Here is a 72,089-nt window from a genome sequence, read left to right on the forward strand (position 1 = left end):
TGGGAATTAAATGTGATGATAAACTCTTTCTTTCTTTCTTCTTCAGTGGCACAGATCCATGCAGTGGGTGTCTCTGAGGTTAGGAATGGGACTCTTGGGAAACTGATGCATCCCAGACCTCGTCCTGAAGATGTGTCCCCTCATTTTTCACAAAGTTCTTCTCTCTTCAGCAGGAAATGGTAATTCCTACCAACCCTAATTAGTGGCCCTTTGAAGCTCTCCACTGGGTTCCAAGCCATTGTGTCTCCTGAGCTTTTTGAGCTTTCTGCATGAGCAGTCTGAATGACATCTGGTAAGTATAATACTCTGCACTGATCAGATACCAGATAAATTTCCTACATCCTAATTGCTAGTGTGTAGAATTGAGATCAAATGCTGAAGAGATTTTAGCTCATGCCAATGTGATTGTTTCTTATACCTGTTGTATATTTTAATTTCAGCCAAATTTTCAGTCTCAGTGTTTCTTGCAGTGAGTTCTGGAGTTCAATTTTGTACTTAAGGAATAAAGGTATTTTGGAGCAACAGTGTCTTAATTCCTTCTTCACACTTCTGAAGAACCTTACTTTCCTTTTTCATGAAGCAGAGATCCTCAGTCTTTATCCTCCATTCTCTTCAATAAAAAGTGCAACTTGATTATAGAAATGGTTTTTCTTTCAAAAATAAAAATGCAAAGCTTTCTATTCTCTTTCATACAAGTCTTTGTAATTTCCAAATTCTGCTTCTTGACCAAATAATCTCTAAATTCTCTAACTTTATAGAAATCATATGTATGGACAATATTTTAGGTATGAGAAAAGCATGATGCATATAAATGTCTTACATAGTTTCACATTATTCTGTACCACTCTTTCATACATCCAATATTTCATTTGCTCTTCAAATGCAAATGCACATTGAACTTCAGTCTTCATTAAGCTGTTTTCAGTGATGCTGAGGTTCATTTCCTGAGCTGATATGATTAATTTAGAAGCACATGAGTGGTATGAGCACTTATGGTGTCTCCCTTCCTGTGTTAGCTGTTCTTCTTTATGGTATCACTGCTGATTTTTATCTATCACTGTGTTGTCTGTTCATTTTTATATATATATTCAACAAATCCCTTCTCTTGATTAAAATTCTCAGTTGTTTCTATTTTCTCTGGTCTCAGACCCGTTAACATAACATCTGCATATCTTCCTATGGCTATGGTTTTTTAGTAGCTTATAGTAACACACCTTGTCAAATACACCTTAAAACACTCAATACTTTATATGTACTGATTTTCTCTTTCCCTCTCTTATTAGTACATTCAAAGAAATTGAACATATTGAATCTCCATTGTCACAAATCATATTGATTTTATCACCCTTATTAGGTGATCTTCCAGGTGTTTTACTCTTCTGCTTTGAAGTTTCATTTCAACATTTTTGCCAGATACATTTTTAAGGTTTACTTCTCTGGATCACCCATAGAGTATTTAAAAAAGCATATGAGTATGCTACATTCTAACCCTTCATTATAAGAGCTAATTTATCACTCAGAATCAATTCACAATTAACTGAGTAAAGGACGAGATGCTTATATGAATAGCTTCTGATTTCAGTGGAAATTTCATGTGAATGTCTGCTCACCAGTATAACTGAGAGGCTCACAGTTCCTCCATGTGGATATTCCCATAACTGAACTACACTGACTTAATGTTTTGCTCTACATACCAACTTATCATTCTATACCATATCTATTGGTATCAAAGTATTATTTGACAGAAGGAAGTAAAAAACTAGTGCTTGTCTTAAGCAAGTGAGGTACCAGACAAGATGTGTACAGGGCACATTTTTGCCCTTAGGTGTCATCTGCTTTTTAATCTTATGCAGTCACAATTGCAAAATTTAAATTAAAAAATAGAAGACAATGTTCAAAGCTGGAATAGCAACACATGAAGGAAAAGTTTCTTAGCTGACACTAGTCTTTGATGTGTGCTCATCTGAGAGAAAACTTGGTCCAGAACTGTATTTACATTTGTTCTGCAAGTATTACTGCAAGAGGGCTTATGAGTGTAGGGAACATATGGAGAGGCTGGCAGGCATGGATTCCCTGGTGTGGTGGTTGGATTCTATGCTCTGAAAAGGCAAGCTTTTAAAATGCATTTGAATACTATAAAATACATAACTAGTATGCCAAGTAAGTCTGTATTTAGAGAAGGATTATAATTATGAAAAGGAATTAAATATGTTAAGATCTAATGCAACTTCAGACTTTAAGTAATTATTCTGTAAGTCTATATGATAGTCTAACATTGCAAGCTGAATTAATTCTCTACCCTGTCACACAATGAATATATAAAATCTAACGAGTTTCTTTGAGTTATTTTTTTAGCATCTGGGCTCCCCCACCTTCACTTATTTATCATTTATCCTATCACTTGTTCTTTAAAATCCTGAAAAGTTTTCTGGTTCTATAGTGACAGCAATTCACTTCCTCAAGGGGTCTTTCTGTTGCAAGATGTCCTTCAGTCAGACTAAGCTTGGTCCACAATCCATTAAAGTCACTTGGAGTCTTTTCAACAAATTTCGGTGGACACAGATCATGAGTTGGAAATGTGTGACTAACTTCTAGTTCCTTCATTCTGATCCTATTTAAACCACCAGTGCCATTTAAAATAGCATACTCACTGAAATGCTTGATGAATCACAGATTGTAGGTGTCTATATTTCTTCATCAATGTAAAATATACAATGACAGCTACATATTTTTTTATTGGACTTGTCCAATAAACAATTTGATATAAAAGTCAAGAAAATTCTCTCTGGATTTCTATCTATTTTATATATATATATATATATATATTTATATATAAATATGATGCTATACATGCATTACCATCAGAAGGATGTTTAAAGAGTATCTCCATCCTTAGAGTCATAGAATCATTAATGCTGGAGAAGAACTCCAAGATCATCAAATCCAACCTTTAGCCGAATACACCTTGCCCACTAAACCATATCATGAAGTGCCACATTTACTGGTTTTTTCAATGCTTCCAGGAATGAAGACTCCACCACTTCCCTGGGGAGCCTGTTCCATTCTGAAGTACTGCTTCAGTGAATAAATTTTACCCAAGTATCCAATCTGAACCTCCCTTGGTGCAACTTGAGGCAGTTTCCCCTTGTTCCATTGTTAATTGCCTGCATAGTGGCAGAGGAGTAGCAGAAGGCTGAGGTACTTAATGCCTTCTTTTGTCTCAGTCTTTTTAAGATTAAGACCAGTCATTCTTGGGATTCAAGATGGAAGACAGAGATGGGGAGCAGAATGAAACCCCCTTAATCCAAAGGGATATGATTAGCATGTCTAGAGAAGGGCAAACAAGCTAGTGAAGTGTCTTATGAGGAGCAGCTGAGGGAGCTGGTATTGTTTAACCTGGAGAAAAGGAGGCTCAGGGGACACCTTATCACTCTCTAAAACTCCCTGAAAGGAGGTTGTAGTGAGGTGGGAGCTTGTATCTTCTCTAGATGTAGGTAGAAGTTTTTGTATCTCTCAGTACCGTTAGAAAAAACTAAATGTAAACTGCAAGCAAAATGGATTATTTTTAAAAGATTGATCTTTAGTTATATTAACTTTGTATTCCAAAATAAAGGATGACCACATTTAGGAATATTAGACTTCCAGAAGAAAACTGAAGCAAATGAAGCCATTAGTCATTTGAGTATTTATTTCTACATGTGAGACCAGTTTATGACAGTGTAAGGAATATGTACATGACCTGAAGAAGTACAGTATCTGATGCTAGAGCTTCTACTCTAGGATCATGAAGAAACTGCTCTGTTTCATGGCAGTGGTAACTCACAATGGAAGCAACAGACTATACAGAAAGGACTATTACAAATTACTATTATAAATTATTAGATGGTATTACCCATAGGATTTCACTTTTTGTATGTGTTTTATTTGTTCTTTAGCACTCCAGTAAACCAACACCATCTATCACCCTCTTATTATCAGAAAGTTATTGTTCTTTGTTTTAGAACACTTGTTAAAAAATGTTTGAAATTGATTTTGGTCAGCTGACCTGTTTCTTTTTAACTCATTTGATATTCTATTCTGTTCTATTCTATTCTATTCACACAACATCCTTTAAATGACTTTAGTATCTGACTGCCTTCCAAAAATGCATTAACTGATGTTACTAACATCTGTCATGTGTAGTTCATTTTCCCTCTCATCTTCTCTGCAGGGACAGGATGAGAAAGAAAATGAACCACACATTGTGTGTGCAATGTAGTGTTATATGCATATGCATTATGATAGAGTCTTTAATTACATACTCTCATCTTGTTTTCCCACAGGACCCCTGCCTCATTCAGTGCACAGGACATACACATGTGAGAGATTTCAGAGTGCATAAGCAACCACCAATTTAGCAGTTCCTGATGTGGCTTTTTCATCTATGTAATGCTTTTAACAGTATGTTACTTCTCTTCGTGTCTTTTTCTTTTCTTCTTCACATTGTTGATCTTTTCTATAGAAAGAATAGCAAGATAAGATAGTAATCCCAAGAAAATGAGATACAGATAGGTTATTAAATACACCTGAAAACATCACATAGTTAATTCTCCAAGCCTCAGTGCACCTTTACATATAATCCCAAAGTGGGATTCAGAAGGAAAAAACGGAATATTTTTCCCACCTGCTCCGCCCTGTCTGAAAATTAGAGTGTGTAACTGTGGATCTGTGAAGTTGGAGGAAGAAGGAACAGCACTAGTAGCAAGGCCTTGAAAGAAATAGTCCTTTATTTCCACATGATTTGAACATCACATGCATCATCTCTGCAATCATACCTTTTGCAAACACCCAGTTAGAAAAATTTGGAATCCTCTCTCTTATAATCTGGTACAAGATATGTACTCCTCTTTGCACTACATTATATCTTAAGCATGAAAATAATCAAAGCACAAGTAATCTCTCAAAATGCTTATTAACTTGGAATCAAGACACTAAGGGGTATTATTTGTTATCTTGTTTTTTTTCCTGAAAGAAAATCTACTTTTTGTCATTTCAGTTATTCCGTATCAATGAGATACAATTTTTGTGGGTTGTTTTTTTCTTTTTCTTTTTTTTTTTCTCTTTTTTTCTTACAATGCATGGAAGTGTAAGGCAAAGAACACTGCAGATCAAACATATAGATCATATATTCTTTTTCTTATTCTGCGTACCAGTTTGGTTCCAGTTTTTTTTAAATAGATATGCTTCCATATTTTACAGCAGGTAACTATTTTATCATTTTGGAATACCTTCAAAACCACTTTTGACTGACTGTCATAAACATTTGTCTAAATGAAAGCAGACATGGCTTTCTTTTCATGAAATTATTATTAAGACTTTATTTCTATCTGTTGATAGAAACCTTTTAGTTTCATGAAGCTAATTTCTGAAGGTAAAAGTTTCCCCTTTCCTGCTGTGTGCAGTAGTTTAATCCAAAATGGGCATGATACTGACTTGTATGAGTGTTTCACAAGTCGTTGCTTACAGTAGTAGATTAACTCCATCTGTCAGTCCACAGGCAGGGACATTTGTATTTTGCCTGTGAAATCTGAACCCAGGTTAAAGAGGGAGCCTGAACTCACATCTTTTTTTAACTTCAAATCAACTGAACTTGTATAAATGCACGTAGTATGGAATTCATTTCAGACCAAACTTGGAAATGTTTGAACAGCTTTAAAGCTTTTAACCTTGAATCTCATTGTAGCTTGATGGGTTGATTTTGTTGGTTTGACTGTATTTTTTTTGTTGGTGGGAGAGGAAAGTATCCAGATATTTCTCTTCAACTATGGATCTTTGATCTCTGCTTCTTTGCAGAGTGATTCCATTGCTTTTCCAGCTGCAGTACTCCTATTTTATGAAGTAAAGTGCAAAATTGCATTGTTTTTACACTTGGCACTCTGCAGAAAAATTTAAAAAAACTTATATTCACGCATGCACTGTAAGATTTTCTGTCCATAAAGGTCAAGTGCAAATTTATGAAGTCCCAATATATCTATATCCAGGCCTTTGGGAGAAATACTTTTACTACCTGGATTGTAGATCTATCTTCCTACCAAGAAGTCTGAGTGTCCATCCCAGAATGTTTGGATGCAGTTCAAACAACTGTCAAAGCAAGTACTGCATGTATGCTAATGAACATTTTAAGCTCAGGTATGTGATGTTTGGTAGGATTTATCTCTTGTTGAGTTAATCCCCTCTGTTTGTAAGCATTAGCTCAGAAGTACATAGTGAGATAGATACCATAAACACAGCTGTTACCGGGAAAATGTATTTCACAGGTTCAACACTGAGGATTTCTGTTTGATATCCAAAAGTTTTAAAAAATGTTGATGATTCTATGAACACCTCATTCCTGCTTTACAGAGAGTAAAGCTTCATGCCTGCTTGATGGTCATTTTTCTAAGTGGAGGGGAATTGGCTAACTGTGAGAACAGAGGAGCTCTTTCTGCCTTTTGATGTGGTGGATATAGTGTCTAGAAAGGGAGGGGAGGGGTGGGAGATGGAGCAGAGGGAGCTTTGCTATCCAGTCCTTTTTTTTCATTCCCGAAGCAATTTGGGATTTTCTGTTTCTGTCACCACTCTTATCAGCATGAATGTACACATATCAACACTCTGACAAAAACTACAGACATGCATACTACCTGCCAATCCCTCAATCTCCCCGTCCAGTCTAATAATTACAAGGTATTCTAAAGAAATACTTGTACTACAAAGAAGCTGGTACATCATCCTGTATTATCTCTTGCTGCAGGGTGTGAGTTTATGATATAACATTGCCATAGTTTTTGATACTTTTTTACTTGCATTCATTTTAGCCTATTTCAAATGTGATATGTGTCAGTGGTATGCTTACTCTGCAGCTTTTATTGAAAATAGGAGTACACTGCTATTGAGAGGCATATCTGGTGGTACAATAGATTTTGTGCTTTCTTTGCTTCCTTATTTCCTTAAAAAAATTCTTGTGTCTCACTTTTGGTGCATTAAAGTTCATCTTCATATAGAGAGTTAGAAGTAATTTTGCTAAACAAACGTTGTCTTTTACATATATCTCACAGATACAGGGAAAAAACATACTGAATCATTTATTTTCAGAAAAATAGAATCTATTTCTACTGCACTACTATTCCAGGAGTCTAGAGATTTCCTTTATTTTAAGAGAGCAAGGACTTGTAAGTAACAAGTCAATAACATTTTAAAATTATTTGTCTTCTGGATAATTTGATAGGTTCACAATGTTTAAACATATAATATTTTGCTCAGCAGCAGGGTTATGTCACAGTGCAGCCTTTTCTTTTCGGCTCCTTTAGAGCAAGTTATAAAATGCCTCTCTACTACCCATCAGTCTCACCATTCTAGTCCGTTTTTTGAGTTTAACATTGGAAAAGACAGAAAAGAAGAAAGTAAATTAAATAGCATAGAAAGGTTTACCCGAGATGACTGAATTTGCTAGAACTTTTGGCAGTTTCAGCATGTTACACTGATGGGCAAAGGCCAATATCACATACATCTCATCATTTAAATCATTACTGAAATCACACACTAAAATTACAGCCTGATATTGCTTCACCTGCCCAAGTATGTATGTATGGAGCATTAAATTATAAACTCATCTCTTGCATAGCGCTTTTCATCCACAGAGCTGAAATCTCACTTCACAAAATATAGTTGAGTTTTTCTGTTCTTTTGGTTGAGGTTTGTTTGTTTGTTTGTTTTGAGGGTTTTTGTTTGTTTTTTAAATTTTACAGATGGGGATAATCTAGAGCAAGAAGATAACTGATTTGCTCCAATGACCCAGCAAAGCAGTGACATAAGGTAGAATCAGACTTTGATTCAGACCCATGATGACCACGTCAATTTATCTCACTGATTTGGTGGTAATACTGTTATGAGAGGTCAGTAATATTTGTAAACCTTTTATACACAATTATAAAATGCTGATTTTACTGCCTTTCTGAAGACTTATGGGACTGCATGAAATAATCATTTCAGTTGTCCTTTTTATTAGTTTGGCAGGATTTTTTCTAAAGTATTTTACTGCTTCATTCAATAATTTCTCAACCTAAATATTACGTATGCTACATCTTATCTGTTAATTTGAAAAATTTGCTTTCTGGATATATATCTTAGTTATTCACTTGCAAATACTATATTTGTGTCATTTTATGTAGATATTTGAATAATTAATATTGTGTATTTCTTGGGTTTACTCTAATTATGCCTTGATAATAAAATTTTGCAATTTCAGTATTCTTAGATCAATTTATTTTCAGTAAGTGTTGCATATGGAGAACTTGCTGGTGGGTTTTTTTTCTAAATCTTAAATATATCACCACAATTAATATTGGATTATGACGATTGAAATAATGAGCAAAGATACAGTTACAGATCTGGGTTATATTGTGATCATCATGTAGACAATCACAATATATATAATAAATAGATTCAGTTAAATTTCTAAATCACAGAGGTTATCTCTTGATTTTCTCTAGAGTAGCTGAAAGCAGATTAAGCCTCTTTATTAGTCTTAGATAAATACTATCTGTTAATATGCTCATTATGTCACCAGCTGTAAACATTTTTATCTTACTAGTTTGATTCCTAAAATATAGTTGACAACAAACCACACTCTTTTACAGGTCAGCAAATATCCTTTACAGTTAAATTTTATTACTTCATCAAAAAAGAATGCAGCATGATTAAAGAAGGATATGAAATTTCAGTCTCCAAAGTTCACAGCTTGACTGGTATATAACCCACTCAATAAAGTATGCAGTTGTACTGCAATTGAAACTACTGTACTTTCTATATAGATCATCATGGTATTCAGTTCAAGCTATTAAAGATGGAATTGGAACATCACTGCATGTAGTTTGACTCCTGTGTTAAACCAATTCAAATGTTCAATATCTGTGCCATAGCACTGGTTAAATGTTTCTGGACTTCAGGATCAGCAATATGCTCAATTTGGTGACCAACAAACATGATATGGACTAGTATGTTACAAGAGAACCTGATGTACATTGACATTTTTAATATTCTAAAAAGTGGTAAACTAAACTATTGCATCTATGACATGCTACATAATGTGAAAAGGCTGAGAATTGTGCTTGTTCAGTCTTAAGAAAAGAGGGTCAAGAGGGAATTTTACTACTGCTTTTAAGTTGCCTAATGGAAGGTTACAAAGAAGACAGACAGACTCTTGGAAGTTCAAAGGACAATAGGAGAGACACAAGGAATTCTGAATAAATATTAATGAAAAAACTTGCAATTATAGTGGTTAAAGAGGAGGAAAGGTAGTCAGATTGGTGCCTGTTGTTTTTTTGTGGGGTTTTTGTTTGTTTTGTTGGTTTTTTCTGTTTTATTTTGTTTTCTTTTTGTTTTTGTAATTGATTTATATTTTTGACATAATAGTATGGATCATCACAGTTGTATCATTAAGCATCTATTGACAGAAGTTTGCCAATTTATGGCAATCAGTGAACAATCTATCCTGAATGTGAATATTCTTCCCACACACATTCTGCTTTTGAAGACTAGGTCCTCAGCCTGTGATTTCATCTTTGAATGTGTTTATCCAGATGTAATAAAGATTACTTTCTGTTATTTTAACATCATAATTACCTAAAGCAGCAGTCCTTTAGGCTGTGCCAATTTCTATCCAGAACAGATAATGTCTCTCTTTTTGAAGTACTTACTAAGACTTTGCATAATTTTATGTAGAAAATTATCTCTGTATTGGTAGTTGTCAAGCTATATAAATAAAAAAATTGTCCAACATTAGTGACCAAATTTAAAAGATGTTACTCAGTTATATTAGTATTTATAAGACTCGAATTATGCATTTAAGGCATTTTTCAGAGCCCAAAACAGTAAAGAGAAGTTTTAATACTGATTTTACTGAAAGACGAATCAGACCTTGAAGGGATGAGTTTGAACTAGATAAATGACGAAAGAGAAGCTTTTCTTTGCTCCCTCAAACAACGCTGTAATAAAACACTACTTATTCCAGATCAGATGGTATAATAAGAAAGCAGATGAGTGAGAAAATACTTTAGATTTCTTTGATCTTGTTGTAGTTCATCATAAAACTATCTTTTTAAAATACTCCTGTTTCCACAGAATACTGTAAACATTTCTATTCTCTCCTTTCCCTTTGCAATGTACTTTCCCTTTGCAATGATATACTTGTAGCACTCCATGCTTATTGACCCAGAAAGGATGAAATACTTTGAAATTTTCTAGTTTTCCATTTTCAAATGCTTTCTCTGACATATTAAATGATTAATTGAATTACATTAACTGCACAAACATGTGGTAGTTGAACATGTACCAACAGAAACTCTGTAACTAAAGAAAGATATTTTAAAAAATACGTTAGAGTGCAAAATCACTGCTATTGGTACCTTTAGCACATGTTAAATCTGTTCCCTCCCCCACTAGATCCCTCCTGGCTCACAGCTTTCTAAAAATTAAAATTTTATTGTTACTTGCTTTTTCATATGCCTGCACAACACAACAAGGTTGTTTGTTAGGGTTTTTCGTTCTTTTGGGTTTTTTTCATACAACTTGGGTTTTTTTATGAAAGCATGTATAATACAACTCTAGGAAAGGCAATATTAACAAAATATTCCCCTTTCCAAGACCTGAGATTCAATGACACTTGGATTTAGGTTACAAATATTAAAAAGAAGACAACATTAAAGCAGTGTCAGATGACAATGTGCTCAGGTGAATAATCCTGTTTGCTGGAGAAGGAGAGAAGTTTCCCACATAGATGTTTGCAGGACAAGGGCTTCTAGAAGCATAGAAGGAACAGAGTATAGTTTGTTCATTTAAAATAAAGAAAGGACATATTTTTCTTTCCCTAATTATCTCTCTCATGACTGCATCTTATCTGACATTTTTTCACTGCATGCCGATGAAAACACATGCACGCTGTGCAGGAGTTTACTTCCTTATCTTAGAGTCTTTTGTCATCAAAGCCCATGCTGTACCAGGACTATTGCAATCCACTTCATAGTATACATCGTAAGATAAATTGTCAGCAACTGATGAACTATGTACACTGTTTTTTTAAGCATAAATTCTAATTACTTGCCAACAGTATCTATCTCCTCTGCATTGCAAGGACTTCCAGGACAAGACAGGGAGCAGAACCCCTAATTCTAGGGATCCCCATGGAGCAGAACATCTCTATATATTAAAATAAGGATTTATATTTTAAGATACGTAGTATCTTAAGTGGGGATACCTTGTAGTGCCTTGGTTTTTTGAGACAACATGGTGATGGAACTTGTCATTGTACTCAGCAACTATGAAAGATTTCAGCAGTATAGTAAAAGCAAGGCCTCTTATAAAACCCTTGATTTAACAAATTACACAAGGGATTTACTACTTGTAATCTGTCTATTGAATCAAAGCATGCTGTGATCAGGATGTGGAAACACATTAAGCAGATAAGAGTGCATAGTTACCTTGAATTTTATATTCTGAGCTAAACTCTCCATTCTACAAGGAAAAATATCTTAAATTTCCTAACACAGTCAGAGGGTTTAATAAGGTATTGAGGCATTATATGTTATTCTTTAAATGACACACCTCTAAGGAGTAAAAAAGTGCAATATTAAGCATGAGGTGCTATCTGTTCTTAGGGTATACTTATCATTAATTTTAATGGAAATTGGACATACTCATTAGGGGAAATATAGGCCCCATTCCATTCAGTTTCTCATTTTGTACCAAAGTGCATACAGTATTTTTTTAATGGAGTATGCATTTGATTGTCTCTGTTCATTTTTAAAGATTTCCCAAGATGTTGTTTAAAAGTGAACACATCAGAATACATTTGTTAAATACTTATTTTATACAGTGAATCAGTTTGTGGCTAGATTCTTAATATTAGAAAGATCACATTTGCATTTTAGTAGAAATCCAAAAAATACTTTTTTATGTTTCAAGTTTAGTCTAAACTACTATTTTGGACTGCCATCCTTCATAAAAGGCATGAACTAATAAAGTCTTAGAAATATAGATATAATCTTTCTTTGAGAAATCACTTTTAAACAGATAGGATATTTCATCAGGATGAAGAACCACATGTGGTTAATTATACAAGGTTCAAGTTCTAAAATTTAATCAGATACAGATTCAAACTCATGTCTTGGTCTGTTATCACAAGGGAATATTTTTTAGGTGCACATGCACATTTCTTCTGCTTTTGAAAATATGTTTCACATAGTTGACTTTACTGTGGGAGCTTTTGTGACTACTCAATGTCAGTAATTTCAGCTTCATAGTAGAGTGAAAAAATGTAGGCAAAATTTAAGAGATACTTCAAGAAGCATTTGGACAATACTCTCAGACACATGGTGTGACTCTTGGGGTTGGTCCTGTGCAGGATCAGGAGGTGGACTTGATGAAATAGTTAATTTATGAAACTATCTAATTCAGTAAGGTAGGTGACAGTCAGTGCGCACTGCAGTGTATTTCTTTGTTGAATTTAACAGGCAACTTCTCTGATTAACAGCAGATGTGGTGATTTGATGTGGTGATTTCCATAGTGTGACAATATTTTCAGTAAGAACAACAGATTTATGTTGAAAAAAAATACTATTCAAAGCAAGCAATCATATATGAAATTGTAAATCCATCCCTTCTTTTGAGTTAACATTTAAATTGCCATTCTCACAATTTCATGTGTTTTAAGACACTATTGTGATGAATCAGACACATGAACATATGCTATTTAACATTACTTTAACTACTTCATACTTACAATCAGTATTTTTGGAGTAAATAGACTGTAATCAAACTAGCAAAAACTAGCGATGTTTTGCTTCTTGATTTACAGGTTTTGGTACAGGACTGTGAATGCTAATCATCTGTACTATATTCATTTCCCAAGCAGTAACTAAAATTGTTGATAAAGTTGAACTTCACATTCACTTTACATTTTCCAAAGCAGTGAAACTCTGCCAGTTTCTGAATTTTAGCCAGATGTGATATGTGGCTTGCCCCCAGGATCTGTTGGATTTCTCACTGTCTTGTTTAATAAAGCCAAGAACATTTTTCTGTTATGTGTTTGAAGAATCCAACATGTTCCAACCCAGAATTGCAACTGCAACTGAACAGTTCATTTCTTGCATTTATCTTACTCCTCAATCAGATAGAGGTTGAGTGGGACAAGAATGCTCTCTCTCCTTATTTAAGGTACAAAAGAAAGGTGAAAAAGTGGGAGCAGTTCTTAAACCTTTTTTCTAAAATGACAAGAGAAGGTTAGATCAGAACACAATTGGTACCCTACATCATTCATGGCTAAAATATTCTCAAGTAGTTTACTATCATGCCACATTTCAACAGCAAAATGTCTGGTTTTCTACTTGGAAATACTTTGCAGTGCTGACAGACAGAGGAATCAAAACATTCAGTGCTTCCTGAGGGCTTAAGGACCTGGGAGGAACTGAGAGTGTCACAGCCGGAAACAGAAGAAAATTTATTGTCTCCTTTTTAAGTGTTGCATGTGGTAAAGCTACTGCCCTGATACTAAAGAAGTGCAAAACTTTTCTGGCAGTATTATCACTCATACTAAGAGCTGACCTGAAACATTTCTATTTTATTTGTGTGCCATAACATCTAAGGGCAGTAATCACACAAAAGGATTTTGTTGTGCTAGACATCATTCTGTCATGGAACAAATATGTGAAAAAGTTATTTTCCAGATTATGATTCTTTTTGTTACAAATCCTTATATAGTGACCAGTGATAACAAATCAACACAAACATATCACAGTATTCATTAGTATACAAGATTTCATTTTTAGGATGTTCCAAACCCCTAAAACTGAATAAGTAGGAACAGAGTATATGGGAAAATGAAGTCTTTTTATCTGTAGAAATCCTACATGACCTCAAAAATGCAGACCCAAACCATATACATACCAGTTCAAATCATGTTACTATCAACATTCTCTCTAGGGTCAGATCTAATGCAGCCCATTAAAATGTTTTCATGCGTGTCATGATGTTAGAGCCCAAAGATATTATACTGTGAGCCAGAAGACAGAGGTTCTGTGACTAGGTGTTATCCTTCTGAAGCCTTTTGTCTGAGGCAGTAGAAATTGGTTAGAATGATCCTATGACAGATGATGTCATTCCAAACTGGGAGACAGCTTTGCTTGGGAAAGCAGGCTTTTTTTTTTTAAACTGTTGTTAGAGAAGCACAAAGAGGCTGAAAAGGAAAGCAAAAGTAACTAAGCAATAATGAGTACTGTCTGCTTAATAAAGAGAGGCTTAGTCAGATGTTGTCGTGTTTGTTGAAGGTGAACTTCATGGTCCTTCCCTGTGTCATTCTTCCCAGCTGGTGACAAAAACTTTTCACAGAAAATGAAAGACTGAGAGAGTTAGGCAATATGCCAATAACAAAACAGGGCAGGTGAGGAGGCAGACTCTGTTCTAGCTCATTAACAGAGTTCTCTGTTTTCTCCTTTTCTTCCCCATGCAATTCCAAAAGTAGACCATAGACATGGTAGTTTGCATGGTTTAACTCTGTATAAGAAATTGTAGGCCTTTAGATTCTGTTATGTAAAACCCCCCATGTCCTAGAGAAAGTAGTAAAAAAGAGAGGGAAAGCACCACAAGAAAGCAGGCAATGCTCACTCAGCAATGTGCACTCCACAAAAGACTTCCATTGGAAATGACAGAAAAGCATACATTAATCTGTAAACCTCTCCCACTATTAGGTCTAAAGAGCAACTTATTCTGCCTCAAAATAACATAATACAAGGTCTAAAATAAATATATTTGGTAGCTTATCAACTACAAATATTTCTATATACATGAGTCTGGTCTGTCAAAATATCATGGAAATTGTATATGATGAAAAACATTCTATAGACAGACAAAATTAATTTTGTTGTGCAGGGTTGCCATAATGCCAGTGGAAGTGCTGTTTAGATAACTAGCACTAAAGGAAAAATATGTAATAGTTGTAAGCTAAAAACCAGTTGTTCCTACAGAAGTATCTCTACTGATACTGCCTACGCCAGTAACATTTACTAAAATATTAAAATAATCTCTGCCAAAGTGAAACTCCTGGATCATCTAGTGAAAAGCCTGTTCTGACTTGATACAAGAGCTGCAATTCGTATCTTGAATGAGAACCAAGTATTCACAAACATTGTAATTTATAGAGGAGAGTGTTTGCAAGGTTTAATCATAGAAAATGTTTCCAGAGTTAGTCCCCAGGTAATTTTAATCAGAAATAAATTTTCATCCTGAAGCACTTTGCATACTAGGTTCTAGTTATTCAGCTAGAAAACACTGAATGTTCTGTTCCACAATATAAATAGCTTTACATTATTTAAATATATTTATATAGACTGTTACCTTAATAACCAGTAACAAAAATAGTTAAGTACTTAAAACTAAGAAGGGAATAATTCAGTTTATATACTGATGGGTAAGTAAGAAGCAGAATATAAAAACCACACTGGCCTTTGCAAGTGGAAGATATTTAGATCATAGAATCATAGAACAATACAGGTTGGATGGGATCTTGAAAGAACTTCTGGTCTAACCTTTCACAGGAAACAGAGCCTAGAAAACCTCTGATGTTAGGAACTCTACCATGTCCCCAGGGATGCTGTTGCAGGGAAAGATTATTGTCACTGTAAAAAATGTTCTTCTTGTACTGAGATGAAAACTTGTCCCAGTGGAACTTAAAGCTGGTAATTTTAGAAGTTTGCACTATCATTACAGAGGACAGAACAGGGACACAAAATGCATAGAGTTCAGTATAGAGGGGAAAACATCCACAGCTCTCAGCTTCATCCCTCTCTTTTCAAAATTAGAAAGTCCATGAACAGAATGGTAATCAAAATATATTCTTCATATATATAGGACAACTCCTGCTCAAAGTAGTTTGAAGAACCTGTTCACCAAGATGCACCTTCACTGTGCAGGGAAGCAAAGACACATCTCACAGATGCCTTCATGACAGACATAAACATGAACTACCTATGTTGCCTAATGCACAATGTATACTTGTTTGATTTACTTATAAATTTTAAAACATTTTAAAATATTTTGTGCTTTGACACTAACCATATATCTAATTACTCATTGCATAAATCTTTTCCTGCAAGGTAAATTTCTAATTTGAAGTTTGATATATTTGAAGGATTTTATTATTATTTCTTGCTTTTACTAGCTCTAGAATACTGCCATTCACTAAACTTGGAAATTATCACAATAATCTAAATTTTCACATAGTAAAAATATTTATTGCCCTCAGGCACAAAATATTTTGTCATTTGCTCAAAATCTCATTTAAATGAGAAATATGATCAACATTTAATCATTTCTTTAGAAAAAAACCATTAAGACATGCCAAATTTTCAATGAACTTATTCATACTGATTCTAATAAGCTGAACAACTTGATTTGGCTCCAGCTATCTTTTTTCCATATGGAAGTGCTTCTACTAGCTTTCTTTCAGATTATGTGGTTAAGAAGAGGATGTGGAGAAAAGTCTTATGTTGGCTTTTGTGGCATAAATTCATTTTGAGGACTGAAACATGAAATATAAATTGCTCTCAGTAAGCCTGCACCCTGAGGGCATGTTTTGGCACTATCACAACCAAATCTGTACCTTAACAATCTGTTTCTAAATTCACAAAGTATATAACAGGTTTAAAGATGCATTCAGTTTACACTGAGCATAGATCTACATTTCATGCATAGCATGCATTTTCACTTAGGTATTTTGCACTACAGCTACTTTAGTGTTGTGCACAAAGGCAATTTTAGCAAGTTAAGGATGGAGGACACAGCTAATAGTACAGCAAAGAAAGCACACAGATCAGTGCAGTGAAAAGAAAAATAGATGTAGTAAAGAGAGAAAAAAATTATGATCAAAGAATGAAAAAACTCCTTTTCTAATTACCTAAATGAAGAGAAAAAGACATCTTTTGTACCAAATAAAAATTATTAGGGTGCAATCTGACAGAGTTCAAGTCCTTCTAAGGCTCAGCTACCATCAAAAAGAATATCCTTTACTTCTCCGTAGCTTCAAATACAAATTTCTGTAAACCATTTTGTAAAAAATCATTGATCTTATTCGCTGAAAATAGGTGACTTATTTTATTACATTAATTTTCAGTTGTTGAGTAATGGCATACAAAGCAACAGCACTAGCAAAAGGAGACAGTGGAAATCTACACTGGACAAGGACTGGACAAGACAAGATTCCTCTTAGCAAAAACACCATCTAAAACTGATTCAGTATTCTTGTAAAACCTCAGCCACAGAAAAGAATGGTCAAAGGATGTGAATGAATGCAACATCAGAAATTAAAATATTGTGCTTTCCCAGAATTTTACATTGTGACAGTTGGTCATAAATTTTTTCATGGATCCAGGTTTGATATATTGTAAAGGAAGTTTACATCCTCAATTTTAAGAAGGACTGGGGACCTGTTTATTTGATCTGCCCTTAGCAACCAATGCACAAAACCTAAAGTCTCTGGAAGTGCTTGTTGTACACTCAGCTGTTAGCCTGAAAGAAGACCATGGAAAGACAATAATCTCTGCTCTCATCATCCATCCAGGATATTTGTCCTCCCTTCACACAGACTCAGTGAATGGTGGAGAAGTTAGGACAGAAAATATACACTAAGAAAAATTTGTTGCTGAACAAAGACTTTTCTATGTTCCATATGATGACATTTGCACAGACATTAGAAGAAGAAATTGATACTTGAGTTGATAAGGCAAAAGGTAAATAATTTGCTGCCATCCTGGAATATGGCATTTCTGTGTCACCTCCTTGTTTTCTTCTTTAGAATTATCAACTGTCACACACTATCAGTAAATGAAGGAGATCACCTTGAAACGGCCAAGTCCTATGAGGAGAGGCTGAGAGAGCTGTGGTTGTTTAACCTGGAGAAGAGAAGGCTCAGGGGTGACCTCATCACTCTCTACAATGACCTGAAAGGAGGTTGTAGCCAGGTGGGGGGTTGGTCTCTTTTCCCAGCCTGCTCTCAGTAAGACAAGAGGGCATGGTCTCTAGCTGAATATGAGTCAGTAGTGCCCTGGCAGCCAGGAAGTACAACTGGGTCCTGGGGGGCATCAGGTAAAGCATCACCAACTGGTTGAGAGAGGTGATTTTCTAACTCAGCTCTATGCTGGTGTGGCTTCATGTTGAATATTGTGTGCAGTTTTGGGCACCACAACATAAAAGAGATATAAAGCTATTAGAGATCATCTGAAAGAGGACAATGAAGATGGTGAAGGGCCTTGAGAGGAGACCGTATGAGGAGTGGCTGAGGTCACTTGGTCTGTTCAGCCTGGAGAAGAGGAGACTGAGGAGAGACCTCATGGCAGTCTACAACTTCCTTATGAGGGGAATAGGAGAGGTAGACACTGATCTCTTCTCTCTGGCGTCCAGTGACAGGAAGGCTTAGGTTGGATATTAGAGGAGTATTCTTAACCTGGAGGGCAGCTGGGCACTGGAACAGGGTCCTCAGGGAAGTGGTCACAGCACCAAGCCTGACAGAGTTCAAGAAGCTTTTGGACAACACTTCCAGGCATATGGTGTGATTCTTGGGGCTCTCCTGTGCAGCCAGGGGTTACCTTCCAACTCAGAATATTCTATGATTCTGTAAAAGATTCTCCATTCTCCACGTGCTTAAATTAGCTTTGTGAAGTTTATATACTGAAATTTCTCAAATTACATAACACTAATACATACTTCAGGTCATTATATAAACCTTCATTTTTTTTAGGTTGGAGGATGAAATCAAAGTTTTAAGTTTAAACACTCTTTCTCTTTAAGGTCAGAAAAATAGCACAGACAAATGTGTTGTGTACATGCAAAAAGTACAGCCACTAAAACACACAAGTAAACAGGTTATTTAAGAAAAAAAAAAATCTAAATATCATGATCAAATATACTGAATTCCTGAAGCCATTTCTCTGTGAACATTGCTCTGTTTCCTTTTATAACCTTTCATTCAGTAAAACATAGGATGGATACCATGTAGGGCAAATACATAAGTATCACATATCATTTTATGGCATAGGTCTTACTTTCTTTAAGGAGGATGTCAGATACAGCTTAGGCTGTATGAGCTGAGCTGTCTGCAGCTGTGATACAGAAGCAGATTCAGGCAGAATATGCGCAGCTGAACCAGTATGTATTTTAAATCCAGCGGAGTTGTGGCTGAATGCCAAAGAGGCAAATAATATCAAAGCATTTTACAAGCATAGTGAGGTGAATGATAATGATCTAGAGTAGTGTTTTTCACATTGTATTCCAGGAGACAACCCAGTCCTACAAGCAGCTGGCACTAGAAAGACCCAAGAAACACCTCGGGTGGTGATGCCTCCTGTTGGCTATTTTGGAATGGGTTGTGCTAATGACAGATTATATCAGAGGTGTCCTGCTGTAGGTTAACCCCAGTAGGCAGCTAAGGATCAACCAACCTCTTACTCACTCTCCCCAGGAGTGATGAGGGAGAGAGCCGGAATGGTAGAAGTGAGAAAACTCAGGGGTTGAGATAAAGACAGTTTGATAGGGAAAGCAAAAGCTGCACATGCAAGCAAGGCAAAACAAGGAATTAATTCACTACTTCCCATGGTCAGACAGGTGTTCAGTCATTCCAAGGAAAGCAGGGTTTCAGGATGCATAACCACCACTTGAAAAGGCAAACACCATTGCTTCAAACATTCTTCCTTGTTTATGCCAAATTTTATTGCTGTACATCATGTCATTAAATATGGAACATCCCTTGAGGTCAGCTGTCCTGCTTTGTCCCCTCCCACGTTCTTGTGCACCCCCAGTCTACTCACTGGCAGGGAGATATAAGTAACACAAAAGACCTTGGAGCTGTGCAAGTACTGCTCAACAACAGCTAAAATATACCCATCTTATCAGCACTGTTTTCTTCACAAATCCAAAGTATAGCGCCATATGATCTATTATAAAGAAACACTGCAGCTGAAGATGTTGAAGAGCACAGGACCTAAGATTCATAAATGACACAGACGCAGGACTCAAAGGAACACTGAACAAGTCTGTAGATGACACAAAAATGGGAGAAGCTGTTGACTCCCTCAAAGACAGGGAGACCTTGACAAATTAGAGGACTGGGCAATCACCAGCCATATGAAATTCAACAAGGAAAAGTGCCGAATTCTTCAAGTGGAATGGGGCAACCCTGGATATACAAACAAATTGGGGAATGAGATGCTGGAAAGCAGTGCCATGGAAAGGGACCTGGGGTCCTGTTTGCTGGCAAGTTAAATATGAGTCAGCAATGCCTTGGCAGCCAGGAGGGCCAGCTGTGTCCGGGGGCATCAAGCAAAGCATCGCCAGTTGGTCGAGGGAGGAGATTGTTCTGCTCTGCTCTGCACTGGGGCAGCCTCACCTTGAATATTGTGTGCAGTTTTGGCACCAAAATATAAGAAAGATGTTAAGCTCTCAGACAGTGTTCTAAAGAGGGTAAAGATGGTGAAGGGTCTTGAGGGGAAGCTGTATGAGGAGTAGCTGAGATCACTTGGTCTGTTCAGCCTGAAGGAGAGGAGACTGAGGGGAAATCTCATTGCAGTCTACAACGTCTTTGTGAGGTGAAGAGGAGGGCCAGACACTGATCTCTTCCCTGTGGTGACCAGTGACAGGAGTCGAAGGACTGGCCTGAAGTTGTGTAAGGCAAGGTTTAGGTAGATATTAGAAAGAAGTTCTTCACCCCGAGGGTGGTTGGGCACTGGAACAGGTTCCCCAGGGCAGTGGTCACAGTACCAAGCCTGATAAAGTTCAAGAAGTGTTTGTACAACACTCTCAGGCACATAGTGTGTCTCTGTGGTCCTGTTCAGGGCTAAGGGTTGCACTCACTGATACTTGTAGGTCCCTTCCAAGTCAGCATATTCTGTGATTCTGTGAATACAGTTCTGTATCACTATGCTATGCGGTTTGTCCTTTCTTGTATGCTGGCTTTCCGTAGCCAAAACATAAAGGAAAGAGAAATGTCCTTCAACCCTTCTGAACCCTATCTGGAACTGAATATTCCAGAACAATAAGCAATCAATTTCATAACTTCCAGATGTTATACCTATGTACACGTAGAAATTTAATTTAGAAATTATAGTGTATCTGTAGAGAAAGTTCCAACCTATCTGAAATATATGAGTGTATTTTCTCATATCTTTAACCTGTCATAACTGCAATAAAAACCAATTTTCTCTGAAGATTTTGAGGCTTCCCTGCACCATTAGTATAATGCTGTAAAACTCTACCTAGTTTTACTATTGGCATTATCATAAACAATGTCAAGTCTCAGAGCATTCAAAATTTGAATTAGGGATTTATTTGTGTTGAAAAGAATGTTCTTGTAATGTGAAGTGAAGGAAAACGTCTTCTGAGCAACCCTGATTTTAATAAATTGAATCAGAATTTTCCAAACCTCTGGACTTTTGAGATTCTGCCATCCCTGATAGCCTATTTCTGTATTTTTTTATTAAATCTTATTTTTTAGAGGAATATGCTTCTATTATAATATAGGTAAATGCTAATCAAATCTTTAAGGACAGTGAATACTAGTTCCACCCAAAGACAAAATATAGTTTCTTGATTCAAAGTGTTAGAAATGTCCCAGTCTGCATTTTCATTCATGTCTGAATTTTCTAGGAAATCAGAGTATGTTTCATAATCTTCCAACTGAACACTGTGATCCAGCAATTTTTGTGTTATTGCCAAAACCAGGTTCCTCTGAGAATATTGTTTGTAGTCTGTAGACAGTCCTGTCTGATAAGGTCATAAATAGAAAAGTTCTACTTTATAAAACTAAGGAATTCAACAATTTCATTGTTGACTGTAATATATAAAATAAAGGGAAGAATTATTATTTAAAAATCCTATTTTCTATGATGATCAAAATCTCAAACATATGTAATTTAAGCCACAATTACATTTAATTATGTAGACACAAAGTTAGATATAAGTACACAGTTCAGCAAGGCAAAAGAGAATGCACCATTTTTCAGTAATTGCTGTTTACTGTTGAAAGAGCGATACAAATGACTGTTTTATGACATTATACAGGTACATAAATGCATCAACTTGCAAATTAGGACAAATGCAACTGACAAAATGGGCAAAACCCAATGTTGACTTCTCAGCTAGACATCCCAGTTTTAGGGGGAAGACATGATACAGGAATAGGCTCGTGGTCATTTTAGGAATAGAAATGACAGGGCATAGTTCTGCTCTTGACTCACAGTTCTTTTTGGATTACAGAGTAGTTGCAAAAGGCAAAATTTTCAAAACTAACTAGTGAGTTTTGACTGTTCAGCTAGAGCTTTCCGATATTATCAGTCTTCATATTACAGTGATGTCAGAAATCCAAGTCACTGAGAAGCATCTCAGCTACTGAAATACTCCATATCAATCACTTCAGAGTGCATACTTCAGATCATTATCATGTGAATAGTATTGCTTCCTTTTTTCCCTGCTTGTCAGCATCATCTTCTTAGTCTATAAACTCCTTGGAGAGGACTTATTTCTTGCTGTATATTTTGCAGAGTTCTTGACACAGTGGGACCTTGACCTTGCTCAGGTTTTCTGCTTTTTTTCAGTAAGATTAATTATAATTAGTAATTGGAACAATAACAGAAAAACTTTGATTTTGCATTCAAGATAGATAGGCATTTTCATGTGGATTTGTAATGTAAGGTTTAATCAGTTAAAAAGTAAACTCCAAAAATCCGTCTGGAGGGTAAAATAAATTGGTTCCACATTTCTCCTGTCACATAAAACTGCTCTAGACATTGTCATATGAAAAACAGTTCCACATTTGTGTTAATTTCTGATTTGGCATAAGGCACCATTGCTTGGTCTTGGTGATGGCAGCTGAGAATTTTTCAGTAGGAGATCAGCAATTTAAGATGCTTGTGAGCTCTGAAACACACAAAAGTACACAGAGTGAATGTCATTTTATGCAGTTAAAATTCTGGATTCCTTTACAATAACCAAAAATATTTTGTTTTATTCAATAAAAAATTAATACATTGTAAGGTGTATATTTTATCACCTGTTAAAATGTCAGTAAAATCTGCATTAGTCTGAGGAAATATATATGCTACCAAGAACTTCCTATAAATCACGGTATCTACTCTGACTCCCCCCAAAAATGCTTTTTAGGAAAAAAATCTTAAACATTTCAACGTTTAAACAGAACAGGACAAAATATACAAATTTTACAGTCTGATGACCAATATATACAGTGTATCTGACAGACATGGAATTTAATTTTGCATCAAGAGATTTTGTACTGACTTCAAGGAGAAGGACTTTGTATTATCATGAAGATACATCATTGTATAAGCTATCTTGATTAACTAATTAGCTTAGTAACAACTTTGACAGAAACACTGTGGAAAAGGAAAAAGTCAGAAGCATATTACCATGCGAAACATTTACACAGAGAAATTCCTTCCATGTTACTTTCTGTACTGTGTCAGTAAAGTGAGTTAATTTATAAACAGGAACATTTCAATTTCCAATGTTGTTCCTTTTAAATTAGTGAGTAAACAAGTAAACAAGATGAACCAGTGTTTACTTTCCAGGCACATGTATTGCAAATAATAGGACTTTTTGAAAAATAATCAAATGTCCTTAGGAAGTTTACAAATTTATTCAGCAAAGTAAACATGTTAAAGTAAAATTGTATTTTTTCCTATGTAAGACATAAGTTCAAAGTGTTGCTTACAGTAGCCTGTAAAAATGATTCCTAACACATCTTTTCTGTGAGCTACCTCTAATAAAATATTACCATTGCACTTCATTGCAGCATCTTGTCATCATCCATTACAATATTCATCTCAACATTTTAAATCCATGTTTCCCAAGCAATCTTCTACAGAGGGTTTTGCTGTGATATCTCATCAAAACCAAAAAAGAAAGAGCTAAATACATGTTATGGTTTGTCTGTATGACTCCAGCTCAAATAAAATGTCATTGTAGATTGTACAAATCACTATGAACAAATGCAGTCTTCAAGCCTGGTGTAAAACATCCCCAGATAAGACTCTAAGACTATCAAATGCAGCTTTGGGACACGCTTTTGTCCCCTTCATCTTTAAGCTCATAGCTCAATCCAATTATCCACAATTTAGCCTCTGCCAGTGATTTGTGTACACTTGTGTTGCAGAGGAGGATTTTTTTGTATCACTCAAGTGTAAAACTTAAGCTTACAAGCCAAAAACATCTTCAAAAGAAACCCATGAAATGACACAGTAAAAGCATGAGACAGGAGCCTAAGATACAAAGAAAAAAAAAAAGAAAAAAACCACCCTAGTTTCTAATCACATGTATTAACTTTCACCTCAATAACTTCTTTTCAATGAAATCTCCAAAACACAATTTGCTTATTTAGTTCATCAGTTAAGAAAAGCATTGCACATAAAAAATTTTCTTCCAACAAATACAGAAGTGAGGGAAATTTGGGATAGAGCTATATAAAGTTCTGAATTCCAAGATAGAAACCATTAGAAGTTAAAATAAGACAGCAGTTTTCCAGAAGTTAAATGCTTGTTTGTGTATTAGTTTTTTGCCATTATTTCCACATCCCATGGAGTTAAAAATACAGAATTAGATCTTTGGTTCTATCCAACTAAAACCATCCAGAACAAACTTCTAGAATATTTGTCTGGTCCTTTAAATATAAATATTTTTAGGTTCTCATTACTCATATTATTATGAGAAACCATTCTGGCAGCTGAGGACTAAGTGACCAAGACGCTTTCTTTAGCCCTCTTTATATGTCTCACACCAAGCGAGAAGACCAACTGATTTTCTGTCTACTACATTCTGCTTGAGTATTCCTCAGAATGCAGCTACTGGTCTTAGATAGCTTCTGACCACTACTAGAACAAGACTGTTTTGTTTAGCAGTTGACATCATTTTGGAATGAACTGCAAGTTCTGACTTGCATTATTTTGTCACATGCTTTTAGTCACATGATACTCTAACCATTCTGAAGTCACATTTAGTCTAATAATTTATTCCATGGAAAAATATCCTAAGAAATATCAGAGAATTTTCTACGTTCTGGTGTAATCGTTCTGAGCAGATTCAAACTTACACTTCAACAGTAATTTCTTAGCATTCTATTTCTACTTCAGGGAAAAATGCAACTCTGTCCAGGAAAAGGGACCTGACAAGGCTTATAGTGGCACACGAATCTCTGGTTGATGTTGGAGTACATCAAAGCTGCTAAAAACATTGCATATTACAGTTGATAGATCAAGTGGCCCTAACATAGCACTGGATACCACAAGAACGACACCATAGGAACAAAATATGGAAAAATAAGGTTTCATTCACAATTCACAATGATAAAATCACATGCCACCTGAATGTCTTCTGTTCCATTAATTTGTTTATACAGGGTAACAAGTCTGTTTCTAATCAGTTTATGAGTTAAACTTTGACAATCCACAACAAAACCACATTGTTTTAGATTAAAAAATTAGAAGTCATACTTATTTATGTTAAGTAAAAGTAACTGTGCTTAGTATGATGTCCAGAGAAATGATAGGCTATACCCATCGCTGATATTGCATATGCCATTCCAGAATTAAACGGTTCATAATCTTAAATCTTAAAACCTAACAAGCAAACATAATACATGCAGCAGCCTTCAGGGTCAGGGTAAAGTGTAGTACCTGAACACTCAACCCAAATATTTCTATTGTTCTCCTAGCTGAGAGCCTCCTATCAACTTGTTATACTTTTACCACCTCCACAAGTTGTTTTTTTACTACCACCACAAGTTACCATTGCGAAATGATTTCATAACTTATCAAATCATGGTCATACATGCTTGCCATCTTTCAGATATGCAGTACAAATGGTAATTATAGTCACTGTAAATGATACATCTTCTCAGTGATTCAGATTCAGTGAATTAACCTTAAATGCAAGGCAGATTTAAAGATGAACCATTTACTTAGATAAAAGAAAACAGAAAATATAATTAATCATTTGCCTATCCTTCAACCCAAGTTTACAAAACCACGGTACAACTTTATTGAGCTCAAAATTGAAGGGTGACAAGGTTAATACATAGCTTTAGACCTCATGGTTTCATTAGCAAACACATTACAGACTGCAAAGCTGAACTGACAGTAAACCGAGGCCCAAACAAAGTAAATAATTATTGGCTTGGCAAATGACGAAGCACTTGCAGAGTTTGTTTACATTTAGGTTTTGGAAAATTCATGTTGGCAACAAGTCAAATACAGTTTGACGAGTCATTGTGACAATTGCTCACAGATGCAGCTGGAAGAACAACAAAAGAATGGATTTATGGTTCTTTTCTCCACTGCATTTTTCCCCTTTGTTGCTTTCTTTTCTTGTGCTGTTTCTTCTTTCTCTTTTTTCTGACCTTTTTTTTTCTTTTTTTTTTTTTTACCATTTTGGATCAATAACAAACTTGTAGCCACAAAGATAAGTGGGTTTTCATGGCAGATGGGCCTTGGAATGTATAAAAATCTCATGTTGCTTTTTGTCTTTTGGCCATATATTGGAAAAGACACAGCTGTGTTCAAGCTGTACTCATAAAAGCCTTGCTCCCTGACAAAATGTATGAGTGCCTTCAATTCTTGTAGGTCTGCACTGGATTTTCAACAGAAATACATCACTTCAATGCTGCTGCACTGTTAAAAAACTTTATCAGATGCCAAGGGTATGGAATTATGCCTAGCCTCAATTCCTTTTCTGCAATTCATTGTTTGGCTACAGAGAAGAACTTGAATATATTGCTGGAATTCAACTAATAAGTCAACCTATGAAAATGGAAAATAATTCAATATCTTGTAGCTGATGTTGAAAATTGTGAAACTGCAGTTATTTTTCCAATATTTTGTACAATATACAACTATTCTAAACAATTAATATATTCCACATTCTAATATGCAGTAGTATCACTAGACAAAGAGTCAGTAACAATTGAGTATTCAAAAAGAATGTTCACATAGAATCAACAAATTATACACAGAAGGGGACTATTTATTCAAACTCAAGAAAATTCTGCAAGTGGAAGACAATAATTGCTTTAGCTCACTTTCAGTCAGAGTAAGCTGAAAAAGCTGATCAATTTTTGTCAGATCAGCTCATTTAATTAAGTGTATTTCACATAAGAAAATTAAGATTCCCAGTCTGGTCAACAGAAACCTACTTTATCTTCCCCAACTTAGTGAACTACCAAACTGAAGTCTCATTAACCCGTGCTTTTGAACACTAGTAACACAACCAAATATTTCAAAATTAAGCATACAGACTAGAAACAGAAACTTTAGTGATCATTTGTGCACCTTAGCTATTTTGCAGTTGTTTGCAATGTATTGTCTATAGTATGCTAATGTAACTACATTTTTATTAGTCTGAAAAGAATTAGAATACAAACTGTGATAAACTACATTTTTGCATTTCACAGAGCAACTATAAAATAACATAATAATTTTAAAGGCTCATTGCATTTGTCCCAGAGAAACAGAATGAGAAGGAACAGTCCTCTCTGAAGAACGATCAGGCCAGAATATATTAGGCATAAATGCTCCTTCAAGATCTTGGGTAGATGACAAGATTTTCTCAGCTTGCTGACATTCACTGATTAAGGACCAAAAAGGGCCATATGTGCTGTCTTTCCAAGCTATAGATGCATTGACATAGGAATTTTGCATAAGAGATTGTTCTGTGCTGAAGATATAGCTTTGTTTTCATTTAGCTGGTTTTATTTGCTGTGTAGGAGAAACTATAGGAGCAGAGACAAAATATCTGTGGAAAGCCACAATGCAAGAGTATTCACAGTTGAAATAAATGATGTCATTCAGTAAAATTAAGTATTATTAACTGATATCATCATCACTATGTTTTCCAGTAAAATGCTTGAAGAAAGTGAGATTAAAAAGGTTTAGAGAGAATAAAGTTCTCAATAGATGCAGAAAAAATCACATTTGTAAATACAAATGTAACCAGGGAAAAATCCATAATAAGAAAAAACAATGAGAAAATGGCATGGTGGAAAGTACCTCCAGTGGGTGTATAAACAGAAAGCAATATTGATTAAGGCATATTCTAATCAATATGCAGATACTTCAGCACTTTAAATGCAGTGGCTTTGATGGCCTAAAGGGAACATTTTTCTTCTGAGTGCAAAGGTTAGCTACCTGCGCTCTAACAACTGGGGAGATGTGATACAGTATAATTATTATGGGAAATCAAATTCTTACAAAGAATGCCAAAAGTGCTAAACATCAAGGAGATAGACAGCACTGGCAGAAATGTATTGTTTGTTTGATTTTAACATAAATGTTTGAGTAAACCTTATAATAACACTTCAACTATATGGCATTTATCACCTTGATATTAGTAAATGTCCTCTAAATTTATCCTTGCTAATATTAGTGAACAGTGGTGAACATGGAAGTCTGAATTTCTTTGCAGAGAAGCACCATCATCAGTGTATTTTATGAAAAATACTTGGTTTTCCTTATCTTTTGTCCAAAACCCATCAATATTGTTTGGACATCAGAAAACTTGCCTTACTATGAGCCCTTTATTGAGAAAATTTTTAGGAAATTACTCTAAAGCTCCTCAAGAACTCACAGTGTCCTGCTGATGCCCAACTGCTGGTTTGTGCATAGAATAAGTGCCTGCGACTCAGTGACTTACTCCTACATTGGCTTCACCTTTTCCCTTCCTCAGCACAGGAAATTAGTTTGAAATAGCACCTTCTAAATCTGCACATTTCTTAAAAACTGTCTGCCATGAGCTAACTTGTCTTTGCTAGCCTGCAATTGCCTCTCAAAGTTTGATCGAAGTCTCAGCAATTTGGTAGAAAAGTGATGTCAGTTTTCCCAAGCAGTGTCAATGTTCACGAATTTGCAGATGCCCTATTCTCTACAGACCAAAACCTGTTTGATCTCTGTCTTTGCCATCTGCTACTGTTACCTCATGACTAAACCAGAGGAATCATTTTCCAAACTACGTAATCATTATCTACAATAATACAGGTCTGGGTTGGTATGTCCCAAGAGCATTTTAATCTTTCCAAAGATCTGAAGTTTTCCTCTACTGTTTGATATTTGATATATAAAAAGGTTTTGTAGCTTATTCTTTTACACTGACTTTATTGTCAGGCAGATGAAAATTGAAATGTCTTGGTAGAAACAAAAGTCATAGAGCTCTATCTACATTATGTATAACCTGCACAGAGTTTAAAATGGTCATCAACATCACTACTGTATCACTTTGTGCTGTGCAAGTTTCATTGGTTGGATTCAGTGATAACTACAGATGCTCAACATCTCTTACTATCAAGCACATAAAAAAATAAATCTTCTGAACAAGCTATGCATACAAATACATATATCTGATAGAAATACAAGATTGCCTCAATAATATGCAATGTGATACACTAATCCCTTCCAGTGATAAATCCCAGGTAACATTAATATACAGCTCTGGGTATGCATCATAAAGTGCTTAAAAGTCAACATAATTTTTCATTTTTAGAACAGTTGTTAGCTTTTTTCCCAAATTGAAAAGTATTCACAAAAAATGCTTTAGAGCAAATCTGAGCAGTTTATATGTTCATCAGCAACTGATAGTTGTGTCAGTATAAGAAGCAGCTTTTCAGGACTGGTATCTGATTTTGTAGACTTACCTTGAGATGTCAGTTAAATATATTGTATTAGAAGATCCAAATTCAAGTTGTAAGCTCAAACAGGCAATACATAATTAAAAACTACTAAAAGCTATGTCTCTTTATTAATATAAAGCATCACTCCAGCGTAACATAATACCAATAAAAATGTTGTCTGGGCACTGATAGACAGATTTCAAATTTATTCTAGGATCATGTTAACAATTATCAACAAGATCTAGGTTGAACATGCCCTGAATAATCTGGAATTCCTGACAGTTAAAAGTTTTTACATACCAGAGCACTTCCCTAACTTGAGCAAAGAAAATAATTTAGTACGGTAAGAGACTGTTAATTGTTTTATTACACCAGGGTGGTTCTAGAGGTATTCTGCCTAACACTCTGGAGTTGAATATATGTAAAATATCGAGGCTTGGAGTACAGCCCTCTGATCTAAGGAAAGGATGGTAGAAATAGGTGTTTTGCTCAGGGGAAAAAAGAATGGCATTTGATGCTACTTCTCTGTTTTGTGGACTTCATAAAGAGCGTTTCCAAAAGAGGGCAAATACCAAGAGTATTTATCACGCCTTGGTGGGATTTTAGCAGAGTTTGTCTGAGATTAATTCATTTTAAGATGAGTGGAAATGAAAATAATCTTCAATGGAAACTCAAATATACAAAATATCCATATATGTAGTACTGCTTGGAGACAGAATAAAAAGTGGTGTTGCCTGTAGGTGTCTGGTAGATTTGTTGGTTACTTTAAAGATTTTTTAGATGGGCTTCAGAAAATAGTCTGAGCTTAATCAGATTTAGCAGACTACATTTTAAGAAACAGAATGCATGATTTAAAAATAAGATTTGAGAATTTTATACAGTTGCAACTAACTACCAAACCCATAAAAGGTCGAGGAAGTTAATCAGGATTCAAGAATCATCAGGATTCAGACTGCTAAATTTTAAAGCACTGAAATTTAAGTCTGCAGCCTAGGACACCACCAGTCAGAACAGGAAACAAACTGACAAAGAAGAACAAACTCTTCAATTTGTCCATCCTTTTAATTTAAAATGTTAATACATCTCTATAATGGGATCACAACTTTGCACATTCATAATACTAACCAGGATTTTGAAGTCTAATCTGAATATTCAGATATTCAGATGTATATTTAAATAATATAAAAACTCATGCAATGTGAACTTAAAGTACTCATTTCTCTTTTAAATGTATCACCAAAGTCTAAAATATAAGAACAACAGGGGTTTTTTCTCTTGTTAAGGAAAAATACCAAACGGAATAAGTCCAAATAGATATGTTATAGCAACATATGGATAAAAAATGGCCTGACACATAAAAAATTAAACCAATCCACTGGTCTCGAGATTTATTTTTGCTGTGACTCTTGCAAGTCTTCACTAAGTCAATAATGTTCTTTTAATATCATTGCCACTCTCTCTTCTATGGTCTTTTGCTTGTCATTGTTCTGTTGCTTCTGCATTTTCCTATGAAGAATTACACCAAAATATCTTTGAGACAGGGACCTCACAAAGTTTCTGAATACAATAAGCTGCCTAGCCCGAACAGGGGAAGTGTAAAATAATAAACAAGCCAGCCAACCAGACCTCACACTTCATCATCTCACAGTGGCTTGCAGTAATATTTGAATGCATTGTTCCATCTCATAAAATCTGGCCATAATACAGTACTTTAGGGAATCAAGAAATAATGAAATTTGCCACTGTTGGCTCTCTCTACATCACACCAGTGTTGACTCTGATGTGGCTAATGGACGCAGATACAATGACTGCTTATGTTTCCTCAAACAAAGCAGAAAAAGCAGATCAAAGCAGATATTCCCCACTCTATCTCCATGACCTTACCTCTTACTCTTCAGCAGAATAAAGGTCTACCTGGCTAGACAACCGGATTTTTACCTTCTCTTGGTTTTGTTGTCAGAGTAGAAAAGAACAAGTAAGCAGAAATTCAGATTTCTAGGACATTTTAGTTAATAGCTACCAGGTAGTAAGGAATAATACTGAGCATGTGTTTAGAGCACCTGTAGCGTGGTTCCATGCTGCTGGTCACTGAATGGGTGCAAACTCATGAAGAAATCATGAGTTACAAATTGGTGGACAGACTTTATTAATTAACAAGCTGTTAACTTGTTTTGTTCATGTGTGCCTGGGCAGAGAGATGGGAGATGCTCCATCCGTGGAACTGTTCAAGGTCAGATTGGACAGGGCTTTGAGCAACCTAGTCTAGTGGAAGATGTCCCTGCTTATCCACCTTTCAAGGTTCCTTCCAACCCAAACTATTATATGATTCTATGATTCTACAAAAGTAGGGTAAAAAAGCATATCTGTGGCAAAAGGTAGAGCCTTATAGAAAATATACATACAGGAAAGGCTATGGGTGGAATAGTAATAACCCATGAATAATGTCTTTAGAGAAGACTTATATGTCATGTCTTTCTAAGCTTTGAAAGTTGTAGACTTTCCCTCATATTACCAAAAGTTGCTCAAGGACTCTGATAAATCTATAATGGGAAAAAAGATTTCACCCTTTCAATTGAAAAAAAAAAATAGAAGTAGAAAATAACAGTAAAATCTCCACTCAGCTTGTCTTTCTAGCCCTCTCTCAAGATATGCCTCAATACTTTTTCTTTATTTCTTCCTTAGTAAGCACCTCTTTTTTTCTTAAAGAATAATAAATCACACTATTTATTGATTTATTTTATTCCTCACATAGAGGAGTTTCTGAGCATACTTTATTTTTAAAGAAACATATCTTCATAACCTTGTAGTTTGCCACAACAAGCCCATGCAGCACTATAGGCTGGGGACAGAGTGGTTGGAGAGCAGCCAGGCAGAAAGGGACCTGGGGGTCCTGATTGACAGCAGACCGAACCAGCAGTGTGCCCGGGTGGCCAAGAAGGCCAATGGTATCCTGGCCTGTATCAGGAATAGTGTGGCCAGCAGGAACAGGGAAGTGATGAGGCTGCACCTCAAGTACTGTGTCCCCTCATTTAGGAAGGATATTGAGCTACTGGAGCATGTCCAAAGAAGAGCAAGAAGGCTGGTGATGGGTCTGGAGCACAAGTCCTGTGAGGAATGGCTGAGAGAGCTGGAGTTATTCAGTCTGGAGAGAAGGAGGCTCAGGGGAGACCTCATCACTCTCTACAACTACCTGAAAGGAGGCTGTAGCCAGGTGGGGGGTCAATCTTTTCTCCCAGGCAATCAGCAGTAGGACAAGAGGGCAGTAGGACAGTCTTAAGCTACAAGAGGGGAGGTTTAGGTTAGACATCAGGAAGAAGTTCTTTACAGAGAGAGTGATCAGACATTGGAATGGGCTGCCCAGAGAGACATATGGCTGTCCCTGGAGGTATTTAAGAAAAGACTGGATGTGGCACTTAGTGCCATGGCCTAATTGACAAAGGGATGTTAGGTCCAAGGTTGGACTCGATGATCTCAGAGGTCTTTTCAACCTAGCTGATCCTGTGATTCTGTCTGTGATTCTGTGAAATGTCAGCATTATAGCATTAATGAATGAAGAACACCTAATATATAAATAAACAATAGGTTTCATCTTATATAACAGTGTAATTATGCATAGAAGAATCAAAATACAAATGCAGCAAAGCTAGCAAAATGTGAAAAAAATATGTGACCAAAATCTTTCCATTCCTCCCACACACATAGTTTTTTAAATACAGGCAAAACTAATTTATGACCAAAAGCTGTTCCATAGTATTTTAGTGCTTCTTATATCAAACACCAGACCTTAGTTTGCATTTCAGCATTTCTGGCCCATATTTCAGTTTTAACATGACAACACATACAATTTTCCATAGTATGGATAGCTTCAACTTGTTTACACAGATTACAGTATTTTGCACATTTTCCATAGGACTGTGTAAGTCTGATCTTCCTATTCTTGTAATTTATAGTTTTAACTGTTGGAAGCATGTAATTTAAATGTTTACATGTAGTTTTACATTATATACAGATTCTGCATACCTCTGGATTCCATCTGTGGACATACTGAGACTAGCCATTTATTATGAAAACTTTCACCCAGCATAACTTAGGAGGCCTAAATCATAAATCAAGAACTAGATTGTACTTGCTTGTTATCAATTTCTTTATATAAAGAGAAAAATTGTAACCACTTTTTGCAGACATTCACTTAGATGAATTTTGCCAAATTCAGTAAATTTTTCTCAGTTCCATAAAAAGAGTAAGTAAAAAATTGCAAATAATCTTAGTGCAAATTTTAAGCACACTGCTATGAACTGTTTTGAAGACGAGAAACCAAAATTTCAGCCTTAATTTATCTCTCTTATCCACTGTGATCGGTCACCTCTACAGAAAAATCAATACTTTTCCCAATAAATGTACCCAAAGCCATGTCACAACATGATAGACCACTAGTCATGCTTGGACTGAAGATTAGGCATAGCTAGCAAAATAATACCACTTAATAATACCACACCTGAGTTGTGTTTATGGTCAGCTAAAGTCTGTTCCTAAACAAGAAAACCAGTTGTAGATTCTTGTTTGTTAATATGTTGAGTTATGATCATTATGACAGATATAAGTAGAGTTTTGCTCTGCAGATACAAAGCCTTTTATAGAACATTTCACATTGGTATTATTCACTTCTTTCTTAAAATACAACACAAACAGTCTAGCAGGCTCTTAATCTGTTTACTGGCCTCCAAATGCAGAGGATTTATTTAACACTTATCTTTAAGCTGACCTGCCTTGTAATGACATATCATATTGCAGGAAATTAAAAAAATCATATTCCCCTGCCTTTTCCTCTGAAAATAGAAATTTGTGTTCAAAGATGATACTTTTCTCTACTTGTTAGATGTAAATATGTCAAAGATACATTAAAATGGTATTCAATACATACTACTATTTTAAAAACAAACTTGTCATTCTACTGCTGAATTACTCATAAATTGAAGTGTGAATAAAGATATTGGATAACATTAAATGCATTTTGGTATCTGTAACTTTCTGCAATGAATTAAAACTGGTTGATCATGTCTCAAGTGCATTTCATTTTCCATTGATTCATGTATTGCAATATAACCTTCAAAATTCCCTTATGCCAACAAACTCATTCTGATATGCTGAGTGCAGGAGCAGATTAAAGTGGCTATAAGATTGAAAACTCCATCAAGAAATCAGATAATGCAGTAGAGGTATAATGAAAGTGTAAACAAAACCTTTAAATGTACACATTACTGGTCATATAATCCAGTGCTGAATTCAGTGGAGAGTTTTGGTGTAAGAAGAAGATATATTAAAATAGAATGAATCGGTACCATCACTATATTGAGACTGTTTCATTCGGTTCCATTTAAGAATTTTCTGTTCAGGATTTAGCACTGAAAAATATTTACTCTCCTGTTCTCTGAAAATAAACTTTATCCCAAAGTAAAACCTAAAGCTAAGGTATTTTAAAGGCAGAACTAAGAGTGTACTGCACCTTTGTCACCTACTTGTTTTAGATTACTTAAAAAAAATAACCATTCTTACTTCCACATGAGCTTTTTGCTGCTGAGTTGTGAAATCCAATCCATCCCTTAAAAGCTTTTTAAACTGGAAATAGTGCATTATTACTGACCTAGTAACTCCTGTTGTCTCAGTGGTAGCTATGGTTATGGATTAATGCTTTCAAAAGAAGTTAAAAGAGAAAATTAGTTGTTCATGGTGGAAAATGGAAGCCTTGTGTACTTAGTGAAGCCTGACAGAAATTTCAGGTTTCAGTTTTCAAGGAGAGCTTACACAATATCTTAGTTTTATACGATGCAAATATCTACAAAAAATGTTTCCTTGCACAACTTTGTATCTCCCAGGAGTCTATCAGAAGAATTTACCTATGTCATTAAACAATTAAATGACATGAATCAAGGGAAAAAAAAAAAAGGGGGAGAAAAGGGGAAAAAAAAGGCACATTTGGTAGTGATGAGAATAAAACTCGGGTTTGGTAATTCAGTGTCTCTGTTTATGGACCTTTTGTCGTCATCCTCATCTCTGCTGATGGGCCATAAGGGGCCATAATGGCCTCAACTGTGCTGAGGTAACAGGCAGCTGTAATGTCTTGGAAGGTGTCAAAGACTAATGAAATGTCCTGTAATCCAGTATTACTTCATACAGTGTAAAATTCCCCTTCACAGGGGAGGTACCAGGGCATTCCCACCTAACCTAAGCATAATAATAATGGCCAGTCTTCGCGAGCGAAGATCCGGGGAAGGTCTTTCCACCTTCCAGCCTGTGCATTGGATTTTTTAGGTGAGACACAGTGTGCGCGGAACTGAGCCCACCCTTTAATCCTAAGGTTCATCTGCCGGGGCCAAGCGAGCTTGGACGGTGGCAGCGAGGTCCTCAGGACGTAGGTGGGTTGCCTTTAAGGGCTAACGAGCCCCACCTGCCCGGGAGTGGCCCTGACCGGGAATCGAACCCGGGTCTCCGCGGTGATAGCGCCGCGCCTTTACCACTAGACCACCAGGGGTTCCTAACCTAAGCATAATAAAACTTCTAAGGACTTTGTTTCACGGGCCTTCCCTCACCACCCTGTGCTTCCCTTGATGGATCCAGACTGCAACTATCACTTTGACAAGACTGGTACTCTCATCACCAAGGCCACAAGAAGAGGATCAATGTGGCACCATTGGAATTCACAGAGTGGTGATTCTTTTTCTATCCAATCTGTCTCTCAGTCACTCTCTTTCTCTCCCTCCACCCTCTCTTTTCCTATTTATTTCTCTCAACTTCACATTTATTTCTAAATAAAATTCCATGCTCTTGACTTCAGTATATGTATGTACCTTAATTCAGGCAGAGGCATCTCTCTAGTAATTTTAATAACTGGATCATAACACAGCCAAACCTTATTTCCATGCATTTGACCCACTATTTCTGCATTGGCATAGTAATGTGTTGAATCAAAATCACCATGAAAAGTAGGGGATCAAAAGAAAAAATACTTGTACCCCTCACTCGAGTGTCTACCCTTTCTACAGCTTACCTCTTACACCAAGTTGAAGATTAGCAATGATAAACAGCCGGAGTGCAGTTTCAGTCACAGTGACATGCTATGAAAACATCTTGCATTCAGTGGCTAATCCAGACTTCTCCCTTCTCTGCCAGACCACAAACCTTTCATCATAAACTTCTCTGTTCATCTTACACTGGCATGAAGGGGTGACCCATATTGAATACATCTACAGATGTTTTATTAGTAGCACATGTTTTGAATACTGGAGTTATATTTGAGCATACTGTAATCCAGCTGCAGGTGTTTACTAAATAGGAAATAATTAGAAATATCATGGAGACACTCTAGGAATGAAGTAGTTCAATATTAATTTAATTTACTCAGTGTTTATGTTAGCTGATTTAAATCTAAATCTGATGTTCTTCTGAGTTTATTCCAATTCCCCATGGCACACATTTCCCTAGACATGCCTACTTCAGTCCCCTGACTGCCATTTCTGCATTGCCATTGTTAATAAAGAAACATCAACTCTGCACTGAAGGATATTTAGATTTATGTAAATAAGTAATATCTGGTTCCTGATTTTTTTCTTATAAATTGTCTCTACATGTTACACAGAAAGCTAAAATTGGGTGGGTGGTGTGGTGGGAAGACAGAGTGGAGAGAGATGTTTTAATGCCATTAACAGCTTATTGAGTTATGGTTGTTTCTGTCTCAAAAGCCAAAGTGATAGAAATAGTTTTCCAAGTGAATTGTCATGTGCAGAGAAGTATTAATTTCTTCTTATCACTCGTAGTTTAATAGGTTTATCCTTCTTCGGGTAACTTTGTCTTATATAGCACAGTTATATTCTGAAGGAAAAATAAAACATAACCTTTGTAAATTCATTAACAAAAAGCTGTGAATAAATATCACCTCTCTTCTGGAATGAATGCTTTAATTTAAGAAAGACAACTATAAGCTCCTTAGTAGCTAGTATCTGAGGTAACCCCATGGGATATAGTGAAGAACCAAATACCATGTTCAGACTCAGAGTCATGTTCAGATACAGCACATGAAAACCCACAGATAAGAAATCAAAGAATGAAAAACAGCAATTCCTTTCACTTAATACTGAAACGAGAGCAGGGCCTAAAAACAGTTAACCAAGGTATATTGCTCTGAGAGAACTCTCCCCCCATACCTGCTGTGCCTGTGTTGCTAAAGAAAATTTTGTTCTGTTGAGTTCATTGGACCCAAACTAGAGAAGAATGTTAGAAACATTTTACAATGGGCTTAGGGGTAATAAATTAGGGCAAAGTAAGCTAAGGTAGACATTTGAATAGGTGAAATAGGCTTAAAGTCAAGGCTCTCTCCAAGCTTCAGTGACTGGGGCAAAGACAATGGAAAGTTAGAGAGGTCAAACTGAGGAAGACTACGGAGACCCCAACCTCAATGATGAAGAAAGGTGGAGATACCCACAGAATTGAGGGCCAAGAAAAGCATCACCGCAAGCCTGAGCTCTGCCTGTACTCCACCTATTACTAATATGTATAGATAGATGATGCAACCATATGCATTTGTAAAGAATTATGTAGGAAAATTGTACAAAAACTCTGATTTTTGCATGCTACAAAGTTGAACAAGTACTTTGTGGTGAAAACCACGCTTTTTCCCAACGTTGACATGTTTGCTGCTCAAAAGACCAAAAGCTTCTGGGCAGTTATTTTACTAGATTTCTAGGATTCAATACTTTTGAACTTGAAGATCAGGTTATTTGCAGCAGCTAAAGGTTTATTGCCCTTAATGGTTAGCAAAAAGGAAAACATTTCCATTTGTTTAATATTCTCATAATGGAGGATTATAGTTATTTTTTTCTCAGTTATATGCAAAAACACATACAGCAGAGCTCGGGAAACCTCTTTTCATTTTGAACTGATAATGAATTCCTAGTCACTTTTTACTAACTTTAGTATGTAGTCAATCTGGAAGATGACCTTCCTTCTGAAGAAAACCTTTTTTTTTAAATGTAAAAATTTGTAGTGAGAGATTTTATCAAAAGAGGGTTTTTTTAAGACAAAGGAGAATTTTTCCTATTATTCTTAACTATTTTCTTATTGTTTCTGCAAATATTTGATGGAAACCTAAGGTGTGACACCTCCTTGCAAGAATAATGTTGACTTTTTACTGGCATATATATTTTAATCCTTTCGTAATTATATCTCACATAGTTTGCCTATGACCAAAGATTTGTTAGTCAATAGTTCACCACATCATCTTGTAATGTTGTTTAAGATCACTTACCATCTTACATGGTACATTATTCCTCTGAGACAAGAAATTAAATCACATTGTAACTTTAGCCTAACAACACCTAATGACTTTGGGATTCATAGGAAATATTTGGTTCCCCTTGTGCTAAAGGCAGAAAAATACTTATCTATTCAGCAAAGTAGTTACCCATTGCTCTTTTGAGGACATCACCTACACATGTTGTCAGAAATACATAACATTATCTAGCATAACTATTCTGTAAATGTCAGTACTCATGCAGTTTAAGACTGAACAAGGTTTGTTTAGTATCAGTGTAAGGACACTCTTTTTCAGGAAGAATTCTGTTGTCTATACTTTCAGCTGACAGATTAAAAACTATTTCCAAAGTATCAATATTTTTGATCGATGAACACCATGTAATATATTATTCATAAAAACAGTTGGCCAATTTCAGTAGTGATATTTCTCACACTAATTGAGAGCTATAGTGCATCACACAGGCAAATTTGAAGTATCTACTGTGTACTAAAGGTACACAGTAGATTAGTGCATACTAGTAGCGTCATGTTAGATAAACAGTCTCAAGTAAGATGCAGAAGCTAACAGTTTCTGCTTTTTAAATTTCAAATATATGTCAAACAGGGCTTTGTTCAATGACCACAAAAACTCTTGACTTTACTCTTCTGTATGAAGATCTTTTCATTCTATGGTCTTCATTTTGCTATTTCTAATAAATCAAAGAAGAGACTGACTCACCATGGAAAATTGTGTAAAAATAGGACAAAGAAAGAAAGATAAATCCCGGGGATGGAGGAAAGAAAATTGATTTATTTGTGGAAAGTTTTCTGTGGAGTAAGCCTGGAAATGAGAATGTGTTATGAAATACAGAGAGCATTAAATCATGGCTAAAACATACAGTACACTGAACTGTTTGGAGGGAATCACAAAAACTATAGATAAAATTATAGTGCTAAAAATAAAGGCAGAATAAACATGTGAAAATCAAATGTATGGTAACTACAGTAAAGCAGGTATGGTAGAATTTTTTGAAACTTAAGACTTGTCAAACTCTTTTGTCTTTAATTATTTCCAAAGTTTTACAGCTGACTTTCATAGCTTGAAAAAATGCTGACATCCTGCAAATGTCTACGATAGTCTGCAGTTTGAATCCAAGGAAAATGTTTATTGTGCCATAGGTCACTTAACAAAACTTGATAAAGTCCATATTTGGGGGGAAAATATGCTCTAAAATCTTCCTGTCCAAAATAGATGGGTGGGTAGGTAGGTAGGTAGATAGATAGATGATAGATAGATAGACAGATAGATAGATTAGATAGATAGATAGATAGATAGATAGATAGATAGATAGATAGATAGATAGATAGATAGATAGATTAGATAGATAGATAATTTGAACAGATTCTGATGTTTTGCTTCCCTTTGGATATGCCTTTTTTATTGAAATTATAAAAGTATTCTTACCTTTTCTTTCTTTTTCTGGTCAATGGAAACTTATTTGCAAAGGCACAAAATAGTGACAAGACTGTGACATAGCCATGTAAAACACTATATGTAGTGGTCAGTGTCATCAAATTACATTTTCTTTTATACACATCACCCTCATTTTTCTATTTTGTCCTTTGGCATACAGTCATGTCCTATGTAAATTTACAAACTCTGAGGGGAAAATTTTATTGTGTTTAACAATATTCTACTCAAAGTTTTCACTACAGTAAGATATTTGAGGTTAAATCCAGTAAAATTTTGTTTTAGTTGTATGTACAGTCAATTGGCCATGTACTGGTAAATTCATAATGATTACATATAAACAGCATTTTCTTCATATATAACTGCTTGATTTCTCCATACAAGTGCTTTTTTTCTTCACATGAAAGATGTTTTCTGTATAAACAGAAAGAATTTCTGTTGAATGAAGCAATGTGATCAGAATGCTTATTTACTGGGAAAACAAAATCTCTGGTTTTTTTTTTTCTACACCATTAATTTAAAAATTCAGAAATGAGAGGATTATAATATGAGCATCAATGAAATTATATGGGTTAAATAAAGTTGTTGAGAAATACAGTAAGAGATAATGCTTTACAGGGAGAAATTCACACCATGTGAAAGAATATTTTCTTTTCTTGCAACTGCTTTTGCACATGGACTGACTATACACTCTTTAAGATGCGAACATGTCAGTACTACTGTGAATATTTTTTTTGTGAAAATAGGCTTGAAGTATGTTTAATTTAAAAATAAAAATTTCTTAAGAATATGATGAAAATTAACACTGACCATTTATCCATCAATACTAAGCTTTCATTTTATGCTGGATTTTTTACATTTGCTTTTTTTACATTCCAAAATATTCCATTTGTACTCTCAGACAGAAACACTAAAATTAATTACACTTGTATATTTTACATAATATTGAAGCAAACAGTAGCAACAATAGAAATAAAAAAAGTTTCTTTTTCAGTTCAGAGTGCCTTTAAACTGGCTACTAAAGCTCTGAACATGTTCTTAACAAAAAATAATTTATTTATGTACCTCACATATGCCAAATAATATAGTGTTTTGTTTTACAGTTTACTACAAACATATTTCCAAATTGCACTTGGATTCTGTCTTGAGCTCTCCAGTCACATGGAACTCAGTAGAGTCTATTGAAAACTTTCCTCTGAAATAAGTCATCTGAATTTGGACTTAGAACATTTATTATAGAACGTCGCTCTTCAGACTGCTTCTGGGAATGGTATACGGGATGCAGATTATAAACACAAGCAGGTAGGAGATGGGAAAGTTGAGAAATGTTCATTTTATAGTGTTTAGAAAAGATAACTAGAACAAGAAAATTATGATTCCTTAAGTTTCAGTAATGCAATAGGCATAAAAATAAAATTAAAGTATAGAAATTATTTAGCTAACAACTCAGCAGTAAAAGTTCACATCATATAAAAAGAAAAAGAAAAATTAAATAATTTGCATAGATTATATATTTGATGCAATGTATAGTTATATGAATACATATTGTAAACAGCTCATCTTTACTTTCAGTTAAAATCAATGGACATTTGAAATGACAGATTGCTTTTTGTGCATATAATCTTCTATGTTTAAATTAGGTGGTTATTGAAATTGCGGACAGTGAGGGCAATTAGGACAGCTGTTGCACCTAAAACAACTACATATGCTGAAGGCATCTATGTATACTGTGTTCTGTTTACTGGTCAAACACCCAGCCCTGTGGTGTCCCAGTCCCTTGGGAAATCAATATAAGAAAGATATTAAGCTATTAAAGACTGTCCAAAGGAGGGCAAGAGCATGGAGAAGGGCCTTGAGGGGAAGCCATATGAGGAGTGGCTGAGGTCACTTGGTCTTCAGCATAAAGGAGACCGAGGGAAGACCTCATTACAGTCTACAATTTCTTTGTGAGGGGAAGAGGAGGGACAGTCACTGATCTCTTCCCTGTGGTGACCAGGGACAGGAGCCAAAGGACTGGTCTGAAGCTGTGTCAGGCAAGGTTCAGGTTGGATATTAGATAAAGATTCTTCACTCAGAGGGTGGTTGGGTGCTGGAACAGGCTCCCCAGGGAAGTGGTCACAGCACCAAACCTGACAGAGTTCAAGAAGCATTTGGAAGATACTTTCAGGCACATGGTGTGACTCTTGAGGATGGTCCTGTGCAGGGCTAAGGGTTGGACTTGATGATGTTTGTTCATCTGTAAAAATGTACAACACCTTTATCTCCTTGCTTTCCATCCTTTCCTGTCTTATGGAAAGGCATCTCAGCTTTGCAACAATGGAGTAATAGATTAATCCCATAGGTGGTTTTTAGCTTTGTTTTTGTATTCCATTGTCCTATGATGTCTTATTTCAAGCCAGCTCCAGTGGTATGATACAGTTGATACAGAGCCAGGATGACTAACACACAGCTCCTAGTTTAGCACTTAACCTGAGAGGAGATAGAAAAAATAGGAGGCTGAAATGAAATACCAAGGGTGAAGGAAAAAGTGCAACTTCAAAATAATTCACTCCTTCCTCTGGAATCAGACCTTTCTTCTAGAGATGCACAGAAAATCTGTGGATCTAACTATGTCTCTATGTGGTTTGAAAGCTTCAGGATTTTTCTGTTGTTAAAAATATTACTTTAAAGAAAGACAAACTCTTCTTCTGAAAAATGATCCTCGCCTATTATGAGAAGATCCCAAAAGCTTTGGACTTTGGGTTTTTTTTATAAGATTGACCTAAATATTGCCTGTGTTGCATTAAGACATATTCTAGTGCATAGTTTTTGTTCAGCAAGAATTATTCTGGAAACTTTACTTGATATTAACCATAAAAACTTTTTCTTTGTAGAATTTGATGTGCTAATACTTACATGATAAAAGAAAACTTGAAATAACCTTCTTAAAGCAGGTTATTTTTACAAAACTGGCATTAAGACATTTCCAAATTATACCATAAATTAATATTTGTCAAGGATTTACCAAAGATTTGGAGCAAACATCAATAGCAGTATTTATTAACCATTTATGAGGCTTAAAATATTCATCATACTGAGACATTGTAGAAATCATTGCAGATCTTCAGATTTGTTTTATAAAACTGAAAACACACTTTAAGAGTATATATGTAGCATGCATTAGAAGGTCTTAAATTAATCTACACAACCTTCACAAGGGACAGACTCAGGATATGCACAGGGACAGTCAGTCACTTTATCTGATCTTCATTTAGATTCGTGAGCTGCAACAAGTTAGTCATACACCTGTACCATTTAACAAGTGACAGGGAAATACTGAACATGTAGAATCAGTCAACATTTGCCACGTGTGTCAATGCAAACAGTAATAATGTGTGCAAAGTGTAAACCCAGGTGTATGCAAAATTTTCTAGTTGTCTGGATTTTTGTGACTTCAAATCAGGTCAGGAAAGAGGACCAACTCTGTGACCAAACAGCAGCACAGTCTGACATAAGAGGTTGTCTAGAACTATGCTAGTTCCATATCCACATCCCACTGATTTTCTACAGGCTCAATCTGGTTGATTTCTACTGGAGAAGTAAAGAGAGTAAAGTACAGAGGTCTTAGGGTGGCAATTTTCTCTTTGTCAGTTCTGATTCTATGAACAGTGAAGAAGTCATTGATGAAAATTCTGCACTAGTGACTACCCATAAAATTCTGTTTGTCTAAAAGAATACCTATATACATGTTTGTATAACACTCTGATTTGTGCCAGCAGGTATGTTCACTACTTTAGAATTTTAGGCATTTTAATCTATTTGAACTACTGAGCCCTGGAGCAGTATATGACATCTAAATTTAACATGAAGTCTTAAGTTTCCTTTATGAGTGACAGCAAAGTGTTCCAAAATAACCATGGCATCCAAAACAACATTAAGAATCCTTGTGCTTGACCTCTCCTTTGACAAAAACAGGTAGCATTGTACAACAGCATTTTACACCGCTAGGTCTGCAGATCTCTCAAATTGATTATAGAAACATAATTTCACAGACTTTACAAATAATATGTAGGACATATAGGCACTGCTTTGGATTACCATTAATCCCAAAATTAAGATTTTTGTCCATTTCTTTGCATCACAGCTCCATCTTGTAGTGATTGCTTGTGAAAGATTCACAAACTTCTGTATTACCTGAAACTCTGGAAATATCATGTTTGGACTTGTCTGAAGTATAATCTATAATGTTAATACCTGGAAAAGATTTTCTGAAGACAAAGGGTTGAACATGACTATAAAAGGTTTCAAGGAAAGATTTCAAGAAAAACTCAAAATAACTAAAATTTAAGATGAGTTCTGTGTCAGAATTCAGAATCATAAGAGGAATTTAAAAAAATCATAAATTAAAAAGAGAACTAAATATCCTTAATATTAAACATTCTTATTCAATCATATCTATTTATTTAGTCCACCACATGTATCTAAATCTTATATTTCATTATGCTATTAAGTACAAGCTATAATACTAAGTCAAAACCTTCTTTAAATAAAAGCACCACTTAACATAACAAATTTTATCAAGCTAGTATAAAACTTCATTTTAGTCCCTATTCCTTTTTTTTGCCTTGCCTCTTTTTTTTTTTTTTTCTGGCTTAGCATCAAATATCATCTCTATAACAACCGATAGTTCTGTCTTAATCTCCTTGTGTTCCATCCAAATTTTTTCCTTTATCCCTATTGTTTTTTCGCTTTTTCCTACTTTGCAATCTTGTTAGCATGGCTAAATCAGAGATCTTTTCTCTTCCTTTAAATTTTTGATACTTATTATTGTGTTTATCATAGATCCTTCTGTGACCATCACAACAATTTTGCCTGTCAGTCAGGCACATCCATAACCTGGGTTGGTTCTGATCTCACTCTTTCCTCACCTATGCATAATACTGGAGATTCTTCCTTGAAATTCAACATTCCTTTCCACCTATACAATCAGTCTGTGCAACACCTGAGGTGCCAAAATATGCAGCTGTACTTGTGTTTTACCTTCATACACAACACCTTGTATCATTCTTTATTAGCCAGTGTTACCTCTCAAGGCTTTTAGTAGAAATGCTTAGAGTGGCAATACATCTCAAGAACTACAATATAACATGAGCTATTTCTGGCACTAAGTGACTAACACATGCTGCCTGCAAGATTGTTTTACTTACTGTCACTAAAAAGCAATGCCTAAACCTTTCCTGTTCTCCATTTACCTTTATTATGCTATTAGAATCTGAAAATATAAAGAAAGCAATTCAAAAATAGGCACAAATCTGCAATAATGTTCTGTAATATATTACCCAAACTGATGACTTTTTCTAATATATGAGCTGCTACAGGAACAATACACATTTAATAAAGCATTCTTGCGGAATGTGAAGAGATTAAAAATTTTAAGACAAATAGGTAAAAAGACAGCTTGCAAAATCTAGCAGATTTCAAATTTCAGACAAAATTAGGGTAAGATAGGTTGAAGTTTTTCTTCCAGAGGAAAAATAACTAGAAAATTTAACTAAAAATCATAGATAACTATAGGAAAAGACCACTGAGAGACATTATTTGGAGTTGCTTTATTTTTGTAGAAGTTACAGAAAAATGAAGCAATGGGGAGCAGGTAGATACATACTTTTAGCATTTACTATTCTATTGCTCTTTCTGTCTCTCACTGTAACTAAACGTGTGCATACACATTTTAAAATCATATAGATATGGAGGCATCATATATTGGTTTGGCACATAATGGAAGCTTTATATGCAGAAAATTACTAAAAACAATTTCCATATGTGATTTCTTTATAATGTTTGTTGACCATAATTATGATTTTTAGTAGTATCCCTTTAGTAGATAACTCTTCCATGAGTTTTCTCACCTTCATTAAGACAGTTACTAAGGAAAAAAAAACAATAAGTAGGTTTGGAGTTATTTATTTGAAGATATATACACAGAAAGAGACAGAGATTTTAGTAACAACAAACACTGAAATCTCTGACGCTTGAAGTACCACTCTAGCTGTGCAATTCTGTTCCAACTTAAATGAAATCAGGTATGCATCTGGTCCACTGATCTGTGGTTGAAGTTCTACAAAGACACATTAACATTTAAGGCAAATCTATAACCTTTATGTTTGAAGCTTTGTACCTACATGTTGACTTTATGTATCTGGGTAAAACATATATCTTTTGATCTCAATGAAATAGCTACTTCTGAGGTTGTAACAGTACAATGTACAGGAAAAGAATTAGTCATTTCCATCTGAAATATTCCACCTTAGCTTAGCTTAGGTTAGGCAACATTTCAGTTAAAATAACATCCCTATTCAGGTAAAACTGTTTTCCTGAGAAACAAGTGAGCTTTCTTGTGATGGAGAAACCCAAAATTTTATACAATGGTACAAAAAGGCTTTGCTCTCCATACGTCCTCTTGCTCCCACAGAATACAGGCAATGCATTTCAAAGTATTCTTGTATATTCTGGATTTTTCTTGCATTATTTCAAGCATTCTGAAGTGTGTGAAAAATCACTCATATTTTGCATTATTTCTTCTGCAAATAATTTACAAACAAGTCAGATATAGAATCAGAAATAGTGTATCAGTGATGTGCTTTTTTCTGTTTATGGGGTTAATTTTTTGTCTATTGTTTGTTTTGGAAACAAAATAAATCATATCAGCACTGCATATATTCAGTCAAATCTTTTTGTGTACTCTCCAGTCCATACTGTTCCCAGCCCCTAGCATTTCAAGTTTTTTGTGGTTTCTTCAATGGGAGGATTTATAACAAACTGAATGAAGTTTTTAATTCAAGGAATGGCATTTTTATTGCTTTTATCTAAGGTTTATAGTAAGAGCTCACAGTGTCTTTTAAGAGATTGAAATGTGAAGTGAAAATGTTTGATTTTTCACGTTACATATTTATTCAACCTGCTTGTCTAGAACTCTTACTGTAATTATTAACATAACTGAAAGTCTTTCCTTTTAGGTTCATGTTTCTCCATGTGTAGCAGCTGTAAACCACAAGTGAAGTTTCTTATGTTCGACAAGGTGTAGCCATTAGTTCCGCTAAAAAGCTCTAGCTACCAGTGCTCATTGATTTCTAGTTTCATATATCTTTAATGAGGAGATTAAATACTTGTTTAGGAAGCAGAGCCTGGCTTAAGTGGTGTTTGCTCATACAGCATGTACAGTCAAAGGCCTCCCTAATATTTCCCTTTGGTAATAGAAGTGAAAAACCTTTATTGCCCCAAATATAAACCATTTAGCTGGTTCTGCAACAGCATGGGATGTTTTATTATGGAAAAATTCATGAGAGATTAAATGCTGAAAAAAAAACCCAACCCTTTCTAATCGAGAATAGACCTTTTTTCCCTGTTCCTTTAATTCTTTATAAACACCAAGGAGTATGCTAAATTCCCATTTAAAAAAAATAAATTAAAATAAAAATAATAAAGACATATCAGGTAAGTTTCATTTTCTGGTAACTCATTAAAAAGAAGAAAGGCTCTGTCTCAGGTGAATGAAGTTTAATGCATTTCCAGAAAGGTGAGGATACATATATTACTTCTCACTGATAACTTAGCATGAGAAGAATAGGGAAAAGTGGGACAGATACCGCAATAGCAAATACTTCCAAAATGAGTGTCAAATGACAAGATGTGAGAAAGGCACAGAATCTCACTCTATGGAAAAAAGCAATGAAAACATTCAGAATCTGATAAGAATGCATGGAGAAAATAAGTAGGCCTGTCTCCCTGATTAGTTTTTGTCACTGTTCACGTAAAGTTCCTTTTCTTAGAGCATCAAAAACCTTTGGTAGACACACAAAAAAACCTGCCAAAAAAACCCAAAATAAAAATATTTGTATTCCTTTTGTCAGTATCAGTTGCCCCATATCACAGCAATTTTCAAGTAGGATCAAGAGGTAGAAATCAAGAGGTAGAGGGGATGAATCTTGGAAATCAGCATGCCACTAAATTGATACCATGTAAACACCATATAGTATTGGAAAACCACTGCTGGGGGTAAATGAAATGAATTCACTGGGGCATCTAATCCTATTTCTGGAACACTTAGCGTTTAAATGCATTGGAAAGCAAACAAACTTCAAAGTGATCATTATACCCCTGGCACTTGTACTTGTGTGGCTGAAATCTTTGTGAGATTAAACCCCTACAGAGAAAGGAGTTGAACATGGTCAAAATTGCTTTGAAACTGTCAGGAGGATATCAGTCTGAAAGTTCAGTGTTAGTCAGAAATGCAGCTAAATGTGGAATATTAAAGACAGTTCAATATGCCTCGTGGAACTCACTAATACACCTACAACAATAGCCATGGACACAAAGTGAGTCACCTCCATGTCCACATTTTGTTCCTTACTGATTATGTAAATTATGATCTAACATCAAGAATTTCTTACTAAAAGAGAAAGCCTGGATGACTAATTCACAGTTCAGACTAAGCACATACATGAGATATCCCAGTGCAGTTCAACACTCTTTCTGTGATGAAAAAGCTCAAAAAGGTACAGTCACCCCAGCTGAAAAGAAATTACTGAAATATTTTAAAATCTTTCCACAACATTAGAGTTGCAATGCTAAAAACATTTCCATTAAAGGCATAATCAAATTTAAATTTAATTTAAATACTGAGTGTGTGGATTATATGTTTGTAGCATGTGTGGGTGTGTGTATATGTGCTAAAAAAATTTTCCAAGGTTGTGAATAAGATTTGTTTGCACCTTGCGAAACAACCAGAAACTAGTTTATTTTATACTAGAAATCATGCCTCACACATTTTCCAGCTTTTTAATGAACTGCACTTAATGTCCTTTCTGTTTTAAAGAGAGTGCTCTTCCTACTTTTCAGTCTTAAATCTTACTGATATTTGCCACTCCAGCAAAAAGTTTTACACAAATGAAATGGTGAAATGGAATGTTAGCATGTAATAAAAGTCTGTCACACAACAGTCACACTGGAGATCTACCATTGATTTTTCAATAAATACAGTGAACAGTGAAAAATACAGCTCACATTCCTCAGTAGTAAATATCTTGGTGACTATTTTTCTTTTCTGCTGTTTTTGGTTCTTTTGTCTTCTGGCAATACTTAATAAAAAATTGTTTCTTTAAATATAACTTCTGCAATGTGACAACCAGTTGGGAGCTTTATGGCAAGAGGATAATTACCAAGCTACTCCTATTGCAGGAGTGTTTGGTACTTTCATTCATTGGCAAGGCAAAAAATAACAGATTATCAGTAATGTGAACTGAATGTTAAAACCAGAAAAAACATATTATCTATTTTAAAAAGGTAATTTAGTTGTGAATAAGGACTGAAAATAATTCTAACTCTGATATATAACAGATTTGCATTTCTGAAAACTGCATGTACTTGTTTTTAAATATTTGGGTCTACCTTCACTGATATGCTGCGGAAATAGTTACATGTGGTTTTTTCATTTCCTGTTGTACTGACTGTTGAGAGTTTAGGGTCCAGATCCAAACCTCATTGAATCAATGAAAGATGGACGAAGATGCTCAGACACCTCACTGAGCTGCAGGCAGTCCCTGTCCAGCCCCCACTGCTTGACCCCATAGTGTGTCTGACTGCCCCTTGCCTCTTAGTGTGTCCGGCAGCCTTGAAGAGTCCAGGAGCCCCAGAGGGCTTCTCCCCTCCCTGAAACTCATCCTGTCAGTGGAAATTCTACATTTTCCAGGATGCCTCTGGCCCTTATTATTTTCAGAATGTAAATATTTGTGTGTGGGGTGGATATAGCAAAACTATTTTATAGTGAGAACTTCATCCCTCTATATATGTCCATAACCATCTGCATACACACTACTCTTGTACACACTACTCCATAGATTCTTAGTAATCATACAGTTGAAGATTATTTGAAGGCTTTCTAAAGTGGACAAAAAAGCAATTCTTTTAAACTATATATAATCCTGTAGTTAGCATGTATTATTAAAGGTCCCAGTGTATGCTATGGTGTAATTTTTGTACTGCTTGGAGTACAAAAATTTTGTTAAGTAATTTCCCTTGACAAGCAACACTTCTTTAAACTAAACTTTAAGTGCATAAAGTTTCAGTACCAGCATTCATTGCTTAGGATTTGGGTTTTTATATGAAGAGGAAATATATTCTTTTAACAGGTTTGCTCTTCTGTAGCCTATTTGTTTAAGCGATGTCCCATGGCATTCATTTAGCTACAATGTTTCATCATAAAAACACATGAAAACTAAGCCTCTTATTTACAACGAGGCCCTGGAGAGAGAGAAAAAAACACAAGGGAACCACCATTAAGAACACTTTTTACCACCATGGCACAAATAAACCTTTTAAGGGTTGGCATCTTGGCAGACTTTGAAAATTGGAAGATGATTGATCAGAAATAATGTGTGCTGTCTGCAATTTATTTTCCTCAATATTCCCTGTATCTTCCAGTTCAGTTGTGCTTCACTTGTTTGTAATGATTTATTAAGATGACTAGTGGGAGTAAATGACAAGTCACAAAAACCTAATTAATGAAATGGAGACAATATAGTTCTTTCAAAATTTATGTCGTTACTTTTTCTTGGAAGAATACTGAAAAGCACAGGATCTTTCTTCTAATACAGTGGCCTCAGTTAGTATTTCATCTTTTGAATTAATTTGATCTACATAGTAAACACTGTGGCAGTCTACATCAAGCACTCGTTGGTTTACTTTAAATACAAGCACTCTTCCATTGCTTTAAAGTTGGATCATTCTGTAGTATATCTTGTAGTATAACATGCTTAGGTAAAATCAAAATTGACATAGCTAGTTTGGAAGTTACCCTTGCTGATGTGACTATTCCCAAGGGTTAACCTCTAGCCTAGAAAGGACGATATCTCCAGAGCTCCTCTAGTATAAATAGGAAGAGATCATTTACCTTAGAAGAAGGAGTGCAGGAGCCTAAATTTTAAATCATCTTCTAGAATAACCTGTCTGTCACCACTGACTGGAGACTGAGGCTAAGGAGACTAGCGGTAGCATGCTGACTTGCGTCAATGTGCTCATTTTAGCACTTGCGAATATTGTTTCCTTTCTCCTGCCTCTGAATATTTTCATATTAAAAGAATATGAAACCCTATCTTTAAGTAAACTGGAAAATCTACACACACTCATAGGTTTCAGAAGATAAGAACTTGGTGCTGACAGAATGTTTCACAGTTCAAAATTTAGACTGTACTACCATAATTGTGTGAAGGAGGCTGGTATGATAAAAGACACTCTCAAAGGTCTCATATTTAAACTGAAAAATATTCCTTTAAATAACTTCAACATTTCAACGGACTTCTCCCAAAACTCAATTAATTAATTTTTTAATAATCTTGTTCAATCAACAAATCATTAGTGAGGCAGTATTGTACAGCAAATAGTACAAAGAAAGACAACTCTAAATATTGCTACTAAAATTTGCATAAACTCATTTCTGAGATCAGTAACAGCATATACATTTCCATTTCAGAAAACTGGAAAGTTTTCTGCATGACAACAGGCTGCAAAAAATAATGCAGTGGTGAAAAGGAAAATGAAACCTTTTTTACATCTTCATCTTCCCTCCCTTAAAATAAAAAAGTATCTAAGAAAAAAAAAAAACAAACAAAAATTTAAAAAAAACAACCCCACACCAAAAACCAACACAAACCAACAATAACAACAAAACCAAACAAACAAAACCAAAACCCCACAAAAACAACAACAAAACCCCCCAAAAAACACCCACCCAGCCACCCAACCAAACAAACAAAAGCCAAAAATCACAAAACCCTCAAACAAACAAATAAAAACAAAAAAAATACCCAAAAAACCCACCAGAACAAATACTGAACATTTTTTTGTAAGAAACAAAAAATCATGTAAAAGATTTCCTTGCCTTGGGGCATCCACCACTCTAAGAATGGTAAGCATGGGCAAGCCACCTGCCATTTTTAAACAAAAATACCATCTTCTCCCAACACACTGTTCTATACCTGAATGTAGAAGGAACAAAAGACTGTCTTTAAACACCATGGTAAGAAGTGAAAAATCAGGTCTTCTGAAAATTTGCACCTCAGTAGGTGTTATGCTGCTTCTAGCCTCTAGTTTATCTGGATAGAGGAGAATTGGAAACGCTTCAGTGCTGAATAACCACTGTTCTTCAGTGTAACATTCTGTTTATAGCTAACTGTCTGAGCTCAAAAGCTGTTAATTGGAAGAATTGTGTTATTTTTAACACTGGTTACAAATGGTGGGTGGCCAGTGAAAGCAAATGCTCTCTATTCCTTCTCTGGGTATCCAGCATGTTGTTCAAGTGTCCTGCTCAAGCATACTACTGGATAACCTGGTAGCTGGCTGTCACTATTGTCATCCTTCACACAATGCACAAGTCATCTCTGCTATTCTGCCAAGCTACCTGCAGGTTTATTGCATATCTTCTAATGCTGCAGAGTTATTCCCAGAAGGTAGGGCTCAAGCCCAGGAGACCATGGTAGGAAGACAGCATGTTAATAAGAAAAAGAGTAAGTCTGCTCTGGGGTTCTGCTTCTGTAGCAGTCACAATCTTCTATTAATTCTGTAAAATTATTTTTATAGAATAACCTCTCTATGGACAATCTCTTTCTAAAAATCTACCATTACGTAGAATTAGTTCTGTGAACTCATTCTGAATCTCTTCCACTTCTACATTACCTATGTATATATAAAGAATCCCATTAAGTTATAGACTGCTCCCTGTGAAAATGAGTTTCACAGAGCTTAGAATTTCACTATGTTTAGAAAATACTGTTCACAAAAATTACTGAACGTACAAGTTTAGGAAACAGAAGCAATACTTTTAAGTTTTTTTCCAGTCCTTTTCTTAGTGGTATTAAGTAATATGTAGCATATCTTCTCCATTCTGATAATTTCTGTACACTTTTGCTTTTACATATTTTTGTTGTAATTAACAATGCATTCTAAAATGTTTCCTACCTTTTTAGTTTTTAGGAGGGGCAATATCCAGACAGGTATTTAGCATGAATCTGCACCACTGATTTATTTAATGGAGTATTTCTGTTACAATCTCTTTTAAAAAGTAGTTCTTCATACATTGCTTGCTTTAAAAAATTTCATTGCATAAAGAATGTTTTTAACTATTACAATGATTGCACTTTGTGATATTTATCATTATGTTTTACATTTACATTACAACATTACATTCCCATTTGAAAATTTAAAACTCTTTTAAATGTTAATGATATTACTAACATACTCTATCAAGCAAGATAACTTAGGATTTTCAACACTTTGATTGCCCTTGAAGTCATTGTTCTTCATTTGGCAGATCACTGACTCATAGTTTTAGCTTTTGTTGGGTTTAATGTTGGTTCTTTACTAAAAACAGAATCCACAGAGAATATACAAATGACTCTCTAGTTTACGTCTATATTCAAATGTTTATTTTGATACAATTGTGTTACTGGTATTCTTAGGAAGTTTCTGCTTCTAGGGAAAGCATTATTTACTTTTAGGTGTTTTATGTTATGAAAGTGAAAGAAACAATTAACCTAGATATCAGTCTGGACTTCCAAAAGAAGTCTGTGTTTTGCAATTCATAAGGTTCAGTATCCTTTTAATTTTCCAGCTGCAGTGACTTATATATTCACCTAACAAAATAAAAATCTCATCCCGTCAGGCTGATCTATTTTAGATATGTGATCTTTGGACAAAAATGGACCATTAGGTTTGTGTAGACACATCTATGGTTTTCTTTTGCCCAAAGGAATTGCAAAAGTTCAGTTTGCACTTATGTTTTGGAGCAACAGGGAGAAAAGCCATAGTGAAAACAGTATGAGTTATATTCAAAACCATTGCTCACAGGAGGGGGAAAAAAAAAAAAGCTGACTTTCTGGTTTCTGGTGACTGACCATACATGCAGATCATAGTACCATGGTATAAACCCTAAATTATGCATTCAACATGATTCCCTTTTGTTGTTGATGGTTTCCGAAAACTAAGTCAAATTAAATAAATTACCAGATACCAGAGTCCACTAAACTATATAATGACATTGAAATGCTGCCTTTAATAAATGACACACTAAACCTTCCACCCAGTTGATATTCTCTAGGCACAGGTCTAGTGACAGTTTGCAGCATCAAGAAGGTGCAGTAGTTCAGAAGTATCAGTAAGCAGTGCTTAAAGAGACATCATACAGAAAAATGCCATACAATGCTTTTACTCCACATTTTGTTACTGTGGTCTTAAATACAAAGTGGCAATTTTACATGCTTTGCTTTTCATCTATTGTTTACCACCTAGAGTAAACTAGACAAGTCGCTCATCATTTCCAGGACAGGTGACAAGAGAGACCAAAGACTGAGAGAAGTTTATTAATATTTGTTTGCAGTGAGATGTTATTTGGATTAACTTTTATCTTCCCATTTAAATAGGATTAAAAGGATTACCTTGAATAATAGAAGCACACAGCACATTATAAATACTTACGCTTCACTTAATTAATAAGTTTGGATATGAACATAAGATACATCAAATTATTCCAGAATAGCCTATAATTAGATTATTTTTAAATAATAGAAAAGAAACTCATGAGTCATTAATAAGGATATAACTTTGGAAAAAGTGAACTCGTTCAGCAAATATAATGTTTTACAAGACACATTTTCTATTTATATGTATAGTTAATGACATCTATTATGCAGGCTTCAACTTAGAAGGCAGTGTTTGCTGAGAAAAGTACTTTAAAACAGGTTTAATTACATAGTGTGAGAGTTTTTTTGGCAACATCAAGAGGAAGAAAGTCATTTGTGTTTTAATGAAATGTTTTGAAGGAGAAGACCAACTTTAGCTAAGTACTCCACAAGTTTCAAGTTGTAGGAAAAGTAATCTGATTTCAGTTTATTCTTCCTGGTGTGTGCCAGCATAAAAATGACTAAAAAATATGCTATATTTACCATATTATGTAAGATGACTGCACAATTTTAATCTTCTTTATTATTGCTTCTCTCTTTTTTTTGCATAACAGAAAGTGATGACATCCTGAAAGTGAGCTGGAGAGAAGAAAAGGTTCATTTTAAACAATCTCTACAATGCTCTTACAGAGATTTTGTGAAACGAAGCAAATACAAGAGGAATACAGGAACCTGGGACAAGGATGTAAGATGCACATACCCATCCATGTTTTATTTTTTGTTAAAAAATTGACATATCCCCCTATAAAGTGTGTTGAGAACAACAGTGTCCATGTTCCTATCTCACAATTAATTATATAGCTGTTCTACAGATATGAGACTGATGCAGTCAGTATGTCGTTATCTTGGCTAGGGCATCCTTATCTGGGTTCCTCAGCTAGAAATGCTGTAGTTTGATGCTGGAAAACAGCATGTTTGCTGCAATATGAAAGACTACAGCGAATTTCCTATGGTAGTGTCCATGCAGGATTCAATTCTCTCTTCTGTTGCTCTTGGAAGAAATAACAGAAACTCTTTACAAATCATATTGCAGAGTGATTCTCATTTCTAGCAATGTCCTTCGCCAGAATACCACTTTGAGATGTTAAACACCTGTATTAATGAACTTATGCAAGTAAAGCTTGTGTAAAAAGGTGTATTTGGTTTAGCATAGCAGTACTTTACTCTCTTGACTCTTCTCACCATCTTTTTTTTACTTTATATCAGCTTTAGTTATCATAAGAGATGTTGGAATAAGAGATCTTCTGTGAGTTAAGTGGGAGCAGTAATCTTATAAATTTTTTTACACCATCCAAATCATCTGTTTCAATTCTGCTCTGGCAACACCAGACAATCAAGGTAAGGATGAGTCCATTTTTCATGTCCTGTCTTCTATCTTCCAGAAATTTCAAAGTTTTCACTTAGTGTTAGCTCCAGAGGAAGCTCATGGCACGATGAGCTGTGCAGTAGTAAATGCATCAACATCATCAGAAGATTTCATGAAACAGCCAGAATCAGTAGTAATTTTCAATCACTACTGATCTACTCTGGCCTTGAACCACTGAGTTAAAACTAGAAGAGTCCTACTTTCTGTTACTATTTGGCCCCCTATAAACCTCCTTTTTCACTCATTTTTGCAGATATTTTTATTGCAAAGAATAACAGTTTAACAATTTGATGACAACTGCTGTCAATAAAGGTAGTTGTAAAAAGATGGCTCACCTATTTTTTCTTCTTCCACCATTTCCTCTTTTTCCACTTGAGTGCTCTGCAGCCCTTCAGAAGGACCTTGACAGGTTGGAGAGATGGTCAGACAATCATAGAATGGTTTGGGTTGGAAGAGACCTTAAAAAACATCTAGTTACAACCTCTCCTCCCATTGGCAGGGACATTTTTTACCAGACCAGGTTGCTCAGAGCCCCATCCAACCTGGAACACTTCCAAGCATGGTGCAACAACTTCTCTGGGTGACTTGTTCCGGTGCCTCAACACCCTCACAGCTAAGAACTTCCTCCCAATATCTAGTCTAAACCTCCTCTTGTTTAGTTTGAATACATTCCCCCTTGTCCTGTCCCTACATGCTCTTGTGAAAAGTCCCTCTCTATCTTTCTTGTAGGCTCCCTTCAGATACTGGAAGGATGTAATTAGGTCACCCTGAAGCCTTCTCTTTCCAGACTGAGCAAACCAAATTCTCCAAAGCCTTTCCTCACAGAAGAAGTGCTCCGTCCCTCTAATCATCTTGATGACCCTTCTCTGGACTCACTCCAACAAGTCCATGTATTTCTTGTGCTGAGGATCCCAGACCTGAATGCAGCACTCCAGGAGAGGTCTCACCAGAGCAGAGTAGAGGGGCAGAATCCCCTGCCTCAACCTGCTATCCACACTGCTTTGGATGTAGCCCAGAAAACAATTGGCCTTCTGGGTTGCTGCTCTGGATCTGTTCATCCCCCAGCCTGTATTGGTACTGGGGGTTGCCCTGACCCAGGTGCAGGACCTGTCACTTGGCCTTATTAAACCCCATGGGCCCACTTCTGAAGCTTTTCCAGGTCCCTCTGGATGGCATCCCATCCTTCAGGAGTGCCAACCGCACCACTCAGCTTAGTGTCAGCTGCAAACTTGTTGAGGATGCACTCAATTTCTTCATCTATGTCATTAATAAAGATAACACTGGTAGAAGAATCGCCTGAAATTCAACAAAGGCAAATGCAGGGTCCTGAAACCAGGGGAATAATAACCCCATGGACCAGTACAGGCTGGGGACTGACCTGCTGAAAAGCAGCTCTGCAGAGAAGGACTTGGGGGTCCTGGTGGACAGCAAGATGTCCATGTGTCTACAGTAGTTTGCCCTTGTGGGCAATGGTATCCAAGGATGCATCAGGAAGAGGATTGCCAGCAGGCTGAGGAATGTGATACTGCCACTCTGTGCTGCCCTGGTGAGACCTCACCTGGAGTGCCGTGTACATTTCTGGACTCCTCAGTACAAAAAAGATATACATCTCCTGGAGTGGGTCCTGTGCAGGGTGACGAAGATGATTAAAGGACGGGAGCACTTATCCTATAAGGAAAGGCTGAGGGAGCTGGGCCTGTTTAGCTTAGAGAAGAGATGACTAATAGGGGACCTATCCGTAGTTCTTAGAACCTCCAAGGCCTGTGTAAGGTCAAGCATCACACAAGGAAGTGGGGCAGGTGTTAGGAAGTGGATTGGTAACAACTCCAACTGTAGTATTTTCATCCGACTATCAGTGAATTCTCTTCTAGCTGACAGCCATGTCCTGCTGCATTAGAATGTCTCAGCCCACTGAAGGCTCCTGGGGTAAGGGATCTCCATTGGTTACCACCATGACCGCCCAGGAATAGTTACAGACTAATGGTTCTCCTCATTCTCAAAACTCAAGAGTGTCCAGCTGCACAAGTACTGGCTGGGAAACATGGTGAAACTCCTGCTAAGAGCACCCTACCGTCTTCGTTTTCTAGCATGTCACACAAAAAGGGAGACATTTTCCTACTGACTCATATACAGGCCCTCTCTGGGGGGAGAAGGGAGAAGATGCTGGGTTTACTTTTAGGATCCCTGGCTGGTGAGGCACATGACGATTTGTGTCTCAGTATCTAGCAGTAATACGAGGGAGAAAACATCAGGCCTCTACAGGCTGGAAATTGAGACAATCATGAAAGAGAAAAAATGAAATGCATTTTTGGAAATCATGGCTTTCTGGCCTGCACAATTCTCTCTTGAGAGCAGAAGTGACCTTGTCTGCAGATGTACACAATTCCCTCATCCAACAGCTGATAGCAGCCAGGTCATCAAGCCAGGTGACAGAGAAACGTAACCATGTAAGGACTGACCAGGAGCCCTATAGATGCTTATTTCAGCTTTAACATCTAAAATAGTCAGATCTCAGCAGCATTTCAATATTCCCCTCCAACTGATAAACAGTAGATAGTGTATATCCCAGGTACAACAGCAACCATCTCTTTTCTCTGACAGAGGTAGCGGTAACTCACAAGGATGAGCAAGAAAGGGGAGCCTGGATAGCAGGATGGTGGTTCCAGCTATGGTCCCAGCCAGAGGCCAGAAGCAAGTTCTTCACCAGAGCAATGCCTTGGCAGCAACACAACCAGGAGAGGAGAGACTCACCAAGGCTCGCTACATTCTCTTCTGTAGCCACAAAAGAAAATTTTGAGGAAAGAAACTGCACCTAGCCCGGGGCAGTTGTTACTCTGGTTAGCCTGAGGGAAGGACAAGGCAGTCTCTTATGAAAGCATGCAAGCATGCCTGACTGCTGTGCTCATAATGTTGTAAAAGTTTCCCAGATGTAGGACATGTAGTGCATCCACTCAGCATCACTATCTTTTGCACAGACACCCCCATTTGGGAGACCCATATGCTCACATACAGCAGTGACAGCTGCCGAGGGGACCTACAGGCATCCCTAGGGCTGGGTAGAGAGCACCAGCATCCAGCTCTTACAGGCTTCCTGTACAGCCCCAAACCTGGCCCTACAGGCAATCCTCACCTCCCATCCCAGAGTCCAACCTCGAGGCATGTTGCATCAGTTTACTCTCTCTGTAGAGGGGCAGCAGCTCACAGTAACAAACCCTGGCCTGCCCACAGACCAGCAGCTGTGCAGATCAGAGCTTATATAAATAGCTTTATATCAAATAAGGGTGTCTTGGTTGCCCCAACACATAACACATTCAGCAGCTGACCTTTCATTGAATGTTTTAACACATAACCCCAGTCTTAGCATAAATAGAGAGGCAAACCAATTAAACTATATACACCAATTTCATCCTTTTCCTTAATTCTGCTTCATTTTGGACTCATTGCTTTGGGTTGGATCTTGAGAGGAATTTCTTCCAAAGTAATTTATGTAGTCACCTCAGTTTCATTTTTTTTAATGCAAGATTTTAAATGGTTTTCAATTAAGAATCTCCATTTTAAATTCCTAGGAGCGGATTGCTGAATGTAGTCGAACATACCTCTGTATGCAATAGCTATTGAATGTCATGTGTGTATGCAATTGTGTGCTATTAATTTGACTAAAAGTTCATTAGCTTCATTTCAAACACAACTCTTGATAAAATGGTGTGGAAGAAATGCAAGACTGAGTGGGCATGCACAGATGCTCACCCGGGCACACACATACACATGTGTACTTGCAGAGTACCCATTTTGCATTTCTAGTGTTTCATTGATTCTCAGATCTCACTGCCATGCATTCTTGTATTAAGAACTAAATAACTTTTTTAATTTCTTGGATTCAGGTAGAAGAAATACGTTTTAAAATTATAAGTAGATGATTGTGGCATTCCCATCTACTTTAAATATAGGCTGAAAAGTGGAGAGTGTATGGGGGGAAAATTCTCTGCTGGAAAAAAGACCTAGTATGATGTTGCCAAGTTTTAACCCAGAGGGAATTTCTAGCCCTAAGTTATAAATTCCTGAAAATAGGGGACTATAATAGAAACAGTGACAGAACCTTAACTATAGCATAGCTAAAGGCAACACTGCAATAAAACGGAATGACCTGTGAGATAAAATGTTTAATCTTTTGAGTGAGATGTGGCCTAATAACTCAGAAGCAGAGATGGGGGATGATTCAGGCTTTTCCTTGCAGCCTCTTATATGCCCTTTATGAAATTCACTGTCACTCTCAGCTGCTTTCCCTTTCAGGCTGAATCTTGTTTCACTCTGTAGCCAAATGGACTAGAAGGGTCATAAAGAACCAATTTATGGCCCCTAACTGTTAAGCAAAAACTATTTTTCAAAATGTAAATTAATGGCAACAGAAGCAGAAGGATCAGGAAAAACACCTTTGCACATGACATGAATAATAGAGACAGAGAATTGGGAGGTATGGATGTGTGTTTGAGTTTCTCTGCTATTTCTCACTAGTGTCTTTCCAAGAGAGTAAATCAGCATTTGAACCTTTATTTTACTGCAAACATTTCTGTTAATTTCTTTCTTCTCAAAAATCAAAACTTAACTCTTATTCTTATGTTGTTTTTTATATCACAGGAGGGGCAAATAAAACCTCTGCATATTAAAAGATTTTTGAATTACATGATTGATATTAATTTTATATGACAGATTTGTCTCTGCTAGCAAGTGAAACTGGGCATAATGACTTAGGAGGTCTTCTCAAATGCTATGTCCAATCAAATAAAAAAGATGTAATCACCAGGCCTGTAATGATCTCTCTCTGGTCAAAAATCTTAGGTGAGTTGGAATTTCACTTATTCAAACAAGGCCCTAAACCAGGACAAGGGAATGCCACCATCATTAGACTGGCAGAGCCAGGTTTATATCTGCAGATTTCTTTATTTTAAATTTTTTGCTCTCCTAGAAGCAGGTGAAAAAGGCCTTCTCTGTCTTGATTGCTTCTTATTCATTAAATGTTTCTACCTGAAGAATCAAGGTATATGAAAGTGAATTCTTTGAAAGTTTGCAGGTAATTTTTCAACCATGTACATAAGGAATCATTATGATAATAATGATTCCATCCCATTAAAAACAGTTGGAATTATATATGTAATTCCTTACATATCACCCAGAAAATTTACCCAGAGCCTCTAGTCACTTCTGTTCCCCAAACTTCCCTAAGGCCAAAATCACTATGAAGAACATCTGTGCTCTGTTCTTTGGGGATTTCTATTTTATTCTATCAATATTTTCCCTCGTTTTAACACATGAAAATTGTAATCAGATATTCCCATACTTGGTATATGGGAACATCTATTGCGGATGATGCTCCCAGGAAAATCTGGTTTGTAAGTATCCTGTGCTGCCCATTGTTATACCTGTCATTTCTGATTCAGTAGTATTTTGCACCTGTCATTCATAGCTAAATGAGGCACTACATATTAAGGATGCATTTGCTTGCTGTCACAGTGCTTACATTTTGTTGGATTGCACTGGACTCCACAAGGGTGACTTAAGAACCTGCTCCCAAATATTAAAGGAAAAATGAAACAACAAAACCCCAAACCAAACAAACCCAAACAAAACAAAACCACAAAACAAACCAAAAACATGAAACAAACAACAAAAACCAACAATGAAAAAAAACGTCCAATGGCATCTGTAAAATGTAAAATAGAGTGAGGCTAAAGAGGTTAAAAAATAAAGAGCATTTTCATGCTTTTATATTAAGAACAAGAGTAAATTTTTAAAAGAATAATAAGATAATTAAAAAATGGAGGATCCATCAGTAGTCAATAAGAGTTCCTACACATATATACAAGTTTATTTTAATATATATTTTACATAAACACCTAGATGCAAATATATATACATATATGTTAATTTTTTTTTTTTAACCTGAACCCCTTTACTATAACTGACCCTTAACTAACACCTATTAGAGATCTTTTTACTCCTATTCTACTGACCTCTTCTCCTACTTGCCTAGAAGACCCTACTGGACAGAACATAAGTGGAAGGAACACAGTTTTTACTGTAAGTTCATGCAGAAAAATGGAACTGCTTCTTATTATTATACATAAGCAAAAGTAAAACTTTAGCTGTCTGGATGGGAATTCTCTTTATTTCTAAAGAGAGACAGGCAGTATTGAAGCCAAATGTATGCTAAAGTTTGCCATTCCCTCAAATTTGATAGTTTCCAGTGTTGAAATTATGATTTAAAGGGAGTAGACGGACCTAGTTTGGTCAGTATTCTGTGTTTTCTTGCTTTGTGTACTTAAAAATAAAGTAATGCCAAAAACCAGTTCTAATTAACGCCAATGTTTTTATTGCTCAGTTATGCAGACCAGTGTGCTATTCATTTGTGAAGATCTGATTGGAAGTGATTTCTTACTTTACCTGATGCAAAGACAGAAATGCCAATCAACTTTAAGTCATCATACCTGAACCTAAAAGTTCGCCTCTAAGCTGATATGCTACCCAAATTCTCTCAAAGTGTAATATACAGGTAAATATAACATGCATACATATTGTTGTTATGTGGAAACAGATTATTAATATTGACTTCTATGTCCAGTGATACTTTATTGGACATGCTTGACTCTGAAATTAATACAGAAAAATATTGAACTATGGAAATAGATCATAATCATGACAGTCACAGCAGAAAACCTTGTAACTATATTTTGTAAAATTCACCTTTTCAGCAAAGAGCTTGTGCAAGCGTAGCTCAATAAATTTTCTACTTCAGAAAGCAGTTTTTATTAAGGTTATGTGGAATCTTCTGAAATGAACTGCGTATGTGTGTTTGTGTGCACACATTTGTGTGTTACATGGACAGGTTTTTGTATGAGCTTGGCATATTGCTTGTGGCAGGCTGCAGAGACATGAATAAAGACAGTAGGAAAAAGGCAGTGCACATCCTGCTGATAATCTAGGGAAGGGATTGCTGCACACTTCCCTTGTGGAAAATATCAAGGTTTGCCCAGAAGCTCCCAAGATCTTTTCTTAGCCCCTAGATTTTCATGTTGAATTATTTGTCTTGTTTGCTAAATGAACTTACTTCTTATTTTATTTAAACCACATGAGGTAGGTGTATTTGACTTCCTAGCAGGGAATGCAATATTTAAGTGATTTCAGTATGCACAGCTGTGAAAAGGTGAAGCATATTTTGTGAACATAATTTGGGGTAATTTTAAATGGCATACCCTTCCTCCTACGCCTTTCCACAGCCTGAAGCTGGAAACATAAAGTGTAGCTCATATGCTCTTTACAATTTACTCCTGAGAAACACTGACCACAAAAGTCAGTAAACATTCATCATGAGCTTTAGGCTACTTTCCTTGGATTTGGCCTCAGGCTAAGCTGAGGGCTAAAAACATTTCATGAGGGGGTTAGGGTTTTAAGGAAAATAAATATGTTGCTAGTACAGTATGGTTACTCAGCTTGGTCTCATGCTGGAAAAATTCCTTCTCCCAACAAAGATGCAGAATTTTATGTTATTCGTCTGCCACTCTATAACTGATATTGTGGTTTTAAATCACTAATATGCTAATCAACATAGCTGTTGTGACCTACTTACTACATATTTCTGCCAGAGCTTCCCATAACATGTCACATTGAATCCTCTCTGAGAAGTACAAACCAAATCTACTTCAATCCATTTAGCACAAAGATTCTGGGGAAAAAAAAAAAAAAAAAAAAAAGAAGAGGAGCACAGCAAAGCAAAAAAAGCTAGGTCAAGTTCTCTTGTTTATCCTGGCCTTCTCTGACACAAAACCATGTTTGCCACTATCTAATGCCATAAGCAATGACATGATTTCTCATGAAGAGGACTACAAATAGGGAGGACAAAGCCCCGTCGAATACCATTTTCTGTATCATAGAGAAAACTTGGAAGATTCCTCACTAAATGGTTGGTTGTCTTAGTGCAGTTACAAACCTCTTTCACCAAAACAAAGCTTACAATAAAAATATTGATGCTTTAAAAATATCACCTTACTTTCTTTTTTCTGTTTAGTATTCAACTCCTATCTAAGGAAGTTCTTTTTACTTGAATGAAAAATCAACACATCAGAAGGATGTGGTCTCTTTTCTAGAGATTTCAGTAATGTGTCCATAAGATATCTTAATGGTTCTGGGAGAGTTAAGTCTTGCTTGTTTATTTTTAAGTCTAATATATTTTGGTTTCATAATGTATTATGAATATAGAAAAATAATGTGTCATGGAATATACTGGTCAATATTAATTTTACTGTTATGTTCAGTTTAGACAGTAACATCAGTAAAATGACCTTACATCATAAGGAAAATGAGCTAACATAGATTATAACACCAAGTGACACATCAGATCATTCAATTGATGTTACTGGGGATGCTCATATTGTTCTGTTTTGAATCACTGTCTACGATATTACAGGTGTCTAGGATTACAGATCTTTAGGATAGAATAATATTATCCTAGAGGAGATACAATGCAAGAGCTTGAAAATGTCTATCTTCAGTGAAGACTTGCTGGCACATTTTTACAGGACATATCTTTAAACCTGCTTCCCCAGACAAACTCTAGCATAGAGAGTTACATCATCCTTTCCTGAGTTCTGAGTTTCCACTGCACTCGAGTGAGAAGTGCAGGTTAGAATGCACTTAAACAAAAAATTGTAGAATTAGAAATGCTGTTATTGGGTAAAGACTGCAAAAGAACACCTGAAAATAATAATTACACCTTAAAGCTCACTACATCTTGAAAAAAAGAACTAACTGATACATGGTTCCTCTCCAAGTAATTTCTTGTTCTGGCCCTGATGGTCAGCCTCAGTGTTGTGGTGTCGAATACTGTTTTCCACTGCAGACATGTGACTTCTAGTGAAAAGAAAGAGAGGTTTACTTAGGCAGCCAAAAGCAGAACTTGTGTCTCTGTCTCAGATTGAGTGCTTTAAACTGCACTGTAATAATCACAGATGCTCTGCTCTTGGCAGAATGAGAAAAGCTTTATACAGATTCACAAAATAGCTCCATTAAGTAAAGACACCATCAGTCTTTATTACCACTATTATCATAAAGCAAATTTCACCTAACATAATATCAAATTAAACTTACAAAAGGACTGAGGAAGAAGCTATGAATTAATATAAAATTACTAAGAGCTGAGGCCCAGGAAGCTTAAACCCTAATCAACACCAAAGTAAAGAATAGGAATCAAAGATGTAGAGCACCATGGTAATTTGTTCCTGTGTTGACTAGAGCAGCAAAAATAACAGTCTACCATGTCAGCATCTGCTAGTGAGTTTAAATGCCTGTAAGCATAGTTTATAGTTGACATTTGCTCAAAGTAGCTTTTTTTAAGGAGACAGTTTAATACTTCAAGTTTGCCCTCCTAGCTTCTTTTAATTTCACAGGTTATGACTAACCTCCTTTTTAAAGACAAACTGTATGGTATATTATTTTCAAAAATACCTAGCTAATTTTACAGTTAAAGAAAATTGTTATTTTTTAGAAAGACTAGTTCTTTCACTCTAATAGTCATTATCACAAGATAAATTCCCATATGGCCTAAAATAATGTTCTAGGATTTTTTGAGTTATGGGGCACTTGCCTGTTGTTCTGTTTTCTGAAAAGCAAGTAGCACACCTTGCATCTGGTTTGACTGGGAATGGAAGATCCTTTAAAAGTGGAGGCAACACAAAATCATTTGTGAAACACTGCCTTAGGATTGCATCACTTTCAGTTGCCATTACAGAACTTCAAATAATTAAATTAAGTCATTCTAAGAACATAACCCCTCCTTCAGGACTTTGAATAATAACTAACATTTGTAATTTTAAAAAAATTCATTTATTTAAAACAGGAAAAAATAATTAACAAATTTTTCCAAAATTGACAAACATGCATTTGCAAACTCAAATACCTTACCTAGGAGAAAACATCAAAAGGATCCATATTCTATTCAAGATCTTCTCAGGAATCCTACCTTTTGTTTCTCTGTATCTCTGAAAGCTGCTATAATGGTAGCATGACCAAAAGAAGCAAACTTGGATACTTTAAATTCTGTTTTCTACTTATAGCCAAAACGATGTGCCAACATCTTGGAAGCATTAGTCCTCCATCACAGGAAACTTTCACAAAGAGGAATAAATATAGTTTGGCCTGAACATCTCAGAACACCTTCCACTGTTCAACATTGACTATTGTTTCCAGTTACAAACTGACTGTGTGCTAACCAAGTCACAACTATTTAAACAGGTTTTGTTGCTCAATTTCCACTCATGAAAAATAAGGTTAAGCAGAGTTCAGTAGTTGACTAAAAATTTTCTGACACAAAGAAAAAGTCTTTGGATAAATTCAAATAGGGGGCAGTGAAGAGCACACTTGTGGGATCTATCACTGATTTTACATTTTGAACATTGTACAGTTAATGGACCTAATCATATCAAAGTTCATATGCGGGGTTCTTGAGTCTGTGAATGTGTTAGAGTACCATTACTTTCATGGGAAAACAGATCTCATGCTACCTAGATTTCTCAATCTTACTAGAGATACTGTACAAAATAATGCCCTGGGATATGATTTTACACATTCCTAGTGTGTTACCTAACTCCATTGCTAAGAAAGCACTCTGGCAATTGTCCACTGAAGATGAAAAATATTACAGAGAACATGGTACATGCCAGACAAATGGCCTTAGCCTAAAGTTCTGCCAGATGAATATGTTGTCTATTATAGATCTGAAATGCATTTTAAGACCACAGCAAATATTGCATTCTCATGATGTGCCTATGATCCTATTTACACAGCCTGGGGAAAAAGGTAACCATGAATTGGAACCACACAGTAGTATTACCACTGTGTCTTGTCAACACTAAGGTTACCAGGACTGACTGAGATACACAAGTTAGGAATTTCTGAGTCTAAAATACTACATCAAAAAACTTCATTGTTCTGTCCAAAATTCAGGCCTTCAGTAGAAAGAATGATGAGATTAATGAAAAAGATATACAGATATTTTCCTCAGGTAATATATTATAAACATGAATGTGTATTTGCATTAGAAAAATGCTATAGAGATACAAACCTCGAGTTTCTTTTACTTAACTGAATTTGAATCTTCCAGTAGTTTATTTTTGTTTGCTTTATCTTTTGAAAATGAAAAAGGTAGGTAGAAGGGCAACCAAACCTCTGTCCAAACCTTTCTAATTTATACAGTTTCATTCACATCCCTAAGATAAACATCCTTACGTGACAGGTGTGAAAGTCTTCATAGGTATTGATGTAGCATCCTGAGGTTTATGCAAATAAGACACTTCATGTACATCCCTTAAAAAAATGAGCCCTTACACATGAACACAAAACTCTGAATTTCATGCTTTGCAATAAAAAATAAACTGAACAAAATCCAATACAAATAAAAGAAAATTGACACAATACCATTTCACAGAACATCAGCTGTGTCATACTTGGTATGGAAAACAAGAACATATTTGAAATGTTAGCATGGCCCTAGGACAACCCTGTTACATGGAATGCTTTCAGTACAAGCAACCTAGCCCAAGATAGTGAAATCTTCTGTCCTTCTTGCCCTTTGGCAAACCCAACCCAAAGCTGCAAATCCTGGAAAGCTGACATTCTGGTTTCAGCTAAACCACAACACCTGCAAAACTTGACAGGCAAACTGTAAAATCTAGATGTGATGGGATACCTTGAGGCTATGACATATTATTAAGCCAAACCCTTAAACCACCATTCTCTGGCTCTTAAATCAAACAGTGTGGTGTATGTTTACAAAACCAAACTCTTTTCCTCTCTTCTACCACAATGATTTTTAATCCACCACAATGCCCAGCACACTCTCTGTTCCCTGCCTATTGTCATTCCAGAACCTTACGCAGATGCTGACTAGGAAACTGCAGTTGTCTTGGACTAAAACCATGCCAGGGATCTTGCTTACGATCTAGAAATGCTGCCTTGAGTCAAAGCTGTACAGGCTTCTATGCATCTCGATTTGTATCAGGGAATTTGCTAAGAGGAAAGTCCAAAGTGTCTGAGCAATCTGAGTGGTATGTGTGGCATAAGAGCTCAGGTTTTTGACCGAGAACATCATGGGATAAAAAGTGACTAAGAACCATGGTCTACGAAATTCACTCTGCTCCTCATTCCAAAGAGTTCTAAAAGCCCTAGCTTGGTGCTCTTCTCACCATTTGTTGGCCCCCCCATCAATAAGAATAGGAACTCAGTTCACCAGTTGTCAAACCTATTGGATTCTACTTCTTTTCTTCTCTTCTTTTTCACAAAAAAAATCTAAACAACTCACAAACAAAACAATAAAGCATCATTTCATTGCACATGTTGCTGCTAGTTCACTTCTTAGGATGAAATACATTTGTTTCTCCTGGTTGAAAATGAATGTCTGAATCTTTAATCATGAGAGACAAAACCTTTTCAAAAGGCTGATGCAAGCCTTGGAAGCTAGTTAGAACACAGTTTTAGTGCAAGGGTGTTAATATTAGCCAGATGGCCACAATAAGATCTTTGGATCTGTGTCTGGATGTGAATGGCTTTATTTAAACGCAGAGCTCTTACAAAGAAAGGATGCACCTCTGTTCAGTGATGGATCCAATCTACCTGAAGATTTTCTTCACATAATCCTCATCATTTTTGATTGGCAAACTACCTCACCACCACAAAATGACCGTTTCTAATGAGGGATAGAACATTAATTATGTAACTGCAGGGTTTGTTGAACTGCTCCTTTGTTAGCATATTCCTCCTTTTAACCACTTACACCCTCTCCTCAAATTCTGCATTCTGTAATTAAGAAAAACTTCTATTAGCACCAATACATTTTTGTGAGCAGTGGATTGGGCCTTGTATTCATCTATGTAAGGAATGGTGATAGCCATCTTTGGTCTTTAATTGGTTTCAAATGCAATAAATTTCTGAAACTCTCTTCAAGTTGGTACTCCCTTCATCTTGGATCTATTTCCAAAGATACCAGTCTTTTGCTATCACTTGACTGCAAACAATTCCTTTTTTCATGGAACATAAACAACACAGACTACACTGATTTGTCCTTGAATTACATTGTAGACACATGTCCTGGTTTCATCCAGGACAGGGTTAATTTTTTCGCAGTAGCTGTGAGGGGGAGAAGCCTGAAGCTGTGTGAGCTTGTCTAGGTTGTTATTCTATACCACTGTATTGGGTCTGGCTGAGATGGAGTTTATTTCCCCATAGTATCCCTCACAGTGCTGTGCTTTGCATTGGCAGCTAGAAGGATGTTGATAACACACCAGTGTTTTGGCTACTGCTGAGCAAAACATCAACACTGTAACATTTCTTCCTCAGTTGAGGGCAAGATTCTGGGAGGGACCCAAGCATGCCAGCTGACCCAAACTGACCAAAGAGATATTCCAGACCATATGACGTCAGCTCAGATATAAAAGCTAAGGCAAGGAGCAGGAAGAGGAACATTCACTGTTTCCAATGGTTGCCTGATGAGGAACCATCATGTGTGCCAAAGCCCTGCTTCTCGGGAGTGGCTGACCATCGCTGCTCATGGGAAGTAGAGAATAAACCTTGCTTTCACTTCACCGTGCAAGCTTGCTTTACCTTTTGTTTTAAATAAACTGCCTTATCCCAACCCAGGAATTGTTTTTTTTCCCCATTATTCTCTCCTCTGTCCTGCTAGGAAGGGGAGTGATAGAGCAGCTGGGTGGACACATGGAGTCCAACCAAGGTCAACCTACCACAACCACTTCATGTTATCTATGGGGGCAGAAAATGGGACTTCCAAGTAGAAGGTGGGTATGGTTTGCGGGGTGGAGGATGGAGGGGAAACATGGTGGGTGGAAGGTCTGTCCTCCATTGTTTTTCATTGTCCCAGGCTTGAGGAACATTTTTGCATGTAAATCACCCTATCACTGTACACTTGTTTTATTTGTATTGTTGCTGTTACTGTTTGTTTTCTTATATCATTGCTGTTTCCAGTAAATGATTCTTATCTCAACCCATAATCTCTGCCTTTTGTCTCCCACTTAGTGGGAGTACTACACTGAGGAGTGCTGCTCCTAAACCAACATGTAAGTGGAATGAATCAGAATTTGTGAAATGATGATTCAGGAGTGGCTGTGAGGAGGTGGTAGTGTTTTTAGGTATAGTAGATATAATAGTAGGAAATATGATTTAGAATAATTTGGACTGTCTTTCAGAAGCTACAGATAATCTGTACACCCTCTTTATTACATCAGAATCCTCATATATAGAGAGATCAGGTTTATGTATATATATGTTTATTATGTGTGTATTGTGGGAAACTTTATTCAGTAGTAGAAATTTCACCCTGTCTCAACCTGTTTGTTACTTAAAGTGCATGTTTTCATTAAGTTATCCAGAAATGGTCAGCTAAAAGTCTACTTTGAGGTTGGATAGTTAACTGGTTTCCTTTAAGTTCTTATCATCCATCTACAACCAGAATAAAATACACTTACTGCAGTGAGTGAACAGTGAATTTCACCATGCCACTGCAAGAATTCTAGTACAGTCAAGGTACCTCAGCAAAAAGTCTCTAAGATCTTATTACCATACTTTGCTGTAATAATTAAAAAAACTTTTATAATTAGTTAATTAAAAAATTACTAAATTTATATTGTCAGAGAACGTACTTTTGTTTGTTGAAATCAAGCAGAGGACACTTAGAAAGTTTACATTCCATATTAGTCATTACCGATTTGTTTGGTTTAGTTTGGTTTTTTCCCCCAAACTTGTATGCATACAGCCCTCACTCAAGTAGTTAAAATGAAGGTGGGAGAAAATAACTGAACTGTCACTGTACATTTCTCATGATCACATCCACTTCTGTCAAAAGGTACTCTGTCTCATAGTTTCAGACTTGATACTAGGCAAGGTTGACCACTGAGCTGATGAAACTCAAACTTACATTTAGATATGCAAAAGGTGTAACTCTAAGAAATCTAGCCCTTCTAATGCTAAATATCTCAACAGCTTCATGGAATGCTGGGAGACTTTCCCTAGGACAAAAGAGGTGTGCAACTAACTCCTTCTTTCACCAAATGTTTTATAGAATCTGGTCCTTATCTCTTCTATCTGAAGATATTTTTTTAAGGCAAGCTTCCAGACACAGAAAATTACTAAAACCAAACTGAATTAGCACACACACTAAAACATCAGATACTAGATGCAAAAAGCCTAAAACTGCTGCCAAAGCCACAATGTAAGGGAAGTGCAATGAGAATTAAGCTGAATAAATCCTCCATCTGAAAGTGTATTCTGCAGTTTCAGTAACAATTAAAGCAATGAAAATTGTAGGGTACTACTTCAAAAGTACCGGATAGGCATCCTTGGTTAGCAGGAAAAAGTAAAGAAGAAATTAGAGATGAGATACATGCAGAAGTTCATGGTCAGTTTAAGTACAACACTGTATTAAAGGAAAAATTTCTGAGTGATCACATTACAGTGCAGTGCATTATAATGAATCTAAAACAAAGCAACAGATGTCTGTGATGAAGTAGGCCAGGTAAAATAACAAACATCAGGAAGTACATCTAAAGAATTTTAGGTAGATTTTAAAATATACTGATATATTGTGTCAACAAAGAAACACTCCTCATCTTTTCTTTGTATTTCACAGTAACAAACATCTTTAAGTTTAATAGTGAATCTTTATTGTACAAAGAATTCTGTACAGATAAAAATTTCTTCAGTTGTATC

Source organism: Myiozetetes cayanensis, unplaced genomic scaffold (genome assembly GCF_022539395.1).
Source record: "Myiozetetes cayanensis isolate MyiCay16 unplaced genomic scaffold, myiCay2020 scf6-25, whole genome shotgun sequence".
NCBI classification, from domain to species: Eukaryota; Metazoa; Chordata; class Aves; order Passeriformes; family Tyrannidae; genus Myiozetetes; species Myiozetetes cayanensis.